Here is a 72,089-nt window from a genome sequence, read left to right as displayed (position 1 = left end):
CAGAGAGCAAATTTTTCTGTTGGAATTCTGAGTGATTGCTTTATAATCTCACTCAAGCATCAACGTCCGCGCGACAGTTTCTCTTGGACACTTTGATTTTATTCCTTCCATGTTTCGCAACGTTAGTCATATCGATGGCGGCGATTCCGGAAACTGCTAATGAGACTTCCCAAGACCACTGGGCTGTTTTCACTCTGAGCTATATCCGGGAATTGCACCATTTGAAGGGTGTTTGGAGAGTTGCGGGAACGGGGCTGCTGTGGTCGGAAACGTTGCCGTGGTGAACGCAGCTGTTTTGGCCCAGGATGTGGGCCGGGGGCTAGGATGGAGAAGGCCCAGTGTTCCCAGGTTTGTGCTCTAGAGGAGACCCCAGGGCCACCCAGCTCACAGTCCTGGGGCAGTCAGGGCAGTTGTTGCTCCACTCATGTGGGGAATTCAGGCATAATTCACACCATAGGGAGAATATTTGGTTATGGCGGTAAAAAGAGAAACAATACAATGCAAAACAATGCAACTTTATTGTCCACACAAAACAGAAAATTGTCTTTGGCTTTCCATTGCGTGACATCAAAACAGACAGAAGAGACATACAAAAGAGTGAAGGTGAAAAACTACCCCAAATAATGAACCTTCAATAGAGATTTGATATAATAACTTCTGACATATTTGGTAGAATTTAATAGAGTAAATTATTTTTTTTAATCTTAATTGGATGAGATAAATAGATGTTGCTTGTCGATCAGGGAAGGCCAATGAGCATTTTTGAATTTGCTGATTTTTTCCTCCATAATCTGTAATACCAATCAAGCAAGCAGCTGCATCAGCTACTTTTGAACAACCCTCACCATGCAAACATAATAAATAATAAACCAGTTTCTAATCAGTGGATTCTTATAAACTCTTTTTCACAAAAGTGTAAATATACGAGGCAACGTATTCATAGATTTCGCATTTGTAACTCGAATAAGCACATAATATAAACCGGAAATGCTAAGGCAGCTGGTTTTGAGCTCTCTGTGCTGTATTTGTAACACAGGACCGAGAGCACGAATGGCTGTTTTCCATGTCAAAAAGGTGGGCTCAGCATGTGCTTATATCAACACTTACTTCTCAAACAGAGCCTAGGCTGTTTATAAACACTGATCTGGATGTAAGCAATCAGACTTTGTTGGACTCTGTTCTGTTGCTTTGTGTGTATGTTGCTGTCATCTCTGAGCTTCTGAACAAATCTCCTGATGTGTGGACAGCAAAAATAAGCTTGAGGTTCTGGATATAAACAAACAATCAAAAAAATAAAAAAATAAATGTTTGGGGGTGGCTTTCCCTTTTTCAAACCTTTTTTTTTTAATTTGGGGGCCATTTTACAAAACAAAGAAGGAAAAAAAGAGGCTGTGTTTTGCTGAAAGATGTAGCTGTACGTGACATATGATCCGCAATCCAATGTTCAAGTGAGATTCCTGATTACGTCCCGGAAATGTTGTGTGTAAAATCCATAGCAGGCTTCAGGGCAATCTTTCAAGATAGTCCCGGCATCATAAACACTGGTCCCCCGGGAATCAAACGTAAACGACTGGTTCATCTCTGCTGGGGGCCGCCAGCCCCTGAACCAGAGGAAGCCGCTGGACCGGTGCTGCCAGCCTTCGTTACAGGCGAGACCGTCTGTCGCAAATTCCAGTCACGGGGCTGTTTCTCAGCCCGCGGTACTTAGCTGCGGTTTCTTTGGTCGTTTTGAGGAAGGTTTATGTGTTTATGGGGGTCGAGTGGGGGGTGGGGATCGGAGGTTCGGCTCAATGTCTCCATGCTTCTGATTGCCCCTTCTTCTCTACGTCAGCCATTCCCTGGGGTCAGGAAGATGGATTACAAAGATGGGAAGTTTGGAAATTTCAAAGGAAGTTTATATAAATGATCTTTATATGGCATCCTGCTGTCATTTAACGGGAATACACAGCTTTGTGAGAAGAACAGTGGGGAGGGGGTGGGATGAAATGAGAGGGGGTGTTGAATTGCATGGCACTTCCAGTATATAGTTCGTGTTTGTGGTAATCCTGAAGGATTAAAGTAACTCAGTAAACCCATAAATCACAGTTAATAATAGTTAACAACAGTAAATAACACTGGGCTTTATTTTCCATTTAGTGCATGCCATTGTGAGCCAGTGCTCTGGAAAAGTGGTATTTTCGGCCTGGATATTGATGAGCCGCTTGATAATTTTGTGACTCGCCATGCGCCGAAGTGGGAGAATACATACTGCTGAGGGTGTGTCAATAAAAATCCAGCAGCACACTGCAATTTTAGTGCAGTTCATTGCATTTTCACTGAACTGCCAGAAGGTCGATAACCATGAAAATAAGCTTACCTAAAAACCCAAATCAAAGTTGTAACTGGTCATATCCCATATTACTTACTGTCTTTGTGTGTGTGTGTGTGTGGGCATGTATTACTATCTTTGTGAGAACAAAATGTCCCCACAAGGATAGAAAGATGAGGAAAATTATCCAAGGTGGGGACCTTTTGCTGGTCCCCACAAGCTCAAGAGGCTGTTTTAGAGTTAGGATTTAGGGTTAGGATTACAATTAGGTTAAGGTTAGGCATGTAGTGGTTGGGGTTAGGGTTAAGGTTAGGGAGAGGTTATGGAACGAATGTATGTCAATGGGAAGTCCTCAGAAGTATAGCAATATGAACATGTGTGTGTGTGTGTGTGAATGTGTGTGCGCTTGTATGTATGTGTGTGTAGATGTGTGCGGGTGTATATGTGTGCCTGCTTTTAGGGGGAGGGGTTAATGCCTCTGCAAGTACCTTGCATTTACTGCTGACATAATTTCAAGTTCCTTAAGTTCTGAAATCATTTGTACTCCCAGTCAACAGGGCTTAAAATAAAGGTTCCTTAAAAAAGAAAACCAACAGCACCTTCAATTTTCAAATAACACAGAGGCAACACTATTCGGCTGTTTTTAAAATGACTCACTAAATAGTCCAAGAACAAATGTTTCCATTAATATGCACAACATTCAGCTTTTCTTTTTGTCACATTTTTGAAATTCAACACAGCAACATACTGAGAAACCACTAGGATATAACTGGGTAACTGCTGGCAGTAGACCTTCATCTTCTACCTGGGAGTTTCAGCCACAGTGTGTTCCAGCTAATGTAAAAGCCTACTCCACTCCTCATTATATTCTCGAGGTCAACCCAGGAATAATGGCTTTCCTCACCGTCTGAGCCAGGATCTGATTGGTTGACAGTCAGTTCCAGAAGGTGATTGCCTGTATGTCTAGTATACAGCTCTTCCTAGCTGCATTGCGAGTTGCGTTCTAACTTAGTATGTGAGACCTAGCGTTTGATTGGTCAGTCACATGCTGTTGTGGCAGCATGTGACAGGCAGCTGATTGGCTGAAAGCTGAAGTTCTAGCTGCACCACTGGTCCCCGGGTTGATGCCTCCCCCTTTGATTGGGTAATGTGTGTAAATGCCAATGACTGATTAGTTCAGGTGCGTATGTGCCAGAGATGGAGTGATCAGTGTAATTACAGCCTCAGTATTGGCTGACATTACAGGGAAATGCAAGGCCATCTATAAACGAAATTGGAATACAGATTTGTGGAAAATCTCACTTAATGGCAAGGTACATATGACGTGACATGTCTGATGAAAAAAAAGCTTCTGTAAACTGCTGATTAAACTGAACTGTTGTTATTTTTTGAACCAGAAAATTACATACTCAGCTGGCCTACTAATTATGCCAGGAAAAATGTAGCCAGGGTTGAGAGAGGTCAAACCAAGGAATTCTTTTCTAGTGACCTGTCTAATTGGGGCCAGAAATGAATTTTTGTTTTACTGTGAAAAGGTCAATACGTACTTGAATGTGTAGCTCGTGGAAAGTTTTCAGCTGGATGAACCACACACACACACCAACCAAATTTCCCCCAGAATCCACACTGCCTGCCTTTTTGACTGAATAAAAAAAAAAACAAACAATGGTGTTATGCAATCAGGGTAACCAGGTCGAAGTATAAACTTGAATGAAAGAAGTACTGCACATGAAACTAAGCAGAAATTTGGAATGTGTGAAATCTCTATGAAAATACAAATTTATATATATATATATATGAAGGAGCAAATGTAACATAAAGCAGACGGTTCTACTGAGCTGCACAGAGACAGAGTTCTGAATAGGTGCAGTGCTGAACAGACACGTGCTCCCAAATCATAGATTTGACTGTTTGTCCCCAATGAAAGCATTTTTCTCTGGTACTGTGTGATCAGCCAGGAGCGGAGCTCTGCGATATTACGGCACTGCCAAATCAAATACACATGCCATTCAAAAATGCACACCAGTAACTGCCATCCGCCATGCGCATAAACAAACACACACACGCACGCACACACACACATACACACAAACATGCAGACATTTACATACACACACAGATACATGCACTCAAATACACACACACGCACGCACACATATACACACAAACATGCAGACATTTACATACACACACACATACATGCACTCAAACACACACACACACACACACACACACTCATGCACAGACACATGTATGCACACACACACTCATGCACAGACACATGTATGCACACACACACACACACACATACACATGTGCACACAGGTTATGTCAGGGCACTCACAGAAGTGCACATGCAACAAGGCAGACGTGCTCACGCATGCATTCATCACCATGCTTTGCTGGCCTTGATGACATGCCAGAGGCCTCCACTGCTCACAACATTTTCTGTGTTTTCCCCCGATAACTGAGTCAAGTGATCATGTCGTTCCAGTTCTTACCTGCATTGACGGCAACGGTGATGCCTTTGTCCCTGCAAAAAAACCTCACCGCGGCAAACTCCGGGAGACCCCAGCCGGGTTGCGTTCTATCGCATCACGGTATGGACATAACCCTGGTAATGACACACTTCTGCTCGCATCCTCTCAAAGGAAAATAAATGTTGGGCTTGGGTTCCTGGGGCTCAGGAAAAAATGCTTTTGGTTACTGCTGAACATCGACCTGCTATTCATAGCATCCCACTGTGTATCACTGGTTGTCGAGGGGGTGCCACACAGAGAGAGAATGCCACACAGCGGTACACTTGCAGCTCCTGTCTGCCGATGACTTTCAGCTGGGGTGTAATTATGATATCACAAAATACGCAGTTCTTTAAACTTTAAATGTGTCCCAAGTTGTGAGGTTGCGTGTGTTCACAGTGTGTGTTCTTAACCACGCATATATGCATAGTACATAGAGGCACTCACAGATACACATACACTAACAGGCACACATATGGTCTCTCTCCTTCTCTGTCTCTCTGTCTCTCTGTCTCCCAAACGCACACACACACACACACACACACACTCACGCACACACACCATCCTAAATTTCTGGGATTGCGGCTTTTGTACCAGGCCTGTAATCTCTGCGGTTCTGTTCTGAACTCTTCTTGACCCTGGATACATTTCCCTGTTTTTTCAGTATTATTATTATTATTATTATTTCGAGTAGCATTTTGCAAAGACTAGATCTGGCTCAGAGCGCGCTCTGCTCACAGCGAGTGCCAGAGTCAGGCCCAGCGATCCAGCTCTGGATCCCCCAGCACTCGAATTCAATCCCCCCTTAACCGAGTGCCCCCAGCACAGAACGAGAGGTCGACGCAGGCTGTTATGACGAATGCATCGAACCCTAAAACCCTATGCACGCTGCGGTGTTAAGTCCAGGCCAGTGAACCCTGAAACCCGTTGCATGCCGTGTGATTGCAGTCTCCGTTCCAGTCAAGCCCTGAGGTTTGAAGCCCTGTTTTCCTCATTAATTTGGAAAACTTTGTGACATGCAGTAATTTATTGCGCTATTAATCGACCGGTCAATCCTGGCCACGGGGATGTTATTGTATTACAGTCTGACAAATGAAAATCATAATAAGAAATAAAACATGATAAAACGCAGTAAAGATTGCATGGTGAAACTATAAGTAATAAGGAATAGAAGAAGAAAGGAAAGGCATTTCATGGACTTTTTGTGATTAAGCCACAGTCGGTCACTGGTCACTGTTATTCTGGAGCCAGTAAAGCAGTAAAAAAAGTCATAGTTTACTCATAACCACAGCAGTGTAAATATTTCTAAGCTTATAGTAGATCGAGCGGTAGCAACAGTGCTTTTATTGCTCGCGTTGAATGTTTGCATCTGGTCGAGATCTGACACATGTTTTGTACACTATTTCACAACGCAGAGGATGTGGCTCAACCCTCGTGACCACGTAACACCGACCCCGGAAACCACATTGTGTTCAATTTGGAAAGCCCCCCGGGGAATTTTGGGGGTTTCTGATATCACCAGAAACAAATGCCTGCAATATTTCACTCGTTTTATTGGCTATCTAATGATAGGTGTTTTGGTGAAGGGCTCATATGTCATTTTTACGTCATTCATCAGCGACACTACGTACATTTTCTCATCATTGGTTTGTCATACTTTTTGTAAACCGATATCATCATACAGCCTTCGTCTAGAAGTGGAGATGTTTGTCAGGCTGTTAATGCAGATGACCTGGGATGTGACAACCACAGTATATGCACAGCTAAAAATGTCAGTAAAAATGAAATTGTAAACTAAATAATGATGAATGAGATAACTTCATTATGTGAAGCCCGTTTATTTTTTCATACATGTTCTGCCAAAGTCACAGAAAAAAAATTAATGTTCTGGGCTTGCCTGATACAATTTTACAACTGGAACTGGAAAAAAAAATCTAACAGCAGTTCCGGCAATGTTCCTTGTGCCTATTTGACGTAATGTCAAAGGGACATCCAGGAAGCCGTATAAATTTATGTGTTGGGAATGTTTGTGTGAGTATTCTGGGAACTAAAAGTTCATTGCTGGGACGCTGGTTTGGTTTCTGTGAGTTTACTACGACACTGTCCACGGAATAATTTGAGTCACTCACAGCATTCATGTGGACTTGGGAACCCCAGTCTAATGTATTAGCATACAAGTGTAATAAGTGCTTCCCCTGAAACTGGCAGTTTTAGGTTGTGCATGTTTGCCTTTACATTTCACTTAATTACATGTACATTTTCCCCAGATTATGGTCCAATGTTTCCGATCTGTCCTACTGCTTCACATTGAACAGCAAGAATCAGCAGGGAGCAGAGGATCTATATGAATGTGCATAAGAAACTTTGTGAAGAATTGTGCAACATTCTTTGTGAAGAACTGTCAAGCATTCTTGTCATAATGTGGGACCACAATGCTGGGGGTGGGAGGGGGGGGTCAAAAATGAAGGATAATCAAAATGAAACAGAATCCGGCAGGTCTAAATAGGCTAATTGAATTTCGGGGCACAAAGACGAAATTCCCCAGACACAAATATGTCTCTGATTGGGCCGAAAATGATTCAAGCCCCCGATTAACTGGATAGGGTTGCTCTGTTGAGAGACTTGCTCCTGTTTTTTATCCCCCGGTGGAAAAAAATGTTAACCGAGCCATTAGGGAAAATAAAAGCTGTGCATTGTTTTTTTCTTAGATTCACCCTGCATGGGCCTCACCACTAAGAGGTAAATTAAGCAGTGCACCACAGAGAGTAATTTATAAGAATGCCACGAATCGAAGAATGCGCTTCATATTTAATCAGTCTTTAGGATGGTTGGGGAGGGGGGGTTATGTAGGACCAGCAGTCTTTCATTTACCAACCACAGAAATGCAGTTTGAAGTCAAACCGCTGACCTTTAAAAAACCAAAACATGCATATTTCTGTTTAACAGACATTAAGTTGGCATGGGTTTTGGCCCATCAAGGCCTTGTATATTTACAATATGGCTTATCAAGTCGTGTATGAGTGATAGGGAAGTAAATGTCTGAAAATAATTATCACAGAGACAAAGAGTACTTGCATTTACAAACCATAATGTTTTCTTTGTGGTTTATGTTTTTTTTCCTTTGATATCGATGAAGAGTAACCAACCCATGGTTACCAAAATACACTGTGTATATGTGCCTGTGTGTGTGTATGAATGCATGTGTGTGTGTGTATGTGTGTGTGACTGCCTGCATATTTGCATTAGTGTATGTGTACAGTATATACATGTGGGTCTGTGTGTGCTCTTGATTGTGAGTGACCCAGGTTTTTTTCTGTAATTGAATTCCTCTGCATTCCCTAGATATTTCCAATGGATCAGATCCATTTACCATGAAGCTGGATCACACACATATTTTGCATTTCTGACAGGGAAAACAATGGACTCCCTGCATCTTCACCAATGTGCCCAAAGTTATTTTGGCCGCTCAGCGAGTCTATGTAAGAGGATGACTGAGGTTACAGTGATGAGTTTCTGAATTATTCCTCTTCAGAAAGCTCTCTGAGTGGTCAGGACAGCAAAATCAAGACACGCCTCTTCCCCTCCTTAGACCCCACTATTCATTTTTGTCCCCTGTAAGGGACATCAGCCTCTGGTCTTAATTTCAAAAACCATAAATTGTTATGCGTTGAAACCTATGTTTACAGGTACACTCAAGAAAAATCAAATATTTTGGGAAAAAAAAATCGGATTACGGATTAAAAATGTGTAAAATGCTTAAACGTGTAAAATGCTTAAACTTTCTTTCTTCTGGATCTCAGAAGGATATTGGTTCCCCTCCCATTCCTACATATTAGTACTCCCACATTTTTAGACTAATTCAGGTTATGGTTTTTTTGGTTTCAGATTGGCTATATTTTTTATGCTTTTATGTTTTACTTTTTAAGGTTTGTTATTGATAAAATCTGCATTTCATTTAACTTTTGCTTCCTGATTCGCATAGTTACTCTTGTGCTCTAGTGATGCTCATGTTTACTAGCTGGTCTGGGATTGTTGTTAGCCAGGCTTGTCACTATTGGTCATGCTAGTCAGGCGACTGTTCCTTTTATATTGTAAGTTGCTCTGGGTAAAGCCCATCTGCTGAATCAATGTAATGCAATGCTGCCCCCAATTTAAAGTGGTTACATTCAAAGAATATGGCATGTACAGACCTACGAATACACTATAGCCTTTAATCTCCATAACGCTATAAAATTTGCCCTTGATAATTCTGAATTACAAGTAAATGCACATCTTACACTTTTTCTTCACAAACTCAAGTTGACAGGTTTTATTTAGTGATTGCTGTGAACTTGTCAAACTGTGTTTGAAAAGAAAAACAAATATCTTGTTTTTAAATCGGTCAAAGTTAATGACAAATATTGATTGAATCCAAGCCCATGATATCCTTATTGGCGCTAGTATCATTTTGATCTGCATAACTACAAGCACTGCATCAAAGATGGCAGTATTGTACAACAGTTAGGAACTTGGCTTGCAATTCAAAGGCTGCGGGTTCACTTCCCAGTTGGGGTATTGCATTGTATCCTTGAGCAATGTACTTAACCTAAATTGTTTTGGTGAATACTCAGCTGTATAAATGGATCGTGTGTTTAAAAAAATATAATCTGTGTTCCTCAGGATAAGAGCATCTGTTAAATAGAGTAATGTCAACAACACTAACCCCTATCGTCTTGCACCCAGGGCACTGGGAGGCCATTGCCTTCAAAACCATTCACTTCCTTAAACACATGCACACACACATACGCATACACACACATGCACGCATACACAGACACGCACACTGACACACACGCACACACACACGCAGACATGAATACACACACAAATGCACACACGCACACATACGCACATGGACACACAACCACACACACACATGCACACACACAGAAACACACACACACACGCACATGCACTTACATGGTGTCAGTGATGGCCATGAAGCCCTCACCGCCACTGACCACCACCCCCCTCCCTCCCCCCTGGGCAGTGCTCAGTGCTTTCTACGAAACACCGTACGTGGCTTCATTTCAGTCAAAACACGCTTAGCAGAGTACCGGAGCGCATTTTCTGAGAACTGAGCTGCTCGCGAGGCTCTGGAGGATTCGCTAATAAAATAACCTGTGTAAACCGGGCCCGCGTGTTCGACGCTGCGGTCGGGACAGCTGTCCCGCGTTTGACCCTCTTTGGCTCAGCGGGCCCAGGTTTCGCTTCCAGGCTTCCCGTGCCAGCCTGACGCCTTCTCCCTGCATTCCAAACACAAACACGGGCCGGGAAGCACCAGCAGGCACGCCGCGCTCCAGATGGCCTAACAGATAGAGGAGCCCTCCGCACCGCCGCGGGGCACGAGGCGGCTCACGCAGGAGAGACTCGTGCCAGGCCGACGGTACGGTCATTTATCAGTGCATGTCCTGAGTAGCAGCTCTTTCCTCCTAACGCTTCTCTAACACTGCAAGTTTCATGCTTTATAAACCGTTTATAGCTGCATTATAAACCGTGGATACTCAAGTCTGGACCTTGAATATAAATCCGGTCCTGGTTTTCTTTCCCCCCGTGTGATTAACTAAACTATTAGTGCTACTGATTTTACAGACTATTCACACCTGACTCCCAAGTAAAGGGAGGGTGGGAAACCAGTGTTCCTTGGACCTCGAGGGCTGTGATTTGAGTAATAGGGTTATAAACCGTTAATAACACCTTGTTAGTGGTACTAGTTGTTTGACATTAATATGTTTTGTGACTTTATATGAAATTACATCTGAAAATAATGGCTTCTTTCTAAATATCATATGCAACCACTAATATGTTTTAAAGTTAAAAAACAGCAGTGTATTTTCAGATGGTATCATGCATTTGGCAATGAGCATTAATACTGAACTCTGCTCTAGTGTAAGCATCTGTTATGACATAAGAGTGTAAGAACATTTTACAGATAAAACAATTAGCCCAAATTTAGCTAATCATTTACCTATATTTAAATACTAAAAAAGACATTTTCCCATTTGCTTTGCACCCTGAAGAATGTTTAACCTCACTTTTAATTCTCTCATGTTGTATGAGTGTCTATTTTCTTCAGTTTGGAATGCATGTAATGATAATACTTTTGTGCTGGTCTAGACATGGTCTTTACACCATTCTAGGGTCAGGAGAAAATGATCTTTTAACACAGCCAAAAGCAGTTTACTGAAAAGAATGTTCAGACACAAGCATTCATAAAACATTCTTTTGTATCGTAGTGTCCTATTACCCTTTGGAAAACTGTTGGAGAACTTAATGTAAGTTATACTGATTTTTCTAGCTTCACCCAAAGACAACATGATTTTAAAACAGATGTGTTTGATTTGAATTTTAAATAAATATGTGGAATTCCTGTTCAGAAGGGTTGAGGCGAGACTACCAGCTAGTTTTTTTTTGTTTATTTTGAATTTTTTTCAAAGTCAGAACCCAGCCAAGCTGTCTGTGTTCCTCCCCCTGAAAGATGTATCTGTGAGACTGAGCGATCTGCCCGTGTCATCGTCATGTCAGCGCTAAGGCATCGTGCCTGAAGACGCCGGACACCGTATCCGCCGCTCTGTTTGTCTGCGGCCCAAAAGGGGCTTCGGAATGAGGGGGGAAATGAGTGTCGGTGCCGACAGGCGCACTTCCTGCTCGCTGACTGATCAGGTAGCTCAGTGGGAAAAAAAATGGTGAAAAGAAGCCTTTGGCGAGGTTCTGATTCTGAGACTGCTGAGCCGGCACTCTCGGGACTCTGGACTCCCCCACCCAGGTAGGAGACCGGACGGACCAGGGGTGGGGGTTGAGTGGGGTATGTACTGCCGACGCATTCTTGGGGTCACAACTTTGGACGCAAGTCATTGTATAACCGGCGCTCTGTGGGTCTTGAGAATTTGAGACGATTTTCTAATTTGTTGGTCAGCTGGCGGTCAGACCGCTGCTGGATCCTCGGTCCCCTGAATCCTGCCTCTACAATGCATTCCGCATTCTTCAAATTACGGTGAAAATACTTTTCCGTTTTATTTGTTTGTTTTTTTTTTTCTGTCACAACCCTAAACTATAATCCAGAACCTACTTATAAACGCAGACTGAATTCAAATCCAACCTAGACAAGGTGATAACAGCATTTCAAAAGTTTTTCTTTTCGTTTTACATTTTACGGTAATTTGTTCTTCTTCGCCAAGATTTATCTCTCCTTTCAGTCCTCGCTCCTTCATTTTTCCTCTCATCAGAGCGATCCCCTTTCTCTTCTTCCAGCGGCTGCTGCGATACCGTGGTTTGAGCTCGGCTCCAGGTCCCAGTCATCGGGCCGCTGCACTGAATACGACCCGCGTGCGAGTGGAAAGACGAGCGAACCGCGAAAAAAAACTAAGCCGTCCGTCGAGGACGTCCCCGACTCCCGCCGCGGCGTTCGCGAGCAGGTATCTCGCGCGCTTTTTCCGCAAACTGAATCTGACACTTATGAGCCAGGAGGGACGGGGAAGAGGTCCCGCCGTGTAATGAAGGAATAAATTTAATTACGCAGGCAGACCCCGGCTCGGTTACAGCGGCGCGCAGCATCCACCCGGCCCGGGCCGTTTGCGGTCGCCATGGTAAATTTGAAAACCTGATGTGCAGTCCCCATTGGTGTCCCGGGCTGGGGGCTGCCAGTTGGCCCCGGTTCTCTGTAGTGGGTTCGGGTTCTTGCGGGGGTCAAACATGCAGGACTCGGTCTTGTCTGAACTGTGCTAATCATGGCCGTGGGGAATTAGCGTTTTTTTTTTTTTACACGTTGTTTTTGTCGTTTGTTATACACCACATTTTAAGCACATTAGGCCTCCTTTCTCATAGCTTAGGTCTGGATTTTCTGGATTATACATTCTCCACAGGCATTCTTTTTTCAACCATTATTCTTCCACAATTTTGCAATTTTTCCAATTGCGCCTCCCATCCAAGGAACACAGGAGGTGAGTGCGTGCACTGCTCCAACACACTTACCCACAATCCCACTGACTGCTTACCACACCACAGGCCACACAGAGCTAAGGGAGAGATAGCACACAGGTTGGAAACAACTGATGACAACCGGTAACCCGTGGTTGCCAGGAGTGTCAGTGGGAGGTATTAATGTGACTGTAACCCGAGGAGCTCTGATGGGTTCAGACCAACACTTTCAGCAAAATGTTTTCCAGCATGAGTCACAAGAAGCTAACAAGCTAATGATGTTGCCAAGGGCTCAAACCTGTGAATTTTATTTGTATAGCAGGTTTTACAGAAATGCTGTCACCAAGATGCTTTACAGTGGAAACACAAAAGAAAATCGGACATTAATCCAGGCCTGAACCCAACAAAATGAGCAATTGAGGTAAAAAAAAAAAGACATTGAAATGGCAGCAAGAAAAAACTCTTCAATGAGAAGAAATCCCGTGGGGAACCCAGCTATAGAGGGGGAGCGCATCTTCTGCTAGCCAGCCCTGTGAGGACTTTATGACTGAAACCGAGCTCGCAGAGCTCTAGCCCCTCTGGAGGCTCATATTTATTTATTTATTTAAATGAGCTTTGATTAATTGACCAATTAATCAAATCGCTGGACTCTGTCCAAAACTGTACATTCATAAGGAGAAAAGCTTAAGAAAAGAGAATTGTCTCAAGATCAGCTGCAACAGTATCCAATAAAAGCAGTCATACGCGCGCCAGCCAAAGCTGTTGTTTTGGAGATGCGATGCATGGCTAAAGCCTCCATCTTCTTTTATACGATCACTGAACCGCGCTGTCTCCCGTGAAGCCTGGGCTGCCGCCAGACTTGGACGCACAGTTCTTCTGTGATCGCCGCCCCGCTCCTCACAAAAACAGGCTAGCAGGTAGCGAATGCCTGGACACAAGCAGTTAGCGCTCCCAACGAATATACAAACCTGGCTGAAATTGTAAATGCTAGTTTGTTTGTTGCTGTTAAATAATGAAATGTCCATATATTTTCTCTTTTAATCCCATAGCACCTCATGCCTTTCACATTGTTGTGATCACTTACGTGTGCATTTTGCCTATCATGCATATCCTGACTCCTAGTAGGCGTTTAAGTTAAATTTTCTTATTGTGGAAAACCACGAAAGGAAAGTTATTCTAATTCAAGATTTGTTTCCCGGCAGTGCCCTGTTCAATTGACCGTTTGACAGCAGATTATTTATGCTAGATTGTCAATATTGTAGCTCATGTAAATCTCTCCTGTCCAAACAACTATGTAGTGAGTATTAGCGCAAATATTTGTTTAAAGTCCAGATATGTATTTTTTATGGCATTACATTTATTATGCAAGCAATTTAAAGCAGTTCATTGTGAAGCCTGGACCAGAGTAAACGGTTAGAATTTTGTCCACACAGTTGCTCCTTATTCTCCCTGTCTGGCACACCGTTAGCATTTACAGATCCACGTTTGTGAGAACTAACCGGAAGAGATTACCTCTAAATGCCCACCAGTCAAATCATTAAAGACAGTGTAATTACACTCAGATGATTCACAAGCAATCTTGACGTTTGGAAAAAAAAAGGAGCAGCTTTTCAGTTCTGCTCACGACAGTTGGCTTTGCTTTGGTGCTCGAAAAAAGGCCTCATTAAACGTAGGGGTTAGCTGCACATTTCCTACTGTACATAACGTGTAATTCAAACTTCATATCTCATTTCACAACTTTCTCTTATGACTGCATGCTCTCATACGTGCATTCAACGTCCAGCCCACCCCTAACCTCTTTTCATATACAGAACTGGTCTGAAAAACTGGCGTGGGTGCTTAAAAATATATGGTGTTTACTGCCATTTCTCTGGGGTCATTGTAAATCAAATTTTCACATTTCCTCCGACAAAACTGTACATCGTAAAATGCCCATTATATTCAAATTCAGTCTATTTTTTTAGAACAGCTGCCAAGCTTTAAATACATATTTATTTTTTCTAACATTTCAATAAAATATTTCATTATTTTAATACCACTGGAGGAAATTGAGGAGAATTCCCTGGCCATGTTGCGGGACAGACAGACAGGGAGACAGTGCGCCGCCAAAGTTGAGGACTCCTGCTCGGTCCATGTGTTTGGCAAAGGGAAAGACTGCATTAGGCGCAGGCACGTCCTCTCTGTGGACGTACTAGTCCGGCACAAAGTGTGCGAAAAACAGATACGCTGGGTCAAAGTGAAGACGTTAGCATTGCCATCGCTTTTAATGAGTTCCCACTCCTTTTTGCATCCGGCTCTTCACAAATGAATTTCTATGGAGCATGTCATGTCACAAACTGTGTTGCATATTAAATGGTTTATCTTTTTCTTCTTAAATAGGAATTATAATTGTATAGTATATGTAGTGTAATAATAATAATAATATGGTGATTATTATTATTATAAGAAAAGCCTGATTTGAATCATTGAAACAGAGAGTGGTACTGAACTTACTCCATAGAAAGCCTGGTGAAATGTGACTAGACAGAAAAGCACAATGAGAGGCCAGGAAAGCCGTGGTGGATGTCTGAGGGTAGACTGGTGTCTCAGCAGGCTGGGTGGTGGCCCTCGCTGCTTCCAGGCCCTTTCAGCCTCTTTCCTTGGGGTCTGGCTCCGTGGCTCCCTTTTGGCTCTTCCCATTCTTAAACAGCCGCAGCCTGCCGGTAGAAATTACTGACAAAGAAAAACAAATTGGCCATCAACTGTCAGGCTAGGGAGATGGACCAACATAAGCACAGTTGGCTAGCTCCCTAAACACCCTCACACAGAGACATACAGCCACACACACACACACACACACATAAATGCAACATGCACACATATACACACTCACACATACACACACACACGCACACATGCATATACGCACATAGACACATACACACACACAAAAACACACATGCACACACATACCCACACAGACACACACATGAACTCACACACATGCACACAAACACACACACATACATTCACACACTTGCTCACACACACACATACACACACACACACACACAGAAATACTTACACACAGATACACACACACGCACACACACACTCATGCACATACAGTCACACTCATACACACAGAAACACACACACCTTGTCAGGACGGTTTGTGGAGCACACCACAGGCCCAGGAGCCCAGAGTGATGGGAGACAGATGACCAGAGTGTGCTGCGTTTCTGCCTAAAAAACATCACTCCTCCTGTTCTGTCTCTTCCTCCACTGCCCAGTCTGACATGCAGTGAGTTCCACTCACTGCAAGGCATTATCTGCTGAACTCTTTTGATTAAATATTGGAATATAACCATGCAGACATCTTCTAGGACAGAACGTCGTGGACCAGACTGCACCCCCTTAGTCAGAACTTTGGTTGGGGTCAGAGTGATGTCACTCTCTTTGAGTACTATCAGACTGCTGTCGGTGCAATACAGGTGATGACATTACAGTTGGCTTTATTCAGGAAGCTGCCATTGCAGCTAGGTAGTCCCAGGGTGATGTCACTGCAGTCCTGGTAATATGACTGAATTTGGGTAATCTCGGAGTGATGTCACTGCAGTCCAGTGATGTCACCGTGGCTTGCTAAGTTCAGGTTGACTACTTGTATCAGGATGTTGTTAGTATCAGGATGCTATTTTCAGGTAGTGGAAAAGAGTCAGCAGAGCCGATTCTACATGCGGGTGGAATATATAATATTTTTATTGAGAGCAAGACCTGCACGCACAGCTGTAAGCTTTTTAAATTGATCTACAATTTGCAGCTGGCTTACAGTGTATAGCTCTGTAAGCCAGCTGGTTGAGCACATGTACAACCCCTCAACCAACAAAACCGAAGAGAGAGGACAGTGGGATAATAAGGGCTAGCCATTTTATAAACAGGGACACTTTGGATTTACAAGCAGAAGCATCAGACTTGGTTTGATTTTCTTTACTGCCAAATTATAGAGAAGTTGTAAAAATATAATAAGAAGATTAATGACTTGTTTCACACCACTTAAACTCTTCATGTAATTTGCCTGTGTAAGATTACAGATACTGCAAAGAGTTTTCAAACCAAAATCAAAAGAATGAAGAAAACGCATATATACATGCATGCATTTCCTGCACACGTGCACTCTCACATGTACACTGACCCAAGCACCCAGCCACACACACCCTAACTTTCAGAAGAAAAAAACTTCTGAGAACTTAAAATAATATGACAGATGCCAGCTTCTGTCTTAAAGTGATTATAAATTCTTTCCTAAACCCTTGGTGATTACAATGATTATTTTAGATGGTTATTTTAAACTTTTCCCTGTCTTTCATGCAATTCCAAAGTTTTTATTCTTCATTGAGTGAAATGGTCAAGAGAGGGGAAAGAGGCAGTGGATCTTAAGAGTTTCCACTGCACAGAGACAGTGGGGGGTGGGGGGGGGTGTATAGAAGTGGGGGGGGGGGTAATAGACTATATTGGCAATGGGGGAAGAACTCGGAAAGGCTTAAAAGACATTTGATATATGGAGAAATTCTTTGGAACTAAAATCAATTGTGGGCTTGATTTGAAAGACAGACTTGAAAGACTCTCACATGATATTGTGAGAGCCACTGTCTTGTGCCCTTGGGGGTTTGGCGGAGTTCAAATGGGTCAGGAGGGGTTCAGATGGGTCAGGAGAGGTTAGGGGGAATCAGTAACATAACTGCCAATGCTGTTGCTGTTGCTTCTTTTAGACAGCAAGGAAATATGCGACCAATTCAAGGGGATGCGTGTGGAGGATTTATCATTTATACAGGCCCCAAGACTCTCCCAGTATTCCTAAGATCTTAGAAGAACATATGGCTTTTTCCAAATATATGAGCTCTTAGTCAAGGCAATCGTAAAGGAATGAAAAAGGAAGAAAAAAGCGAAATAATAATGGCTTTTGCATCGCGCTACTTTTTCACTGCTGTTTATCTGAATTGCTACCCTGAAAGCTTGGCCCTGACAGGAAGACATATTCATGGGTGGCCAGACTCAGAAATCATCTGTAAAATTCTCACCATCCCTGATATAACTTGGAGAGCCCATATGCTGTATTAAATTTATATGGAGGGTTGTACAGTCATATTAAATGTTCAATGTCCTGTGTTCAAACCTTTTCATGTTCGTCTCCCAAAGTGCAAACTCTTTGGAACTGTTAAACCATGAATTCGGAAGAATAATTTTTTTGGAACCAGAGGCCTGGGCCACCTCAACTTCAGATGATATATTTTTCACATCCCTCCAGAACAGCTATTCTTCCGCTGGTGAGCTCTATCGCTGAGACGAGACCACACAAACAGAGGCGCACTTTCTAAAGGCAACAAGCTTGCTACAGTTTCACAACGGCCTCAGGAATGAACAATTTGGCATCCACAAAGTCTCAGGTCGTAAGTAGAAAATGAAAAGGGAATTGTCTCAAGATCAGCTGCTGGGAAAGAAGACTGAAAAGACTCAGACTGATCTTCCAAATTTGAGGGTGGCAGGTGGGGTTAAATAGAAGGAGACAGACACACTAGAAATATGTTTTTAAAAATGTGCAAACATCGCCCTGTCAGGAAGGAGTCCCTGTTCTTCCACCCCACAAAAACACGGCGCATAATCTGCAAATTTGCAAAGGCGCCCGGGGAAGGAAGTCTTTTATTAGGCATTGTGTTTTCCTTTGCTGCAGGCGGCAGACTAAATAAACCAGACCTGAGATTTATTCTGTGTTTCACTGGCGCGGCTGCATCCAAGAATCACACACAACGCTGGGTTCAGCGAGAGAAAAGAATCTCAATCATAACAAGGTAGCTGCTGAGGAAAAGTGCACGTTTGCCCCGAAGCGAGATCGCATGAAAAAATTTGTTTCATTTTAACACCGAAGGAAAAAGAAATGTAAAAAAAAAAGGGTAGCTTTATTGTTTTGTTTTTTTATTTTTTCTCTCAAAAGGACGGTATGAATATTTAGTGTTGACTTTAGAGCGAGCCAAGATAAATTTGCCTGACTGCCGTTTAAGATTTCACCCTTGCTCTACATCTTTCAGTCAGGTTTGAGAAAGAACAGGTAGGAAACAGGAAATTGCCCTGTCTTTGTGAGTGGGACGTGCCATGTGTGCAGTGAGGAGAATGTGATTGTGCCACTGAGCTCCTGAAAACCAGAATTCACCCTCACTCCCCACATTCTCCAGGTCAGGGGTGGGGGGATACATTTCTTGGTCAGGCCCATTTCCAAATTTCCCCCTTGTTAAATAATTAAATCTGCGCAAATAAGTACATAGATGTTAAAACAACCATGCTTTTTTAAACTTTCAGCTAGTTCTTCCAAGAATGTAATAGTTACTAGAATGGTATTGCAGACTGAGAGTTCAGCTAACCTCAGCCAAAACCAAAGTAGCTCACTATGATAGACTCTATTTTAAGTTTAAGGTTTTTTTTCATGGACATCCAAAACCACTGATTATTCATTTTTTATGATGGATTAGCACACACACACACACACACACACACACGCGTGCATGCACGCACACACACACACACACACGCACACAAATGTAAGTAAACTTGTCAGATAATATAACATCACACAGTTGTAAACAGAAAAAGACAAAAATATTAACTTTTCAAATAATCACATTTCAATTTTAGACATGCACAATAAAAATTTTCAAGAACACTATTCACAAGAACTTGTTTAAGTCCACAAGGGTTTATAAAATGCAAAAGTACTGGGACAGTGGCATATTTGGCTCTGTACTCCAGCAGATTGAATATGAAGTCAATGTCCAGACTGTCAGCTTTAATTTGAAGGTATTTACTTACATATCAGGCGATCAGCGTAGGAATTACAACCCATTTTATACATAGTTCATCCATTTCAGGGGACCAAAAGTAATTGGCAATATTGGCTTCTCATCTGTTTCTAGGCCAGTTCTGTGCCTTTGCATCATTAGTTCTTGCACAAGAAAGTTTCCAAAAGGTCTAAAATAGATTTTAAGTGTGGAAATTGCATTTGGAGTCTGTTGCTGTTGTTATTCAATGTGAGGACCAAATAAGTGTCAATGCCAGTAAAGCAAGCCACCGCGAGGCAGAAGTATCAAAAGGCCGATTGCATACTTGTTGAAAATTGAGGACTGGTCGAGCTCTGCCGTGGTTACGGGGGCAATGGTTTGGTCATAACTTCAGAGTGAACGCTCAGAGGCCTCCACACATTCTCAATCGCTGTTTGCCTGACTCTTGGCCTTTGGCGGCGCGATCCCTCAGCTCTCATAAAACATCAGAAAATATTCTTGCGTCAGACGATAAATCACGCTGAAGCTGGAGTGGGAATTGAACCGCCAGTTAAGTCGTCAGCGAAGCCCAGGGATCTGGTCCGGTGGAGGAGCCCATTCATGTGGTGGGGAGGCGTCTGGGTGGGTGGGGGGAGGGAGGGGGGGGATTCTTCAGTCTTGTTTTTCTAGAAAGGGGGCGCCTTGGTTTCTCTGTTTAGAACATTTGCTCTCTGGGCTATTGCTTCAAGCATCCGTTTTTTTTTTTTTTTTTTGCCAGGAAATCACCATGGAACGAACCCTGTGCATAGTCCATCTTACTGTCTGATTATCACGCTGCAGCTTTTCCACTGTTTGCAAACTTTTACATTGTTAATGAAAATGATGTGAATGCTGGGAATTTGGCTCAAGTGAAAAACCAATAAAATTATCCATATCCATGTTTCAAACCAACCTTATACAATGAAAGAACAATTCTCATAGGGCTTTTTTTTCACTTACAGAAATAATTGGGTTGTTAAGATTGGCTTCTTAAGGACATCGAAGAAGGAAAATTATGAGAAATTATGAGAAAAGGAAATTTGCCAGAAACTAAAATAACTTTTTGATTTTGAAAATGTGCACTTACATTTCAAATTGTAACTGAAATATTATCACAACCTGGTATTGGACTGATGAAGTCTGATATTTATGCAACACAGGAGCAAAGCTTGTATTGAAACAAGACATGGAAAATGTTTTATTTCATTAATTTACTTCAGTATATAACCATCTGATACAGTTTCTGTATAATGGCATATGTGGACTTCTACCAATAATATTATTGAATGAAATAAAGAATACAACTGTGCTAAGGCCATGCTGTAATATTATATAAAATAAAACAAATTCCCACTGCCAGGTCCTCATTGACCTGGTGACCTTGTTTCTAGGAAACAGAGACCAAGGCACATTAGCAGGTTCTGATCACTTGCCGGACCCTGTTTCTTGAGGATTGAATCAGTCCTCTGAGGAAGTGGAGGAAGTGTCAGAGATCTCCATGAGCCTTGTAAATAACAGAGATATGAAACGTGTTATTAACTGTGATCAAATGTGCGCTTGGAACTGTGTTATCTAGAATGTCATCACGGACTCAAACAGGGACCACTTCAAAACCACCCCTTTTATTTTCAAGAAGAAATGCAAACCTGATCCTGAAAAATGTAGACACGGGGTCACGTTTGGCCAGCATTTAAAAACTTCTTGCCTTTCTTTATGTTCCTTCAAGTTAGCTAGCTGAGGACTAGGCCACAGTCTGACCCTGAAACTGCAGTTCAAAGTTTCCACATAGAATTCACTATACCTCATTGAACATGTATTCAACCAACAACGCTCAAATCTTATTTTTGAGCTCAAGATGAAAGTTAAGTATAAGTTTCCACTTACCAGAAAACTTTATTTATTTATTTATTTTTTTAAAAGGAATTTTTTTATTTCATGCATGAATTGAACAATATTGCTATAAACGGAAAACGGTGTGACACGTTCACGATCGGAAGGTTTGGAATATCAGACAGGTCTCTATGTTGCGTGACAGAACAGACTGAGCTAGCGCTGCGGTTAGCCAGCGTACGTGCTGAAACGGCAGTGCACGGGCCACTGAGCAGTAACACACAGAAAACAATAGCACATAAATTGACATTAATAAAGACCACTGAATGGACACATACTATCTCTCTCTCTCTCTCTCTCTCTCTGTCTTTTACTCTATTTCTCTGTCTATCTGTCTGTTTGTATGTGACAGTATGTTCAGAATTGGATTTCATTTCTTCCCTGTAACCCCTGTGAATGCATACCTTGGGGGAGGGCAGGGGTTGTGAGTCTAATCTCTGTCTCAAGCAAAGAACATAATTAAGGGGAGTCCCCAGATCTTCTCAGACACCAGGGTCAAGAATGAACGTATAATAGCTTACTGATCGGCGAAATTAGGACTGACACCCCCTCGCCCCCCTCCACACTCACAAAAACTCCCTCAACTCCCCCTCCCGGGTCAGAGCTAAGGCTTTGAAGTGCCTCTATCAAACTGGGACTGAAGTCCAACTGGGTATCCCGGGGGGAGAATGTACGCACTTCCCATGGCATGGGACACTCTTTAAATACCCCTGCAACCCCCCACCCCCCCACCCCCCCCCCACCCCCCCAAAAAAAAGAAAAACACACACCACTCTCAGGGGATGACAGATACAAAACAGTTAGGGGGTTTAAAAAATAATTACCCAGGTGGGAAGGCTGATTAATTAGGCAGTTTAATTTGAAAAATACAAAGGCACGGCGAGTGGGAAAGGGTGTTTAGGATGGTGGGGGGTGGACACTTTGGCGTTGTGAGGAAGGAACCATTACTTAAATTGAAATCATGTGATCTCCGGTTCAAGTCATTTGTATTATGCAGAATAACCAATTCTATAGCATGGCGATGCCTTTTCAACAAATCGAAGTTTGTCTGTTTGTGTTTGTGTATATTTGTGTGCGTGCGCGTGTGCGTGGGTGTGCGTGCGTTTGTGTTGTTTGTTTTGTTTTGCAGTTTCCAACAAATTAATTTTCATCTATCACAAGTATTTGCTCTTTGTCATGTTATGAAAAATAACTTTGTAATTTATTGAAGCAGAGGAGAACCACGAACAATGAGCCTTTATGGCATTGTCTGTGTTTATATGACAAACTGCGCTCAGCTTTGGGAAAAGCCGTTAGTTTATTAACAGGAATGTTTGGAATGGCACCAGGGACTAGCTTTGAGCTGTTCAGATCATGCAAGGAATGCTGAAAGACCAATAATTATTGTTTTCAACACATTCACTTCAAGGGAACAAAAGAAGAAAGAGAGAGGAATGCTAATAATGAAAATGTGACAGCAATAATACAGCGTGTTCTTTCCTTACATTTCTAATGAGCCTTTCTAGCTCTACTAATTAGACCCGATTCTAACAAAAGGCGTCCATTGTTTTGCAAAAGCAATTTACATAGCCATAACCATTTCTCTATTCTTTTCTTCTCTCTCTGTCTCTTTCTCTTGCTCTCTCTGCTTCTCACTCTCTTTCTCTCTCTAGCGCACTCTCTCACTCTCCAGAGCAAGAGCTTCCCTGAATTGCTTGAAAAATGTGCCATGGTACACAAGCCAGGCACCTCATGTGGATGTTCTTGGACCAGGCCCTCCACTGATAGACTGGCCTGTCGTTTCCTCTGTTCCATTGGCAGTGGGCTGTTCGCTCGCTCATATTATTTCACCTCAGACAAGCAGTAGACAGAGCACGACGGCCTTTTTGTTTTAAATATCCCAGAACGTTCTCTGTTGAGAGGGGAAGACGCTGAGCCAAGATGAACAAATCTGAGGCATCGTGTCGGAGGGGGACCCTGCAGTGTGCCGATCGGGGGTTGGCTGTGGAGCACTGGGGGGTCGGAATGATTGGAAACGAGATCAGTGTCTGTGCTTGACATCGACAGAGAGGGAGAGAGAAAGAAAAAAACTGACCCATGGGGGCAAAGTATTTCCACATATTTGTATATGTGAATACGTGTTTAATAGAGTTATATGAATGTGTGTTTATATAATCATTTTTAAACCTTTTTTTTTTCTTGGCTGACATCTGCACTCAGGATTATTTACATGGTTCACATTTTGCACAGTTCATACCTTCATACCTTGAAAGTAAGTCAAGCCGAGTACAAGGCTTGTGTGTACACAATGCAGGGAGATATAGCAGTGTCTCTGGCTGGGAATCACGCCTACAGTGTTTTGATTATGACTATTGTGCAGCTAGCAATAACATGGCTATTTATCTTTTGCTGATATCAAACTCCACACCAGTGCCAAGTAGTGAAAATGAGGTAAGGGATGTTAATTCTAGAGAATTCCAAGAAGAAAATGGTCAGTAAACTAATCTATAACCATGGTTTCCAACCTTGTTCCCATCTGAGATCCACATAATGGTTGATTTGTCTCTCTGTTTGATGCCTATTTACAGACACTAACCTTGCTACTATACACTGTTAAAAATTACCGGACATTTACAAGATTACACTGTAATATTTCACCAGATATATATTATATATGTATATATATGGCTACATACCTAACCTGGCTCTCTCAGCCTGCAACATTCCCTGAATTAATTAAAAAACTGTTCTCCCCTCTCCCCGATGTGTGGTGATGTTCTGGCATAAAATGACTGCCATGCATCACCCAGGTGGGTGCTATATATTAATGATGGTTGAGGTGAGGTTCCCTCTCACATCTGTAAAGTGTTTTGAGTGAGAAAAGTTAGGGTTAACTTTTAATTATTAAAATTAATTATTTATTAATTTATTAATTAATTTAGCAATTAATTATTATTTTAAAAGACATTAAATTATTGTTATAAATCGTCAGATTTACAGCATCCAGCAACATTAACTGTAATTTTATGGTAAATTACTAGCTACTGAGTTGCATTACTTTTACAGTTGATATGTGTGAAAATACAGTTGATTACTGTAATTTAGAAAACGCTGATTACTGTAATTATACAGTTGCATACAGCTATATCACAGTAATCCATAGTTTAATTTACTGCAAAATTACAGTATATAGTTGTCATTTAATTCTAATTTACTGTAAATATATTCTAGTAAATTACTGTGAATAGGTTAACAGTAAATTACTGTGAAGCTTACTGTAAAACTGAAACTAGTAGCCAGTAATTTACTATACATTTACGGCCAATTTTTTTTACAATGTACCTAATACCCTAATCACATGTACAGTAGCTCATTAACACCAGCTTATGGAACAAATCCGGCAAGGTTACCAACTCTCATCTCCTTTGACGTGAGGAAAAATTGTTATTTGGTTTATGGCGGAGATATAAGATAGGGTCTAATTGGCTGCATGCAGCAGTAGTTTGGAATAACATGTCACGGTTCCCGTCTTCTGTCAGCACCTCTTTTCCGAGCTCGCTCATGCCATTACGCTTCCAATATCAAATTTTCCACCTGCAAGTCAGACAGAGGCTCTCTCAGTTAACCAGACATCCCTTCCCCTGTCCAGGACACGGCAAGTCAAAAACCTGACCTTACAGCTGGTTCCCCCGGGATCCCCTATGGATAATGGCTTAATTGCCTGCAAATGATTTCAGCAGCTGTTCGCACAAAAGAGGCACGCCATTCTGTCTTCGTCCTGTCACACTGACCTCAGGAACTGAGACCTGTGGCAGCCCCGCACGCGGCTTTATTATTCACCCAAGTCTGTGCTGAAGAAATAAATCAGGCTGCTGTTTTGTAATGCTGGGACGATGAGCGTTTCAAATGCATGCAATGTCAATTCTTTCTGTCCTCACCAGAGGAAGGAATATGAGACGGCTTGCTTCTTTATGAGGTGTGACAGATAGTGAGGAGGTGCACGCAAAATGTTTTGCCTGTTGCAAAAGAACAAGGATGAACAGTGTGTGTGTGCACATGTGTGTGTGTGTGTGATAGAGAGAGAGAGAGGAGAGAGAGGGAGTGTGGTTGTGTGTGTATGTGTGTGTGCATGCGTTTGTGTTAATCAGGATTTGGTTGTGATACAAATGAAAAAATGAATGACATCCGATCTTAGTCAAAGCAGGTCCACACATAGGATGGCTAGCCTTCCCTTTAATGACAAACCAGAATCCATAGATCAGTAGGTATAAAGTCTTTTTTGCTCAATATTATCATGCGAGGCAATACTACTGGATGGTACTTTTTATATGTAATAACAACATAACATATATATATATATAGTGACATTATAATTATCATCATCATCATTGTTCTCTGTATCGAAGATAGGATGAGAAGATTGGTTGCAGTTGGGAGTTGAAACGTCATCTCACAAAGGAAGGAGGCCTCATATTTAGAGACAGCATAATCCCTTTAGTATAAATGAGGGTCACATACTCCTACCACAGTCCTACCACACAGCATGTGGATTAAACAACAGTACAGAGTCTAAAAATTATGCCTATAATAATACTATTTTGGCAAAACAATAAATAAAAAGGAAAGAAAAGATATAAATATCACAAGATTGTGTTGTAACTGGAATTTTTTTTTCGAACGATGGGGAAGAAAGAGGGAAACAGCAGGAGAGATCTTTAGATACATTTTTCGAGTTTTCTTTGGCTCTGCACACATTCTGCTAGGTGTTTATCTAAAAATTGCCATTGCATGATTATAATTATAGAATTAGGACCCGACTGAGCTGGCAAACAGACAATCACAACCTCTCGTGTCATATTGAGTTCTGGAGCGTGGCTGAAATCTTTTTCCTTCTGGCCGATAATCTTTTTTTTATGTGTGTGTTCTTCTATTGTAAATCAGTCAATCTGAAAAAACTATAAATCACTTTCCCTTTTTGCAATGAAGCAGTTTAATGCTGTCTAGTAGGACTAACACCACAGGGATCACCATCTAGTACCCCTCCCAACAGAATAAATCTTCAGTGTTTTCTCTAATAACATGCGTATGGTCTGTATAATTACGTAAGGGTACTCTGTCAGTGATGATTTCACACTGTTCAACCACATATCCCCTATAATCCCGCACATGCCCCATATACCCAAAATAACCCTTCATACCCCCATATATCCCCATATAACCCCTCACATACCCCATTTATGCCCAAATAAACCTGCCTACCGCGACGTGACCCCCCAAACCTTCATATATCCCCCTATAACCCCCATATGCCCCATATATGCCCCAATAACGCTTCCTACCTCCACATAACTTCCCATAACCCCGTATATCCCCATATAACCCCTCACATACTCCATTTATGCCCCAATAACCCCCCATACCCCCATATATCCCCCTATAACCCCCATATGCCCCATATATGCCCCAATAACTCTTCCTACCTCCACATAACCTCATATATCCCCCATAACCCCTCACATACCCCAAATATGCCCCAATAACACCTCCCTACCCCCACATACCCCACCTTTCTCCCTGCTCCCCTCCTCACTGCCGTGTCCCCTCGGTCTGCGCGGCTCACACTCCTGGCCTCTCCGCTGCCTGTAACTCAAGCACATCTCTTTTTTCATGGTTTTTTTTCATAGCTGTGGAGCTGCAGATGACCTTGGAGAGCTGTGCGAAGACTGCCAGTAAAACACAGAAGGATTACCGGTATGTAACTGCACATTCATGTGGTTTGTTTGAATAACCCCGCACTATGGAGCAGAACACAATATATTATACTTTACGAGCCTTAGAAATCCACCATCGCTGTCACTGCTGCCAATTATCTACAAATAGAATCTGTCTTTTTTAGTTTTTTACTCGTGTGTGTGTGTGTGTGTGTGTGTGTGTGTGTGTGTGCCTTTATTTGTTTTTGTACTGTAATGCACTTTTAAATACCAGTGAGACATTGTTCTCTTTCTTCTTTCCCATCCAAAAGGAGATAAAAGATATAAAAAAGTAAAATTACACAAAAACATGAATGAAATTTGGACTTTAGCTGAAAGAGACTTAAGATTATTTTGGTGCAAGAGGCTTCAGACAACAAAGATGTGACACACACACACACATGAACAACGCACACATACACGGTCTTGCGTAGGTGCTCTGTTTGTATATGGGAGGAAACTGTGGCCAGTGATTTTCAACATTTATTTTGGTACCATTGGCAGGAGGGTGCAGCTCACTTTGACCCTCTCTCTCTCTCTCTCTGTCTTTCTCTCTGTATCTCCCTCTCTCCCTCTCACCTCACGTATTACATATCTGTAGATGGAGGACCTTCGTTGCTATCATAGGTAATATATAGAAAATCACAGGATGTGCTACCTCTCCAAAACCACTCTGCAGTTCAATTTGCCGCATGCCCTTGCCGGACCTTTCTGAACACGGAGAACAGGTGGACAGTGGGCCTAAACAAGCTGTGCCCGCGGTACTTACGCAATTTTGAACAAAGTTTTGAGCACGTATTTCATAAAGCCAACCTCGGCCAGACCGTACTTTCCATCCAAAACACACACTTGGTGTGTGCAGGTGAAGACAATCCAGCACTCTTGGTGAAATGTGTGGGCCGGCTGAATTACGTCCTGATGTTATTCTGCATCGCTCAAGATTGAACGCTTCAATTACCCTCTGGAAATGTGCAACAGTGGTGAATTATTGTTATTATGAAGGCTGCTCTGTGCCTTATTGAGTCAGTTTCCATGAATACCTACCAGCTTCACTATATACCAGCATGTAATGTTTTCAGTACTAATATATATATATATATATATATATATGGTCTTGTAAAACATAATGCTGTAAATACATTTTTTTTATATTAAAACCACAAGTTTATATGATAATAAAGCATACTTTCCACAAAAAAAATAAAAATTAAATGGATTAAATCGAACCACTGCATAACAGAAATGCTCCAGTGAAACTAAGAACTAGATTGTTCATGAAGCTTTTTTCTTGTCTTGTATATTTATATATAGCGAACACTGAAATATGAGTACTTTTTCTTTTTCCAATTAAAGTTTTTTCAACAAAGACATCCAAAGTTGAGCTCCTGTTCTTCTGTCTGTGCACCGCAAATGAATTATCTGTAGGACTTTCTTTTGGAGAAAAGGTCTCCAGCTACGCTGCCTTGTAATGCTGAAGCTTCATTAGTTCAAGTATCTGAAGACATTAATCCCTTCTGGACCTCATGCAGCCAAAGCTTCACTCATTCCTGAGCATGTGACCCATCATATTAATTATGTCTGCATTTCAGTGATGGGCTATGCAAACGCTTAAGATTGCTCTATGTACCCTATCATTCTACCACAGAGTCACAGATTGTGATTTATATGAAAATGACCACACCCTGAAATGTGTGCTTCTGTCTTATTGGTTCTTTTGTAAGGCTGTCCGAAGCAAGTTTGTGGAGCACCCCTGGCCTCTCACAAAAAGTCGGTTACATTACCTCCATTTTTGTTTCCAAATGAATAAAAAAGACACACAACCTGCCTACTGTTTTTCCCAACATTATTTCAAAACTGTTTCTTTTTTGGGTGGAATTTAAGCCATATCCTAAAGTTCATCTGTCATAGTCCATTAAGTTAACCCAAGAAAACTAAACCCATGCTATAAATCAAAGGAATAGGTTTGAACTCCAGGAAATATTAATGCATCATACCATGCCATCACCTATTCTAGTCCTGACACATGCTGGATCTATTAATCCTTGTGGAGCTCCTTCTGTGATTTAACCATGCAAGTCAACACTGTGGGCAGCAGGCCGCAAATATGAAAAATGCTAAATAATAAAATAATTCTCTAAAAGTATGCAGCCTATCAATGTTAATATAGAAAAACAGGACCTGATAGCTGACATTGTAATTTTCCACTTCTGTTCAGAAGGTTGCATTTCTCTTTTCGTATTTTAAAATGATTTGGAAACGTCTTGATTTTAAAAAAGTGTTTGTATCATCATACATTTTCACATACATACATTTTTTAAATGTGACCATCTGCACATTATCTCTGTTAATCCACTCTCATTTCTTGGATATTCTTGTGAGTAAAATGATACAATGTGCACCATAAAGAAAGCCCACATCTGCCTTACTGGCCAGGAGCGGTTCTTAAACACCAGGCTTTGAAAAACATCTGAACTGAATTCATTAGGGCCTTGTTCACAGCCAATTTGAGACATTTGGAATGCTGACAAGCTTAAAAAAAACTGCCTATACGACTTTATATTGTCAGCATACTGTCAGCGGGTACGTTTACAAGCACCAGGTTGATTCTACAAAAAAAGCGAGTGAAAAGTGCAGTTTAAAGCACCATGAAAGGTCTGGCAAGCCTTCTTTTGGAACATAAAAAGTTATTGTTTAAAATAACGCATTTTAAACATGCAACATTTATAAATGTATTTTTTGAAAATCTGGGGGCGGCTCTGCTTCCAAAGTAAAGAGGCTTTCAATATTTTTGAATGAGAATGAGAAATATGAACCAGATATAGCAAGGGGCACAAGTCTACCATAAATATATTACAGTGTTATAAGTGTAATAAGCATACTCCATGGTGGGATGTAGGTCCGAATAGTTACATGTCAAGTAAATATTTTAATTTGAGAAAAGCTCAGGGGTCCCCAAACCTGGTCCTTGAGGAACTCTTTTTGGCTGTTCTTAAATTGGCAACCATTTGAGAGGTGTGGAAGCAATTTTAGATTTGTGACAATTATGAGGTGAAATAGATGTTTAAGTGCTAAGCACTGAGTGAAAAAAACACAGTACCATTAGGAATAAAACTGGAATAAAACTTGAATAGAGCTCATACAAACTCAGGATTCACTTTGATCCTGTCCCGCAAAAAATGTGGTCTAGAAAGTTGTTCTGGTGTCCTGTGATGTCGTTTCTGTAGTTACCCTTTCTCTTCCTAAATAACAGACAATCAAATATTGTTTTTTTTGTAATTTTTTTGTGAGCATATGCACATTTTGTGTGTGTGTGTGTGTGCATGTGTGCATGTGTGCATGAGTGAGAAAGAGAGTGACACATTAAATAATGTAATGAAGGAGGGGCTATTCATAACCCTCATACACACACTCACACAAACAGACAAACACACATTCACACACACGTGAATGTATTCTTGCCTTCCAAACTCTTGATTAATAGATTTTACATTCCACTGCTTTCATACGCACACTATTATATTTTTGCCTACACTATATATTTTTTTCTTCACTGTGCATGACTCAAATATTTTTTCTAAATGAATTTTTTTTTCCTTGCCTGAATGTGTCTCAGACAACCTCACCATATGGAAAAGAAATCATTTGGAGGATGACGCCTGTCCAGTGCCAAGCCTGTTATTGATCTTGGCGAAGGCACCTTCTATGAATGATACCGGTCATAAATAAATAACCCCATTTCTGAGAGACTCTCACGTACACCGAGCTCCAGTCTTTGTCCTGTTTTATTGTCATTACAATAAGCCTGGCCGGCTGGTTCCTTTAGGGAGGTGAGCTGCAGTACAGAAATGGCACTTGCATTGAGGCTGAAACTCATGTATAGTAATTATTTTGTGACTCAGAAAGTTGATGAAGGATGTGAGCAGACTGTCAGCAAGAACAGTCCATCAACAACTACATAGAGAGGGATTTTATAGTAGGATTGCAGTGCATAAACCCCGCATTACAAAGAAAAATGCATATTTGAGAGTTCAGTGGTGCAAAAACCATGCACACTGGTCTATAGAGGTGTGCAAAAAAGTGATACGGTCAGGTGAGTCATCCGTCACCATATTCTCGACAAGTGGGCGAGTGCATGTGTGACGTACACAAATAGAATGGTACAGGCCGGAATGCTTGACCCCTACCATGAGGGGGTCTGGTGGCTCTGTTATGCTGTGGGGGGCTTTTTTATGGCATGGTTTGGGTCCACTTGACCCCTTAGAGGGAAGGGTCAAGGGTGCAAATCAATAAAAGTGATCACCTTTCATCCTATGATGAAACATTTCTATTCTAATGGGAGTGGTCGCTTCCAGGATGAAAATATCCCCATCTACAGGGCATGAGGGGTTGCTGAATGGTTTGATGAGTATGAAAATGATGTGAATCATATGCTATGGGCTTCACAGTCATCAGATCTCAACCCAATTGAACAGCTATAGCAGATTTTGGACCAATGTGTTAAACAGCGCTGTCCACTACCATCATCAAATCACCAAATGAGAGAATATCTTTTGGAAGAATGGTGTTTCATCCCTCCAGTAGAGTTCCAGAAACTTGTAGAATCTACTGCCAGGGCACATTGAAGCTGTTTTGGTGGCTTGTGGTGGCTCAACACCTTAGTAAGACACTTTATGTTGCTTTTACTTTAATTTGTCAGTAGCTATGGTAACAGCTAGTGTCATGTGATTGCTGGGCTCTGAACTGTAATCCTGCCAGAGCAGTCCTGCAGTGCCCCCCCCCCCACACACACACACACACAAGGCCTCTGGGGTCCCAGTTTGCAGGGAGACTGGCTAATTACACATTACACCCCTGCTCTGTGGGATTAAGGCGTGTCTATGTGAGGGAGGAGAGGGGGAGGGATTAAGAGTGTATATACAGGGCCTCCTGGGATTAAGGAAGATATTGATCCATGCGGTTAATGGCATGTCTTCAGTGTGATATTCTGAGTAACTGGCATTTACTTTGACTGTGTTCACCCTCTTTCATTCTATACATGTACTCTAGGGGGCAACCATTTTGGGGAACGACCCTGTGGGAAAAAAACATACAAGAAATTATGGTTTCACTAAGATATTCTAAGATTTTTTTTTACATATGCACTCTCTCTCTCACACACACACACACACACATACACATACATACACACACACACACACATACACACACACACACACATACACGCATACATACACACACACACACAGACACACACACCTTCGCACTATTCTTAACGTCCCCAGAGAGGAGTATGTGACTTCATGTTTAACAGGGTACGTTTTCCAAAGCTGATTATAAACTCAGACAGCAGTGTCAATAAACTCTTGCCCCTCCGGATTTACACGGCTAATGCACTGCTCTGCTGTGTAACAGGCTCAACTGCACTGGTTTTCCCTGAGAAGACAAAACACAGTGGAGGCCTCTGTGTGCTGGGTTCAATAGTACACTGGCTCTGTTACGACAAAGAGGTAAACCCTACAAGTCCTACAGCCGCAGAGAGAAGCTAGTACGAAGAACAAATCACCCCACACATTTATTTCTTGATTTTTAAGTTTGTGGTCATTGTTAATTTGCTTGAGCTGTAGCTGCTGACAAGGTGAGGGGAAGGTAAAGATATATTGGCAACAGATTCTGGGGCATTTTTCTGTCCACTGGCAAGACTCCTTGATGACGCTTCCAAGCTTTTGAAAAAGGCTTCACCTTTCTCTCCACCTCAATTTGTTTCCCATCACTGGGTCCGCAATGTGGTTTTAGGTGTAGCTCGAGGCATTGAAATGGAACCTTTTCATGCCCCTCCGCTCTTCTGTCTTTACAATAACATGTTTTGTGGCAGATCACATGATTGTGACATCACAAAGTTTCCTGGCAGATCACATGATTGTGACCTCGCCAAAAGTTTCATGGCAGATCACATGACCTCACAATGGACAAAGGGGAGGGCTACAAACAAAGCTTAACACAGTACTGCATATTACAGACACAACAACAAAACCACAACATTCCCACTCTCCAAAAACATCAAAAAGGTTACGAACTGTATGTTATGTCCAGGACCAGCTGATTTTTATCAATTTCTTTTTTTTGTGTGTGTACATGCCTCACCAAATGCACTGCTGATTGCCTGGCTTTGGAATGTGATATAAATGCGATACACTTTCAAAGTTGGAGCCAGCCCATCCTTTGAAGAACACACCAGTTTAGTGGCAGTGAACCTCAATGACTGTAAGATAAATGCCCTGACAGTCAGAATCTTGCGTCAACTAGGATAAATTGTACAGCATTTCGCCATGATTGGGGTTAGATGCTGAATATTTAAAGATGGGATGTCTCTCATTTGAAAGGCCCCAACACCTCTGCATTGGTAATCGGTAGGCCCTGTCAGACATGATTAAATACCAAGGGGTAAAAGGCGAAGGTAATATTTTGGAAGGGAAGTGGTGTCCTTACACACGTGCAGGGGTGATGTCGGCCTTCCCATCACCAACTCCTTCATCTTGATTCATTTCATTGACTCATCTACCGTCCAATCGGTCAAAAGTTACGCTGCCAAAAACCTGCCAGACGTTGACTGGGAGCCGAATACAGTCCTGTGTCTGGTCTGCACATCTTGAAAAGGGTGGGAATAACGGAACAAATTCAACGATTGACCCCAGTGCACCAGTCCCAGAAGGGTGAGGGTTCCTGACCCTTTTTTGGCCTCCAAACCATCCTCATTGGCTCTGAGATGGACAGTGGCTAAACTACGCATCACCCCTCCCAGTCAGAAGCTTTTTAAAAAATAGATTTCTGGATTTTTTTTTAACCATAAAAGGCAATGCAGAGCCTCCAGATGTAAGTCTATAATGCAGTTCTTAACACACGGCTGAGGTGAGCGAGGGTTCTGAACTAGGGTGATGGTGTTTGCAATGCCAGTACCGCTGTTAGTTTCCCCTTTCATCCCTCCATCCCTTTCTCCCTTTGTCTCCTCCAATGGGGGTGTTGTCCACAGTGCCCACCCTCTATAAAGACCCTGTTCCTTAGCTGGTCACCTTCCATGCACCTCCTGCTCGTCACACTGTGTTCAGTCTCCTGAGATACATCCCGCAGAGAAGAAGTGGGACCGCTTGCTGCTCTTTGTGTGACAGCATAATGCGGTAAGAATCCACTACCTCAGTCACTAATCCTGGATCAGACTGAAAATTTTATGCTAAATGTTTGGGGTTTGGCTTTGGGGTTGGCAACCTGATCTTGGGTCTGCTGATGCCAAGCGCGTAAAGTCCCTGGAGTCAGTTTGTTGGTGAAGTAATATTATGCCAAATTTGAACACACGATACCCTTGGGTGCTTAAGTGATGCATAATAATTTGTTTGGCAGGTTGCCTGTAGGTTACAGTGATATCAGCTGCATGTTGGCTGTAAGTTTGTTTTCATCAATAAGGCGCAATGCATTTGACCTGTCAACCAAAACAGTAGCTCCCACTGTTTGAAGTGATTTTCCTGAACAAGGCAAGTCCTGAACATACAAATATGCACACACGCACGCACGCACGCACGGTGGGCCTCATTGATGAAACGTGCGCAAAACGAATTTGATCGTAAATTGTTTGTAAATGCATTTACGAATGCAATGAGGGATTTGTCAAAGCTTTCGTATGCCAGTTCATTCGAAGGATCAAATTCAACAAGTGCTCTAAATTGTTTGTATTTTGGGTGAATTAAAAAAACACGGTCGCAAAAGCTAAAGCTTGGTTTGCATTATTTGTCCTTTATTTTCATTTAAAAAATAGTAGCAAAATATTTTTAATGAATTATAAATATTTCCTCTGCCTTCTCTTTAAATTTCCTGCAATTAATTATGAAAATGTTGATAAATAAAGTGTTTCTGTGCTTCTGATAAATCTGATGCAATGTGATATTCAATTCTGGAATCGAGCAGAATGGTCATTTGAAGTTTGGTGGAGCGATGGGAGAGGCTCGCTCTCTCTCTCTCTCTCTCTCTCTCTCTCTCTCTCTTTGTCGGCAGTTGTGTGAGTCAGGTATCAGGTTTACCCCCAGGTCAACCCAATCTGATCCTCTGCAGGAACCAAGTCCCTCTGGAGTATACCATTCCCGTTACAGCTATTCTGTCCTTCTTCCTTCTCTTTCTTTCTCTTTCTTTTTCCTTTCTTTATCGTGTGTGTGTGTGTTTGTGTGCCTTTTTCCTCACAAACTTATCCGAACCCCTAGTAACCCAGGCATGACTCACAGCCCATCTGGAGCCCAGATGCAGGTCTCTCTCTCTCTCTCTCTCTCAGTCTCTCTCTCTAATTCTCTCTCTCTCTCTCTCTCTCTCTTTCTCCAGATAAGGGGATGCATCCCTGTCAGTATAGAGAGAGAGCCTTCAGAGCAGCCAAGGGTTACTGTGTGTGTGTGTGTGTGGGTGGGTGGGTGGGTAGGTGTGTTCTCTTCTTTGCGGTTGGAGTTTAAACAGTGAGAGAGTGACCTTTTGCCCACTCTTCCCCGCTGAGCAAGTAAACTGTCAGGTCCTGGTCACCACATCTCTGACCTCGTATGTTTGTCCAGTCCTCCAGGGAGCCACAGGTCGCCCAGAGTTCAAGTTCATTAACTGCCATTCCCAGAAGCGTAAGCCTTTCCAGCTCTGGACACAGGTTATCTGATTCATTCGCTTCATTCTTCTAAAATTACAATATATATATATTTTTTTTCATTAAATACTGCTTCTTAATATGTTATGTATATTTAATTGGACTGTTTTCTCAAAATTTATTTTATAATAAAAGTCATTCTCTCCTGGTAGTCTCTCACTAAGTCACTTACAAGGAACCATGAAAATTGTGCTAACAAAATGAACATAATTTCATAATTGCAGTACCGGCGATTTAAAATCAAGACAATACCCTATCTTTCTTTCTATTCTGGAGCAGGACACAAACTCAAATCTTATTTTAGACAGCTGTTTTTGGTGGTTTGGAAGTGTTTCTACCGTGAAACTCAACAGGGTTTCTATTTTATTATTATTTTTAAAACACACTGAAGTTTTTGTTTCTTTTTGTGGTCTTTTGTTGTATTCAGTGCCCCCACTGAATGTGCATTTATAAATAAATGTTAAGTGGGAAATAAACTATAATAATCCACGTGGAAAATAACATGTTCTCACCCAATGCTTTGCAAGTTAAGCAAGGGTGATTTATTCGGATATCAATTTATACAATCTGACACACTGTTACACTTATCAACACATGCATCTTTTGTGGACCTTAAGGTTCACTGGGTGAACAATTATTGTTAATTAAGAGATAATTAGGCCATTTTCTGGTGAGCACACAGAACGTATTTGAGGCAGGGGGGGAAATGGGGGAAAAGCTGCTGGTGTGGTTTTGGTTTTGTTATTGGAGAAAAAGATGGATGAAGTGCATTTTTCATTGCTTGGTTGGAAAATGAATTATTTGGATTTTCTCCATTATTAATCAAAAACGTTTTTTATTTTTCAAATATGACAGACTGATCCATGAGAAAGATGATCCATATTCTCCGGGAAAAAAAGAAACAAAGAGGAATTACATAATTTTAGTGGATTTGTTTCTTGAACCACACTTTCATGCATATGAAAATAGTTTTGCAAAAAGACATTCTAGGAATAACTTCTACCACAGGCAGCTTGCAATTTTGTACATTTGTAATGGATCTCCATTACCCTTTGTAAACCATCATGGCATGGTTAACAATGAGAAAATGTTTTTGGAGCATCCCTATGTGTGATTACTAGAACATGGAATGTGTCTGACCGATCTACCTGTTTTCCACTTATTCTTTGCCAGTTCATTGTTTTAAGCCTAGTTTTTCCTTTTGTCGTGTCATGCTGGGTGTAGAATCACGCATTACTCATACATTTCCCATAAACTAAGTTATAGTTTCATGATGATCTTTTCTGGCGTGGTGCTCAGATGTATTTGGTGAGAATGTCGTTGGCGTACCGGATCTGTTTTCTCACCCTTGGCTCCCCGCCCCCAATCTCCGCTACCTAACCCCGGCAACGACACAACAGCATTGACCTAACACCCTAATGTTGCGTCAAGACAGAACAACAGAGAGTTGTAGAAAGGCTTCCATCATCTCTGGCTTCAAAGAGCATGTTTCCCAGGCAGATGAATGAGGAGTGGTTAGCGTCTATGCAGGCTTGGAGGAGCACGATACTTCTCGTTATCTGGTCATGTGGCGTGTTCAGCATCTGTAGAAGATGAAAAAAGGAAACCTCCTCAATTCCCAAAATTGTTGTCCTGTTCCCAAACCTGTGTAGTAATTCCCTGGAATCCTGAGAGCTCATTCCTCTTCCCAGTTATAATGAAGCTATCAGACATCACTGGTGGGGGGGGGGGGGGTAGAGGAGGGTGCACTCTCTAAAACTGCAACACATGCCCTTTCAGGGGAAAAAAATGAAACACCCACACACGGAGCCGTGAGACGTGTCGCCAAGGATGTTGTCGGCGGTTTTTGTGTTCGTTTTCCCACAGCCTGATGAAGCGGGGTAAAAAGGTGTCTCGCCTCCCCGCCCCCCCATCTGGGGGCTGTGCCTTCTGTGAGTCAGGACCAGAGGACATGTGCTACCAAAAACAGCCCAGCTCATCAGGAATAGCGTCGGAGCGGACCGGTCGACCTTTCACATCCTCTTGGAAAGGGCGGATGCGTAGCCTTTGTTATCGTTGTCATTCCGATCCAAGTCTCCGTCCAAAAAACCAACTACAGTCAATTTCACGTTCTTGCTTGAAAATGTCTAATAGGAAATGATGGACATTTTTCAATCCACAGGTTTTTGAATTCACTCAATTTGAAGCTATACTTGACCTCAATTGTGTTGTTATTCTGCACCAAAATGTTTGTGGAGGCCCACCTCACCAAAAGAAGTCACATCAATATTTTACATCTTATACCTGTACGCAGAAAAAATTCTTCATAGGTGAACCCTAGAATTTTACTTACGATGTGTTAAACCTATATTTTATAGGTGTTCTCAACTGAAAATCTTTAGGTTCATTCAAATGAATGAGACTAACTGTGAAAACTGTGAAAACCTAAAAAACATGGTTGTAAAGTAAATATTTTTGGTTTATCTACTGAATAATTTTTTCCACCAGAGACCCATTGCCAGAGATCCTGCCATCTATGTTAAGGTAGCGTGGGTCCCTGCCTGATTTCATCTTCACCAGCTTCATTGTCTTCCCACACATAAAAAAAAGTTTCCTAAACAATTCCAGATGAATGCAGAGATACCCTTTGGGTTCTTTTTTTGTTGTCGTTGTAGTGAACCAGGTCAAACCACAGGAATGCAATGACAACACCATGTAGGGCATGTCCCCATGCATTTAACTGTATGCCACACTGACCCCGTGATTCAGATATGAGTAACTGCATTCAGACCGGCATACAAATTCATTCAGGAGCCTCTAGAAAAGAAGGCTATAAAGAACTAAAAATAACATTCCTGTATAAATATTATGACATGGATCCTGTTTGTAATCTTTAGCTGCTTTTAAACAGCATTTCTAGTGTTGGAGCAAATTCACACATTACAAAATGTACCCATGGCAAAGGTTTCAGAAATGGCTAGGAGAAATTTTAAAAATGTGAACTACAGGCCTTTTTTTCAACCAATGCAGGTAACCAATAACTTCAGATAAAGCTTTGTAGCAGTCCTGTTTCTTAAGGTATCATAATATGTTCATAGATCATTTAGCGGGTATTTGAAATATTTATTGTAATGGGACTGGAGCTAGTTTTTAAAATCAGAGAGAGGGGCATCAGAAGTACATTAAAGGCATACTATGCAAGGATTTTACCTTGAAAATATTATAAAATAACCATGCTGAGGCATATCTATATGACACTGGCAACCTCTGTATTTACACACTTTTGCCGAATTTGTGCACCTTTACCTATATTGGTTATTCTAAAATGTTTTCTTTTCTGTGTGGGGTGGAGTGGGTCTGGCTGTAAAGCTACTGTACCTAGCGAAGAATTCCAGATACAGCAAAGCAAAAAGACAAGATGACAGGGATCATTCAAGAACTAGAGATAACCTTGGAATTGCTATTCCCCGGTGATGTCAGCTGAAGTTTGCCAAGGGGAATAAAAGCAGTGCGGAGTTCACTTGTTTTCTGTTGGACCTGCAAGTAACCTTACTTGCAATGTGAAGCAGGTGACAATAAGGACTTTCATGAGTGTCTGAACATTTCTAATTTAAAGTTCCAATGATAAAACCAGTATTACATTCAACATAATAGAATATTAGCTATAATCGAATCTGCCTTCTTACTGTCTCACATTTCACGGTACTAACATCACCTCCCATGAAGATAGATGGACACTAGCCATTAGATAACTGCAGCTACAGGGTTACTGTTTCACTTCTGGGGTACAGATAGAAAACCACCATCTTCCAGAACCAAAGAAGGTGGCATGGAAACAATTGCCAGGCTTGTCCACAATCACTGGCTCTACTGTATTCACAGAAAACTTTACTCTAATAGAGTACATATTTTTCATTTGGACTCATGCAAACTGTGTTGTGAATTGACACTGTGTTTCCAATGCCCATTCCACTCAGTAACGTTTGAGCTGTCTGAGAGAGATTAAGAAATTGTACTAAAAACTGTGATAGAGTTTGCATATAGAGTACACCTGGTTGCTGCACATCACAAAAACGATTTTCCGTTTGCAGAATTACCCAAAAATAGCTCAATAGCTTCAGTGCTCGGAGCCAGATCAGCTGTAAAATCTAACAATGTTAAAGCATACTTTAAAGGAGATGAAATTACTTTCTTTGTTGTTGAGTAAATGCATGCTCCAAATTACATTTCCTCCCCAGAGTTTGAGCCCTCAAATATAAATATTTTTATTTAAAAAAAAATTAAAAAAAAGGCTGGGCTCTTTAGAAAGACTACCCAAAGTAAGCACTGGAGCACTCATAGAATAAAGCATGTTAAAGTTAGACTGAAATTTCCAATTTAGCATCTATCTCAGAGTCAACAGGTAAATTGGACAAATGGAGAGTATATATGTCAGACGTGTGCATAACAATAAAAAAGAAAACTTTTTTTTTAACTTACACACACACATATACGCACACGCGTTCACATATATACAACCAAGAATGAATATAAATGTGTGATAACATAAATGGGAGTGTGAACATACATTTATGCATTATTTTATTAAATATAAAATGCATACCTGCAAAGAATTTGGGAAAACTTGTCTACCTGGCACGCGCATAACCACGACAATTTAGCATTACTCCTCATAATAGAAAACACAGATGTATAAACAAATGAAAATATGACCTACCAGTTACTATTTTATATAGAGTAGACTACCCAAAAATGGTACTATCTCTTTAAGAGTCCGGTGATGTCATGCGTGCAATGTATTATTGGTACTTTCCCCATGCAGTGTAATTATGGGAAATTGAAGCACTTGATTGGGATCGTATCGTGCTGGAAATGTGCAACATCAACCCAAATTAAGGTAAATATTCATTTACAAAGCTGGTAAAACACCAAATGGGGTATAGGCTAATTATGGATAAATAAATGCTTGTACTTGAGCTAGCAGACTAAGATTGAGGAAGGATGATTTTGTATTTCGTCCGATGTTTTTAGATTGGCTACGCGTGGTTGCTAGGTATAGGCTATAGCACTTCAACTCGGCTGGGAATACTGTCTTTAACCATCTGAAAGCGTAAGTTGTCAGCATTCCATGTAAAAATATTGTAAGCTGCATTATAGTTGTATGTGTATGTTTATTTTGGAGAAAAGGTTAAGTTTGTATGCTTCTTTCTGATACAGAGGGGAGAGTTTTACCATGCTGTGTTTCATGTGCGTCGCTAAGTAGCCTAGCACTGGTTGCACAGTACAGTGAGTCTTGGTTTAATGACACTTTATTTTGCGAATGTATTTGATACCTTAACAGCTATGTACATTAATTCAAGTTAATGCATATAATGTTAAGAATATACTTTATTCTGAGCGATTGATTTTATTTGGCTAGTGCGCTTCATTTTGAAACTATGGTAGCTATTGCACTGTATGGTGAAGGAATACCATTGTACAAATGTGTTCAAATTTGCTTTTTTTAAATTTTATTTTATTCATTAGGTGAAAGTTTGGCCACTACTGTTGTCTATAGTCTGCTGACTAATAGCCCGCCATTGTCTATGCAGTGCTGTTGTCTATGCCAATGTCTATAGGCTAGATAGCGTGTTTAGATTTGCCAGAGGCCCATACTGAAGTGTTCTGTGTGCACATCAAATGTAAATTAGATAACCAGGATACTGAGTGTGAAAAGGGTATTCACTTTGGCTCTATTCCTGGTATCTCGGGTACTGCACAGGAGTACTGGAGAGAAGACGTAAGTTAAAAGTGTGTTTTGTAATAGTACCAATCGTGTTCTAAATGCTCAAAACTACAATTAATGCTGTTCTTGACTGAGAACGGTCAGAGGCTAAAGATCCCAAAAAGTTTAGTCTGTGTCCTGTGGTCTCATTTAGTCCCTGGGCTACACATAGAATAAGGTATACAGAATTACAGAAAACACAATAAACTAGGTTGATCAATTATGCCCCCTCTACTGGCTGCATTGAGTGTAAGGATCGGAATGTCTCCCTGTATGGAAGCATGTTTATAATATCCCCCCCTCCTAGAGGCAGTGTGATTTTTTTTCTATACTCCTAAACTTTGAAGTGCTTATCGATCCATGGTTTGCCCCCAGGTAGTGTCATTCAATGGCATCATTTATGTTTTTATTGCATATCGCAGCCTTATATTCAGCAATGTGCAACTTGAGCACACGTTTAGTTTGGCCAGTATAGATGAGGGCGCAAGGACGTTTTATCATGTAAATTACATGTGGAGCTACAGCTGATGAACTGATTTTCTGTTTGGTACCGTTCAAAGGGTGATGAAAATATTTTGTGTTGGTGGAGAGCAATGTGTGCTGTGGCCATATCGATAAAAACCAGCAGGGGGGTTTGGCAGCCAATGTGCAGGCATTGTCGGGGGCATTACCCTCTTTGATGTAGTGAAGTCTTCTGAAACAGATCCGAGCTCAGTTGGATGTGACCTCTTTTAGAGATGGTTCACTTTTTAGGTCATGCCAGTGTTTAAGAATAATATGCTTTATTTGTTCTGCTTCTGGATTAAACTTGGTGGAAAACCAAATATGTTGGGGACCCATATCTTTTGTGTTTTTGGAACTTTTTGAAAGTAACAATGTCCTCTTTGTGTGCTTAGCTGGATATATATCTGCCTTTTCAATACAATGAACATTGTAGCCTCTCTCCACTTTTTCATGTCAAGAGATCTAAGCTCGTATTCTGACAGGTTACTTCAGTTGCGTTTCAGTCTTAGGAATTAGCCTACTGCTATGTGCTACGTGCCACATCGACAAATAGGAGGACATGTATTCCTGCCCCTTTGTCCAATTTACCTGTTGACTCTGGGGAAGATGCCAAATCAAAACGTCAGTAAATATGCTCGATTCAATTTGAGCGCTCCAGTGTTTACTTTGGGTAGTCTCTCTGAAGAGCCCAGGTATATTTTTGTCTTTATACACTGTCCCATACTGAGAACACCTTCTCTGCTTTAAGCTTTGTCTAAGCTTTTTCTGATGCCAACAGGATAGCCGTATAAATTTATTTTATTTTTATAATTTTTTTTTTTTTTTTTGCAGATTAATGGTTGTCTGTAATAAACAATAAAATCAACAACCAAACAATGATAAGAACAGTAAGATGCACATAGAGGAAAATTATAGAGAGCACAAATGAGATCAGATGGAATAAACTGCACACTTTAATTATGCTTGAAGCTTCAGAAGAAATTCAAGATTTTTCATAATCTGAGACAAAAATCAATGTCTACTATGTTACAGAATATGTAATGCTGCACAATAATTACATATCAGATGTCACAAATGAAATACATTAAATGCATATAAAATCAGTTGCATATAAATTCATATAAAAAATCAGTTTTTTCCTTAATTGATTTGCCTATTTTTTCTCTCCAGCAATGTTGATCTGAATTGGCACAGTAAATGGATGTTCCTACTGTGAGTATTTATTATAAAAATGCAAAATAAATGTGTTGTACAAGAAAGGCACAGCTGACAAGTATTTTCAGGTATTTTCTTCAACACCTAATGAATTGGGGTTTTATTAGGCTATTTCATTTTTGATACAGTGGAGACATTGTACATGTATAAGTGGCTACAGACACAGAACTCTTTCTAGTTCTATAAGATTTTGGTGAAAACTTTGACACAACCATTATTTCATAATAGAGAACTGATGACACCTAGATTCAGTTCAATAAAAAAAAATCTATTGCTAAGCTGGACTTTATCTAAAAAGGCAATCATTATGGACTCTGGAAACCTGTTATTAGTTTTTCTGTTTGTTTTAAGGAGCCATTATTTTGTGACCATCTGCTTGCCCCACTTTTTTGTGTTTGTATTTGTAGTATAAAATGTGCAACTGTAGAGCAATGAATATAAATTTTTTTAAAACTATTAGAAAAGAGTGCAAAACAGATAAAACCTACTTTATGAATTACAATAGCATTGCCTCTGAATATGAAAGTTCTAAAGCTTTTTGGTCCGGCATACTGGGATATTCTGATCCTGTCGAGTGTGGTGCTGTTACATGTTTTAACTCCACCTATTTGAATTTTCCATCTGTTCACTAGATAACTCTTTTAGTTCAGCCACAAAGCCATTTTCTCAGTTTGAAATGCTTTCAGTGGAACGCTGATGTTAAACTGAATTTATATCTGCTAAAACTGCACAGACCACTCTACAAACCACTTGGCATATTCAAGGAAAAGAAAAAGCTTTTTCAACATCTTGTGAATGACTAGATGAAAGGAACTAGCCTATTTTTTAAAGAGAGAAAAATAGAAAGGAAAAACAAGAATAAGGAGACAAAATGGAAATCAGGAAAAGGTGTAGACTGTTTGAGTATTCTTGTGCCAGTAGTTTTGAGGAAGATAAAAGAACATATGGAACCTGTTTGGTCAGAAGAAGCTGCAGTGACTGTAATGTCCTCGGACTGAGCGTTGCACCAGGCATTTCACTGAGGCTCCAAACATGCTGGAGCCCACTTACACGCCTGGAAAAGGACAACAAAGGCCAACCAACTCTGAGTCTAATAGAGATAATTTGCGAGTGATCAATCCTTTGCTCACGGCCAAGTCAAAGCCATTGAAATGCACACAAGGCCTTATGTAATCAAGCTGTACACCTGGTCCAACCAGCAAACACAAATCCCACTAGTGGCCCACCATCACCACAGCCATCGGTCCTCCAGTGCTTTGGTGATCAGCAAATCTCAAGGGGCCAGCTGAAGCCCCGCATATGAAATGTTAAAAAGGTTCAGAATAGCGGGTGAATGTTCCTGCTGCTGGCCAACGGCTGCCACTGGTAGCAGTCTGGTAGCAGTCTGGTGCTTGCTGGTTTGACCCAGTCAAGTCAGACTGCACTAGGGGTCTGCCTTCACCATTATAGACGATGGAAAAATGGGACAAGAAAAGCTGAAGTGGCCCAGTTTGGAGACCAGAGCACCAGGCCACCCCCACCCCCCACCCTCACCCCATTTCTCAGTAATTGTTTGTTCTTTTGTACAGGATGTGTCACAATGTTTTACAATATTTTCTCAGAAAACTCTCAACAACAACCAGACGGGGTGATCGGCTCAGTCACCATCCCATCGTGACCCACCCGGCGGGAAACAAGCCCGGGGGGGTTGAGGGTGGTCCTAAATTGTGGGAGGGGGAGCGTCACATCCATGTGCGGAACCTTAATAGCATGGGAACCGTGCATAAAGAGCCCCCAGTATAACATCTGAAGCCAGTTCCACTGTTTTCTGAAGGAATGCTCGATTCACATAAAGGCTTATACAAGGTGGCTGTAAGACTGGCCTCTTTGACCCCTGGATAATGGCATGCATGAGTCTCCACATCGGGTTCCTGCTCTGGCCTCAAATCTAGGACCTCAGACATGTGTTGCAAGACCTTCACAAATGTGTTAAAGGGTTATTAGCTTGCCTGGAAATTCCAACACTGTACATTAGAGCACCAAGTTTTTTGTTTTTGTTTTTTTTTTACCCCTGTCAAGAAACTTTTTTTAATCACACTGGCTCCAGATGGACACCCAAGCACTCCCGCATTGATGCTGACGAAGAAGACCTCATCTGCTATTCCTTGCCTAATACATCAAAAAACAATCTCTCTTCCTTGACAAATGCATCCCTGTCATTGGTAGTCTCCGTTAACTCTCCATCATTCCCTCATGCCAGCTCTCCTACCCAGACTCTCCCTCACCCATTCAACCTGCCCTTTCACCCAAATTTTACAGCAGTGAGGTTCAAACAAGGGGGCTCACTGGAGCAAGGGAAAAAAGTAATTCATTTGTAAGTTACTGTTGGAACCATCTGCTAAAATGTACTGTATATTATAGTTTAACCTGGTAAACAACCTCAGAGTGAAAACCCTCAGAAGAACAGCTAAAGAGATGGTACTGATTGAGGGGATAGAAGTGATGAATTCTTCATGTGCTGATAGTGAAAGACTAGCAAGAGTAGGTCATGGAAAAGGCCTTGGAAGTGTGGAGAGTGGAGTGGAGTGGTCGTTCTACCGCACATCAAATTCAAAATAACAGATAGCAACCCAGAATTTGAAAGTACAATGAAGATTACCTGAAATGTGGTTTCTCTCACATGGTTGCTAATGAAGAAATAATAACAAGCTCAGCATGTCATTTACTTGGACATTTAGGCTAATTACAGTTTGAAGCTAATGAAATGAAAAGAAAAAATATGGATGAAATCGGGAAGTGAAAAAACTTAAATTCATGTCTTGCTGATTTTGGTGTGGAATCAGGAATGAGACCCACACTCAGATGGCAATGGACATTTAGCTGCCTTTCACTCTTAATGGAAGGGGTGAACGTGGATTTTGGAAATGATGACATCCATTCTTGGCTGAATCATGGAAACAGCGAGTTGGCGGTCTCTTTCCACCGCAAGACGTGACCTGCGTTTCGTCCCGATGACAGAAAGTGCTGAAAATGCAGACTCGCACAGGTCAGCTGGGGAAGTATTTGGATGGGTCCCTATAGGTGGCACTGTAATAAAATAAAACTAATCAACAAGTGGAGGAACAGGCAGAGGCAGGAAGCTAAGGAAAAGGTTTGCTGTCAAAAAGCAGCTATTAAAAATCATCTAACAAAATAACAGGAACAGAGGAGAAAAAATAAGGAAAGAGGAATGGAAGTAATCCATTTCATCACAGAAGTTGGGGAGAGGGCCAGGAGCCCCATAAATAACATTAATGAGAAAAGAGTAAAGGGGGCAGTGGATGAAAGGCAGATATGGAGACGGGGAAGGGAGGATAAAACCTGTCTCATCAGTTAGACCCTCCTGTAATTCCTCACCACCCACGCTACCTAGGGAACCCTTTCTGCAGTACCCAGAATGCACCAGAGCACAATGTAAATCAAGAACAACTTCATGAATTTGAACAACAAACTTAATTGACAATAGCTTTTTTTTTCTATTTCCTGGTATTTATCTTAATTATCTTCTATGAATGATGTATGGGTTCAATCAATTAACAAATAATAAACAAGTAATAAAAAAGTAATTCATTAACGGCAGCTAAAACAGAGCACTAAGAGGATTGCATGGTATTAGCCACCACTGTGAACAATGGGAGCAATACAGGAAATTAATTGAATGTCAATTAATTAAAAATTATATTTAGGGGTGAGTTATTACATTTCAGATTAGATTCTAATATTTTAAACCAATAGGTAGAGCAATTTTGAAAGCATACTTAAAAGGCAATACAATAGCATTCCCGAATATTAGAGATGAAAATTAGCATTACTGAAAATGGAAAAGGAGCCAGAATGGTTGCATGAACCAAAGAAAGAAAATTGGATATAGAGTGAATATGTTCCTCTGACTAAAACATTAAGCCATGGATAACGATGTCAGCTTGTAGGACGGCCTATGAGAGGCTGCGGGTTTGTGTTGACGTTTCTATGGATTTCACCCAGTGTGGATCTTTTAATCTTAAACACAAATCTGCCAGTAGCGAAGGCTGTTTGCTGGCTCCCCAGAAACTAGGCATAAATACTTTGTTGGGGGGGAGGGGGGGTTGGTTCATGATTTAGCAGTAGTTGCGGGATTTAGCTCAAACCTCTGCTTGGAGCCTGCTACGTGTGCATGGAAACTTCTGTGATGAACTGAAGAGAAATATTTCAAGGGATGTCCTTGCAAAGACCACAGTGGTTGGGTTGAGTGGGTCTATGAATCCACAAATAATAATGGGGCAAAAAATAATTTATGCTGGTCAACTTCAAACCAAAAGGACTTCATCAAACATGAACCATAACACCCGTTGCCAGTTGATCATATAGTAAACTGGCAGCAGACTAAAAGCATGTTGGTTGTCTAAGTCTGACTTAGACGCAGGAGATTCCAGAACCTAAAATAAAAGCAGTTGGCAACGCAAGACGCTGGAGAAGATTATAAGCATTTGGGTACTGCTGTACATACATCCAATAAAAAAACTGAATCCAGTTTTTTTTTTCAGTAGAAACCTAAAAATGGCTTTACACAATAAAAAAAGTCAGTGCACACTTTTGTTATGTGCAAATATTTTGAAAATACCTGTGTAATTGCACAGGCACAATCCTAACAATCAAACATAGATGAGTAGCAAGGTTAAAATCTAGCAGGACTGGGGGTCAATGAATTTAAATTTAGTTCATACATTGAATAAAGTCCATACTATTATAGAATGTTGTTTCTATTGATTGATTGAAATACATAGTACATCTCCGGTTTTGAAGTAGAATCCCCATCAGCGAAATCTAGTCTTATGTAAGTGATGTTGCATGAATCCTGTTGTCCTCGGCTACAGTACCTGTCACCTATACCTATTTTATTGCACTGAGGAGTATCAGGCTGCAGTGCATCCTTATCGCCGCTATGTGCCAAATACATCCACTTGCAGCCGCTATGTGCCAAATACATCCTATGCAGCCCTATGTGCCAGTACATCCCTATCACCCGCTATGCTGCCCAAATACATCCCGCTATGCAGCCCGCTATGCTGCCCAAATACATCCCGCTATGCAGCCCGCTATGCTGCCCAAATACATCCCGCTATGCAGCCCGCTATGCTGCCCAGATACATCCCGCTATGCAGCCCGCTATGCTGCCCAAATACATCCGCTACTGCCAAAATGCTATGCAGCCGCTATGCTGCCCAGATACATTCCCGCTATGCAGCCCGCTATGCTGCCCAATACATCCCGCTATTCAGCCCGCTATGCTGCCCAAATACATCCCGCTATGCAGCCCGCTATGCTGCCCAAATACATCCCATGCAGCCCCTATGTGCCAGATACATCGCTATCACGCATGCTGCCAAATACATCCGCTATTCAGCCCGCTATGCTGCCCAATACATCAGCTATGCAGCCGCTATTGAATACATCCCGCTATGCTGCCCAAATACATCCGCATGCAGCCCGCTATGCTGCAATACATCGCGGCCGCTATGCTGCCCAAATACATCGCTATGCTGCCAATACACTTGCAGCCCTATGCTGCCCAATACATCCCTTCTATGCCCAAACCTATGCTGCCAAATACACGCTATGCACATTCCGTACTATGCTAGCCCGCTATGCTGCCAAACATCCGCTATCAGCCCCTATGCTGCCCATACACCTAGCATCTACCCATGCAGCGCTATGCTGCCAATACATCCTAACATGCCGCTATGTGCATCCGCTATAGCCGCTTGCCATCAAATACATCCCGCTATGCTGCCCAGATACATTCCGCTATGCAGCCCGCCATGCAGCCCACTGTGGATCCAGTTATTATGTGTCCCACTATGGATCCCACTATGCATCCCTCTATGCAGCCTGAATACATCCCACTGTGCTTCTCTTCCATTGTTACTACTCCTCGAGTCTGATTGAATAGCCTGTGGACAGAAATGATATATTTTCTTGATCCAGAGCCAACTCTTTATTTCAAGGTAAGGTAATATTATTATTCTTATCCCCCACCTGCAGATTCACGTGGAGTGTAAGGTTCTACTTTGGCTTCCAGACTATACTGTGTTGGTGTGTGTGCGTGCGTGCGTGCGCGCGAGCGAGCGTGTGTGAGTGCGATCGAGACCATCGGGAAGCCACTATCGTGGATTTTTACAAACTGGGGACCTGGGGGATGATTGTAGCAAAATTCTTGGCTGCGATTCCTCCTCTTGCACCCCCTCGGAGAGACAATTAGCGAGGAGCCTGCACAAACACGCCGCAGCTCCCGTTAGTATTATTGTAACCTCGTAAAACGCGACTGCCCCGCTCCTGACTCCCCGACCCCAACGTAGCATCTACTCTCCCCTGTTTTCTGCAAAAACACCAGGAAATAGTTAAGCATAAAATTACTTGGCAAAGCTTGCGAGCTCTTGAATTACTCCCCCCCCCCCCCCTCTCATCCCCCTTTCTGTCTTTCTCCCTTTCTTTCACTCTCTCACTCTTATGTCTCACCTTTTTTTTAAAACATTATTCCTGTTTTGCAGGGGGCTGACTCTGGGGCCCCTTTCGACGCCTCCGGGCCCTTTACGGCTAGCTCCACCGCGTGTTTACAGAGCGCCCTCGCGGAGGGGAAGTTAAGGGGCGGCGGGGTCCACGCCAACAGGACGGGGTTGCTAGTCAGGGAGAGATCAGGCTCTTGGAGATCAGAGCTGTTTTTATTGTAACCTTTCTTAATTTGGAAAAATATAAATTTTTATAGATTGTGGGGAGAATGTCCCAGAGTGAAGACAGGCTAATAATAGCCGGTCCGTGTTGAACTAATTCATGCCTAAGAAGAAAAACAGACTGTGACTTTTCACTTTTTCTTCAGTAAATGTTTGAGTGTGCAAAAAAACGAAAGCCATTCAGTGACTGGGGATTGGGCAGTACTGTGGTCTGTAACCCTGGTCATGATTTCCATTGTCATTCAGCACTTAATTGATCAATCATAGAATCTGATTACAAAGTTAACTCATATGGATCTGGATTTGTTGCTGATTTTATTTTATTTTTTCAGAACTAGGTGGTGCGTACTCCCACACTGCTCTCTGTGTGTGTGTGTGTGTGAGAGAGAATGCACGTGTGTGTGTGCCTGTTTGTGTGTGTGTGTATATAAGCGTGTGTGTCTGTGCGTATGTGTGTGTTTGTGTGTGTGAGCATGCCTGTGTGCATGTGCCTGTGTGTGTGTGTGTGTGTGTGTGTGTGTGTGCATGTGCTCATGTTTTTTTTTTTCCAAATAAAAGTTGTATTAAAACTTTTTATTAGAGAAAAATTTGTATTTTATGTTTTCCATGCCTAATTTTCTCCTTTTGCACCTTTACATTTTTAAATTTGCCACCATGAAATGAGGAGCACATTCATTTTTTTATTTTGTTTATTTTTTCTATGGAGTACAGAGCTTGGAGTGATGCCTATTATTACACCAGTTGGACTAAACTTTTGCTCCCTTGCAGTAATTACTACCCTCCAACTCTCCAGCACTTCATGGTTAAGAGTTTATAGAACTATTTTGGGTTATTTAAGGTTATGCAAGAATTCTGACGTCTCAGAATGTAATGAGTAACGGAAGGGAGATTTCATCCCTTTTCTATCGTTCTGCGACAGCATGAGCATGCACACAATTATCATAATTAATTTTGATACACAGATTTAAGGAATTTCACCCATTGAGGCTGGGCTACCTGTGTTTTTTTTTGTGAACTATAGAAACATTATTTTTCCCTAAATACAAGGAAGGAAATAAAAGCTGACACAGCAGTCATTGGCCAGTCATTTGCCACTTTCTCATGGATGGGTTGTGCGTTAACACAACCGGGGAAAGGTATTGGTAACCCACTCTCTTCAGCGTGGGCTGCGTCCGAAAGCCATCTCAGTGATCTGGATACCCGTCGGCGTGAATCGCCTCATGCCCCGGTGCCACATTGTGCATGAGCAAGAAGCAGGGCCAAATTATTGACAGATCAGTGAAGGATAAGCTCCCCCCACACCTTACTGCCCTCTTTGCAAGGCTATACCCTGCCCCTTCTTTTCCCAAAACGCCCAGATGACCTCCCCACTCTCCCTCCCCCCCCCATCTCCACCGCCGACCCGCCGACCCCCACCCAGCGCTCCTCACTCCCGGCTCGGCGTAGCGTCCTGACAGGTGTAAAGTTCAGCAGCAGGGTCTCGTCTGGGTCAGACGGCCCTCGTGCCGCTGGACCCTGGATTTAACCCCGTGTCTCCGCGCCGAGGCCTGCTGGGCCAGCATGTGAGAGGATTTAATGGGCCAGGTCATTCATTTCCTGTAATCTCCAGCATACCCTATGACCCCCTTTCTACCCAAAAGCACCTCTACCACCCGCCCCCCCACCCCCCGCATACAACCCCCACGCCCCTGCGCCCCCTCCCCCCCTGCACTCCAGTTTGAGCTTAAATGGGATCAAGTTCCTGAGAGATTACTTGACAGAATTGATATGATGGTTGATTTCTTGACCTGTGTCAGGGAGAGGAAGTGAGCACAGATGGGTTCTGATCTCTCCTTTCATACAGATAATTCTCTGTTAACCTCTCACTGTTCTTTCAGCCACAGGGGGGAGGGGGCAACATGGGGGAGGGAGGGGGGAGATCGGGAGGAGGTACACACTGTTCAAAAATTTGTATGGCATGCCATTGATTTCTCAAAAAAAGTAACAGAAAAAAATGAAGGGAAAAAATCACACAGCACTTGCTTAGAAAGGGAGAAAATTGTGAAATTTCATAATTGAACTGCAGTTCCTCTTTGGCTCTGATGTGCATTCTTATTGGCTCCCAGCTACGGTACACACTACAATGGGCCTTTTAAGTAATGTTCTATTTTTTGTTTTGAAAGGGGAATGCATTTAACGCTAGAGGGCAGTAAAGAAATCTTTCAATGTAAAAATTTAAAGCTGTTCAGGTTGCTGCTTTAATTCCATTGTTGCAGGTTCAATTCCCTAAGTGCCTTTGAGTCTGAACTTTTGTGGTTCAAATTTGGAGTCAGCATATGTTAGGAGCAGTAATGAATCTCACAGGTATTCAGCATATGTAGTTAAGGACCATGGTAAGAGGTACACTCAGTGCAGCAGAGAGGCCTATAAATGGGCCATCCCTACAGTTTCAAAATGAAGAATCCAAAGATCACCAAACCCCCTTCTGATAGGCAGACCAAGCATCACGACAAGCTTCTTCGCATGCATGCTGACGTATATACTTACATAAAAACTCCCACCCATCCTCAACCCTACTCCAATCCAGAGCATGCTGAAGAAGAAGTAAAAGAGCGCAACCCTGTACGTAGTTTCAGGGCTTACCTCCCCCATCTTCCCTCTCAGGTTATTCAAACCTAATTTTGCACAGCCCCAGTCTGACAGACTCTCTTAAGGGCTGATGTAAAACTCAGAATCGGAAAATGAATTAAATTGATTCAATCAATGTAATTATCAGTTGGAAGAGGTGGTTAAGTGGTCTGTGGGAAATGTGCTGAGAGAGGCCTGCTAGAGAGACTCCACTGGGATGAAGCCCCTCAGCCCCGCGAGTGAGTGACAGATAATCACCTAGCGCACCAACCTCAAAAACATCTGTAACTGCACACAACTTGTCAGGTGCCATTCCTCCGAATTGACGAGGGCCTGTAATTTCCCAGAACCAGTAATAGCTTTTGACGCATGCTTAAGATGTTGTTGTTTTTTTTAGTTTTTGAAGGAAAAAGGAAGAATAAAAACACAGATGGTCATTACTTGGTGTTGCAAAATAATAATAAGTCTGGGCTCCATTAAACGATCTAAAAGAACACAGAGATTCCTGAGGGTGCTACTTTATTTTGTCACCCGGAGAGATCCAGGAGGAATGCTGGCGTTAGAGTGAGATTACTTTAATCCCCCTGCTTGCTGTCCACCTGGCGTGAGTACACTGGAGCGGTGTGTGTCCGAGCTGGATGGCTCACAGGGAAATTCACTGATGGGATGTGAAGCTCTTTCTCTTTCTTGCTCTCTCTCTCTCTGTCAATTTGTCTCTCTCTTTCTCTCTCTCTATCTCTCTTTCAATTCAATTCAAAATACTTTACTGGCAGAACATATTGAACTGCTGGCATGTTTTCAGATCGTAACAAGAATTCTATTTGTTGTAGCGTACGAAACCATGCGCCAAGCGAATTACGAAATCAATGTCAATATGCCACACACACACACACACACACACACACACACACGGCTGCTCCCACAAGTGTCCACTGTGCGCCAGTCTCACACCTGTGCTTAACCTGCTGGGCTCATGACCTCAGGAGGGGAACGCAATACCGTCTCTGCTTTTATCAGATGGACGATGCTCTGTTCCAACAAACCAGCCATTCTCCCGCCATCAGAATGAAAAGGAAACACAGAAAAAGGAATGGGAGAGGAAGGGAAGAAAGAGACAAAGCAGATAAGCGCTTGGAATCTGTTACCCCTTTGCTTCCTTTAGAATGCAGTTATCTGGTCTTCTGAAAGGATGCTCCACTCTGCTCTTCCCTCCATTCACTTACAGGTGGGCTTTCACAGGTGGGCTCCCTAGGTGCCAGTGAAAGAGAAAAGTTCATCAGAGGAAAAACAGGTAGGTGTAGGAGTGTGAGGCTAAATCCCCCTGCCCACCTGCAGCGGTGACATATACTGCTAAGAAAAGGATGGGATCAGCCTACTGCCTACTCTGCCTGTGAACCACTCCAGACCACTGAGTCACAGGACTTCACTCTGTGTTATTTACCTCCTTCAGTGGAGATAGAACATGGTCTGTGAGCACAGTCCACCTGCCCCAATTTCTCACTGCCGCAGGTATGGAAGGAATCATTGAGATAAATTGCCATGCATAACATACTAACATACATACGTGTGCACACACAAAGACATTCATACAGGCACAGAGATATACCACGACATGCAAACGTGTACACACAGACTACACTTATGCTTACACCCAAGGGCACCCACACACCTACACAGAACACCCAGGCACACACTCACATAATGTACGCTCATTGCTCTCTGTAGTTCACAGGTCACGGCAGGGGCAATGGCCGCTCTTAAACACTGCATGTTTTCACTCCGCGTCCCAGTTTCCTAGCCCGGCTGAGCCAGTCCAGACTCCCCCATGCCTCCGCTGGAATCTCCCCTTATTTTCTGCCGAATAATAATCATAAAGGCCTAGTTTAATATACCTGCTTAGTAGCTGCTGCTGTCAAAAAGATTAAATTTTATGAGTCTGTCAGACTTGGCAGCTCCTCTCATCTCCAGGAATATTTAGCCAAAACTCTTGTTTTTCATCTTGCGACTTTTCATTTCTTTTTTTTTTTTTTTTGGGTCATCAGCCATAGTGTTAATGGATAAAACAGACACAATGGGCAGGAGGACAAAACCATCTCAGAGGAGACCTGCAGGGTCTGTCTCTCTCGCTTTCCCTCTTTCCTTTTCTCCTCTGCGTGTTTGATCTCAGACGGGCGGACGGTGGCGCGGTGTACAGCGCCTCCGCGTTCAGCCACGCATCCCCGTAAAAGCGATCCCAGGCATTACGGCGTCGCACGTATCTTGAAAATCTTCACATTTCTGCCCGCGCTCCACGAAAATAATCTTTGTCTCACCTGTATGAAAAAAAAAATAAATAAAATATGCTTCCAGGCCAATTATATTTGCGAACCGAAATAGCAGACGTCTCTCTGGAAGGAGAGGGGGGAGAGCGTTAGCTGGAGCGCTGAGCCGTCTGCCAGGCCTCTCGCTGTGTTTTGGTCGACGCTAACCTTCGAATGAACTCCGAGAGTCACGCTCTGTGTTTCCCATGGACACAAAAACCGGGAGCGGTGAGGACACCCCCCGCATCCCCCCTCCGACACCCCTCCTATTCCCACCTGCGTGCTATCTCCCCGAACCAAGACACCGGTCTGCGCCGCGGTGCCGGGGCGGGGGGCCGCGGCTGAGCGGAGGAAAGGCGAGACAGGGGTCTTGAGAAGCACACAGGCTCTGGGCATAATTAAGACCGCAGAGATAAACCCGTTTCAGAGGTCCAGAAAAGGAGAGGATCCCTTTACAGAGTGGAGACAGTTTTTATCTGCTAACTACCCCACTTTTTGCCATTGAGCGTTTCCCTCTCTTCTCGCTCCTTTTCTTCCTGCCGGGCAGAGGGCTTGTCTCCCTGCGCTATCCGTTCTGGCTCTGGTTACTTTTAAAGGGCAATTCAGGGGGGAAAAAGGCCTGGAATACAAAGCAACCACTTAAACTGGAGACTCTCAGAACCCCCCATGTCCCCCCACACCCATCTTACCAGACCACTCATCAACCAACACCACCCCCCCAACGTGTGCGCGCACACACACACATGCACACACAAATGCACCACGTACGCACACACACACACGCTAGCACTCAAACTGTATACACACAACACACACGCACACACAAACAGGCACAGTCGAACATTCAATTCTTGCTCATTTATTTATTTGTATATTTTTATATTTTATAATTATTTAGTTTTATATTTTACACATTACTCTTTTTTACAGCTGGATTTATATTTTATGCAGGTCAGATCTTATGCCTTACTCCAGGGCACAACATCTGAACCACATGTGATTCGCAACTCTGGTTAGAAGTCACATCCCCTGCCACGCACGCTACTCTGTAAAAATTCTTTAAAAAATAGGAATTCATATAATTGTATCACCTATCCGCCTGTTCTCTAGCAGGTTGGTGTGGAGGCCAATGCGGTAAAGTAGAATGGGAAAACAAACAATCAGGACAGCTTTAGCACCATCTAGTGGGAGCCGCAGAGAACAAAGGTGCACCTCAGGCAGTGCAAAGGGGTCAACTTGGGGTTACTTGCACGGGAACTGCAGGTGAGTGGAGGCTCACAGCAAGGCCAACCAGGACCTTTTGAGTTATAATCACTTATGAATTATTCTCTCTAAATTCAAGCATATTTGCTGATTTTCTTTACTCATTACCAAGCAATGGATAAATACATGCTACTCAACTCACACCATGTAAAAAGTAGTAAAATAAAACAGTATAACTATCCTGGAGCTTAGTACTTGTACTTTTACAGTTCAGTTGTCTTACAGTTGGTTCTCAGTCAGTGGTTACATGAATATTTACTGTTAATTAAAAAATATATATGTTATGAGAAACAGAACTTAAGGACATAAGAATGCATATTGATGAGAAATGGTAATTATTCCAAACGAGGCCTACCGCATAACAGCGGACAAATAACTGCTCAAAGTGTGATGATGATAAAACGGTTTACATCTGCAAACCAATGTAGGTAAATATTTCAAATATCAAAGATAATCTACTTTCCACACCTTCCACCGGGCTGCAAGTGTGTGTGTAGTAAAATGTGAACCCATTAACACGATCAAGGCCTTGCTCAGTACAATTTACATTCATCAAAATTACCCTGTTGTGAAAAACCATGGCGCCTGTAAATGTGATGGAATTTAATTAACAGATTCTTAGCCTTCAGAACGCAACTATAAATTTTATGAAGGAATGGACGAAACTATTATGTGTGGACCTAAACAATAAAACAGAATAATCTAACACTCACACACACACGCACACACACACACACACAAAGTGATAAACTGTGGCCTCTGTACACCCCCAGCACAGTACGCCTCTTGGCATACCTGTTTACAAGACAAATTTAGTCTAACTTGAAAAATTCATGTTTAAAGGCTCGCTCCTTTATAGTCGCTCAATGTTAAATAAATTGACATCATTATCTTACCACACCGGTATTTTTATGTTTACCTATTAAAGTGAGGTTCTGTAAAACAGGGGTTTAATGATTCTCTCACACACTTTCTTCTTTCTTTCTTTCTCTCTAACTGTCTTTCTGATCCCATCTGTCCTGACTGAAAAAAGACAGTGGAATTGGTCCAATTAAACCTGGACCACAGACAGAAATCTCTCTCTCTGTCAGTCTCTCTCTCTCAATGTAGCATCTTTACCCAGGCTAATGTGCTGCAGACACTTATGAAAAATAGAGATAACAGTATAATTCACAGATACTGTGGAGTGTTAAAGGGATAGAGCAATGTTTCACCCTTTCCCTTTTAATCTTACCCATAGTTGGACAATAAGATCAATACCAATTTCATCCCTGTGCGTTGAGTATAAAATATCAGAAAACATCTACGGGATGCATGCTAACTGTGCTACTTCGATGGATGGCTGCAGATGAAAGCAACTTTAGTTCTGCTGAGTGAAGTGTCGAAACTACAAGCGTGTGCTGTGGGATGCCAGGTATGTGTGTTGGTCACTGACTCTAAAGTCACACTCCCACTGCCACTCCAACTGCAACCAATGGTACTACATACCTGGCAATCCCAAACTCGCGCTTCAAGTGGCACTGCACAGGTACCAATCACTGCGCCCATTGGATGGATACATGGTTATTTTTCAACTGTAGTTCTGAATTTAGCTGCCTCCAAAACAAATATCTCGTTTGATATTACTTGTTTTTATGTTTTTCTTTTTACTTGTTTTAAACATGCACGATGCAAGTGTAAATAACTCAGCTCTTAGAGACACTGGAAGGCGTAATTTCATAACTAATCAGCAAAGCTAAAGCTGCTTCTGTCTGCAGCCATTCATAGAGGTAGCACTGTTAGCATGTAGCCCATACTGTAGATATTCTGCAATATTTTTGTACTGGACACACGGGTAAAATTGGTATCGCTCGTATCGTCTAAATATAGGCAAGATTCAGAATGTCCTCCAGGATGCTGGTGTGGAATGATACTGTTAATTAAACATATTTGGAGTGGTGTGTGCAGGGCGCAACCATTTTCAGCCCATACACATTAGTGGAACAGAAAAAACGGATGGCGTTCAGAATCGGATTTGGCGAGCGACAATAATGGAAATGATCTAGCACCATCATGCACTATACTCCAAATCCTTTTGGGCTGAATCGCAGCAAACACATTTACCGCCCCTGTGTGACATCAGCAGCTTTCTATAGCACTTAAACCCACTAGAATCCCATAATACAGATATAGGTACACAGCACACCACTAGCTCTTTTGACCCCAAACTAGCCCCCCCTCCTCCCACATCGAAACCCCCCACTGGGGTCACGTGACTGCTCTGAATGGACCGTTAACCACCGCCCCGCCCCCTCCAGTTCAAGCGCATGGCCTGAAACCAAACATTTGTAGCGGCGGCCTCCGCACGCTCTGAGCTCCATTAGAGAGGCTGTTAAAAGCCAGGTGAAGGCATGGGAAAGCTATCAAGCCCGTAAGAGAAGGGGACAGTTTTAACGAGCCGGGAGAGAGGAGGTGTGTTCATAAAGGAGAAATGAAAGGATAAACGCTCTCATTAATCTGAGCAGGGTTCACACATTGAAACCAGGTGTGAAACCAGTCTCTGGGCTTAAAGGAACTGTATTTACACAAACCTCACGGACAAATAAATACTGAACACTGGCGGGGAGCTCACGGGGTGGCGGCTTCCTGGAGAGGCGTCTCTGTCTGCTTTAATGGGGATTCTGGGAGCGGCCGTCGGAAGGTGGCGTCGAGGTGCGGAGGCCGGAGAGATCCCCCGTCAGGTGTACGGTACGGGAGGAGTACCGTTTCCGTCTGCCCCACAGCCCCTCGGGCGTGGCGTCTGCTTGGACGTGAGGCTCCGCTCCTGTGACCCAGACTCACGGTGACGCCTTCCTGGAGACCAGACTCTCCGCCCTCGACATTAACAGCCAGCCTCAGCCCAGGGCGATTTACTCTGCTCCGCCACAACTAGTCCCCCACCTTAACTGGTCCCTCACCACAACTGGTCCCCCACCACAATTGGTCCCACACCGCAACCCCCACCATTACTGGTCCCCCACCCCTGCTCTCAGGCGTAACGAATGTGGAGCTGCTGGCCCCATGTTACTTTCCACCTCAGTGAAATTCTGATGAACGTGACATAGATACAGCATGGATGCCCAGTCTTATCCAAGAGGGTCCAGAGTGAATGTAAGCTTTTTGTTAGGGACCAGCACAAAAACGACTGATTAAATTGTTGAAGATCTCAACTGTAAATCATGATTAATTGATTTGTGGAATCAGTGCTGGGCTAAAACAAGAGCTTTACTGTACACCTCTTCAGGTATAGGTAGCTTAGCTTGTTCACACATACCTTTAATCATTGTCATCATGATCCCTGCCATCATCTTTGTCATCATCATCTTTTTATTCTTTATAATAATATGGATTTTTCAGTATTTTTTCTGCTGGAAGACAAAAAAAACTTCACTTCCAAATTTTTGTAACCTCTGCTGTTGTGGTTGTTTGCAGGCAGAGTCGTCTTAGCCACGTCTTTATAATGTTTTCTTTGTTCCCTTCTTTTGGCAGCCTTGCATCTCCTCTTGTACGACAGTGTGCGGCTAGACAAGCCAAATGCGAGCAGGGATCGAGTCTGAAAGCTGTCTCTACAGACCCAGTCCCATACTGGGACAGATCAACCAGCCACGCAAACTCACTTTACGAGGGCTTGGCTGTTTCCTTCTTTATCAGAACTTAATAAGCGACTGTATTTCCCACCCCACCCTTTTACACGTTTTCCACGATCAGTGACTGTATTTACCCATCAGCTATACAATACATGGCACAGTTTGAATGTCGTCTTTGTTGAAATCCCCAATCCTTTGCAAAAAAAAAGAAGCTCGGTAGTATAATTTAAGCATAAATTATGATTCAACACTGGGAATTGAAGTCAGGGTAGGAAATTGGATCCAGAGAATCAAACACAACTGCTCCACTTTTAGTGGGCCTTGTGATATTTAGAAAAACTAGACATTTTGAAAACATACGTTGGAAAGTTATTTTCACTGGCTGGAAGCAGTGGAAATATTTTTTGTGAAATGTACAGTTTGTGCAACAGTGAAAAATAAGCAGAGGTCTCAGGTTCACGTTCACAGGAAGAACTCACAATCTTGGCCCCCGTTAGTCGACGGGCACTGCCATTAAATTCACGGTCACGGTTCAACGCAAGTGCCCGCCATAATTGTTCAAACAAACAAAACGTAGAGAATCAGCACCCAGCAATGCCCAGCTGTTAGTAACACCTCTTTTAAAAGGTCACGCAACAAGAAAACTGCTAGCTTCTACTCAAAAATTCAATGCCTGCCTTTCTGTGACATGGCCGTGTGCTGATGTAATTGCCCAAGTCCAGATGGGCAGGAGAGTTACCATAGCAGCTGATTTCCATAAGTATGCTGTTGTTGTGGCAAACCAAACAAACTTCAGATAATGAACTTCAGAAAATGAGGGGCATGACCTACCAGAATTAATGACTATGACTTAAAATGGTGTGTCTGCCTTACTGACAAGAACGCTCATTATAGTAGATGCAATACATTGTGGCAGAACAATGCAGTCATAAGGAGTTATACGATCTGTATGAATGACCATGATCAGTCTTGAAAAGCAACTGTACTCTAGCCTAAGCATGGAATATGAAGTTCGTATAGTTGGTAAACATGATGCAATTGTGCCACTGTGTTACTGTATGGCACTGTCTGCCATTCCCTTTCAAATTCACAGATCTTTGAGTGCTCTGTGTCAAGCATTATGACTGTGTTATGCATTAGGACTGCATTATGACTGCGCTATGAATTATGACTGTGCTTTGACTATGTTAGGTTTTATTACTGTGTTACGCATTATAACTGTGTTATGATTATGTAATGTATTATAACTACGTTATGCATTATTGACTGTGTTATGATTGTGTTATGCAGTGTAGTGAGAATGGAGGCAGGCTGTATGTAGCCTCTGTGATGGTGGTGTAACTAAGGTTTTTCAAATGGCATGTGCAATGAACACTGGTCGGAAAAGGCTTGGAAGAGGGAAATGAAAAGATCCTAGCATCAGTGGAAGGATTAGAGACATGGCCACGCTTTTCATTTCCAATGTGTTCTTTAAAAATATGTTTAATTTTGATTCTGTAGGCAAAGGGTAACTGGATCTCCTCCAGGGGAGGACTTTGACCTGAGAGGCATGCATTCCTGTGAGAACTTTGAAGGAAACAACCATTGAACCACCGCCAACCCACCACACACACACACACACATACATACACATGGACTTTCTGGATTGCCTGATGCTGATTACTTGAGAATTTGCTAGAATATATGGGGACAGAATGTTTTCTGTGGTCATTTGCTCAATTAGGCTTACTAACCTGACTACCCCACAGAATTGAGTTGACAAATCACACATCCGCATCGTCACAACCCCTCACCAACCAAAACTTATGACTACCAACATGGAATCACAGCATCACATCAGCCAAACTGACTGATTCATGTCACATAGCTGTGCCTCCTCCCCTGAATCTACATTCCAGATTCACAATGTGTCACTGACCAAAAATCCTGACCACAATCACATTGCAAAATCCCACCAACAAAACTGACAGATCAAACTCACAAATCACAGCAACATCTCATCAACAACTTCCTCCTAAGGGGCCACTAAAAACATCTCATCAACCAGATTGGCAAACCAAATTCATACATAACAGCAGCTTCTGACAAGTTCTGACTGACTGACTCAAATATGCAGCATTGCCAATTTTTGGTGATGACAAAAACATTTTTGTTCTGCTATATAGCCTGTGGCTCCAAATGCTCTTCAGCCAATCCAGAAAGATGCTTTAGGCTTCATATTCTGACTTGACAATACTGGAATGGAAGCCCCTGTACCTGCAACATGTCCTAGATATCTCTTGAGATTGGATGCAATGAGTAGCTTTCATGCTACACCCTCTTCCTGTCCGCCTCCTGGCCAAGTCTCCAGGACTGCAATGGAAATAAGTCATGTGACTTAATTGCAATATCCTGACAGATGACGTACCATATCCATCTGTTTATTGTAGTTTATTTTATCAAATAAACCCAATCAATTAATCAATTAATCAAGAGCAAAGTTGGATCCACACAAGGTCTGACATCAGCACTGGCTGTGATGTCTGGAATTTGGTTTACTTCTGCAAAGATAATTTGCAGAAGTTACAAGATCTTCTGCTTATGTTGTGTTTTATGTAGTGGGCTCCAACCACAATGTAAAATGTTAAAATATCAGTGAAATACCATCCAACCTGACCGAGCCTACTCAGTATCATGTCCAAAGAGAATCCAGTGGAGATGTGATGCGGAAATCCCTGTGGACTGTGGCGAATGTACCTCATTAAACCTGTTGCTTTCTTGTCAATATCATGTCCTTTGGGATTATCATAACTGAATGACCATAACTTAATATCCATCAACCCCACAGTACGACGTCCCAGAGCTGCTGTTATGAAATGGGGTTTAAAGCATCCCGGTGTGTTCTGTGGCTCCTCCCACTGATCCAAAGCAGAGAAGCTGCCGACAGTGCTGGCATGCACATCGCAATCATGCTGCCCCGCTCTTTTTCAGGCCAAGCCTTTGATACATGTAACTGTTTCAGCCCCCCTCCGTAAACACAAACCAGCTCATGTGCAAGAGGGCTGTTGCGCAAGGGAGGTGAATTCAAGGGCATCGATCCCATCTGTTCTGACTGAAAAATGACAGTGGAATTGGCCTTGATTAGAACATGGACCACAGACAGAGAAATCTCTCTGCTTCTCTCTCTCTCTCTCTCTCTCTCTCTCTCTACCCTCACTGCGCCAGCCACCTCTGGATCCACTCTGGGCCATTTCTCATTTCATTTTTAATTTTTCTCTCTTTTTTTCTCCTCTGTTGGCACACTCTGGTTATTCCTCTTTTGAGGCACCCAGACGTCCTGCTCAAAAAGTTGACTGCAATTTGCTCCCCTTCTTTTCCCTGGCGAGACACCAAGAAGTGGCTCAGAAAGGTAGTAATAAACTCAGAAGTTTCCATCATACACAGACACACAGACACACACACACACACACACACACACACGTGTGCGTGGACCACAGTCCTGTTTGACAGGTCTGCTGGGTCCTGGGCACCCCCGGCCTCCCTCTGCACCCAATCCTTTCATGTTCACACTACCACGGCGACAGCCCTGCCCCTCCCTCTGTCTCCTTCCTAGGCAGCCAATCCAGTCAGGGGAAATCCATCAACATACAGTACTGCCCATTTCAAAATACGTTTGTTCCTAAAGACCCAAAGTCACAGTTGAGACATTGCTAAAGGCAACAGCGACACTTTGTTTTTAGTTGTACTGAAGCACCAAATTGCATCTTTAGAAGCAAATTACTTTTTTGGCTCACTGTATCCTTTTTCTATTGCATGCCAGTAGTTTTTTTAAATGAAAGGCATAGAATAGAATAAAATAGAACAGAATAGAAGTATCAAATAGACTAAACCACCCAAGAAATAAATAGTTTTTCTGAATAATTCCCTCAATCTCAGACATCCACCCCTGTTAATCACCCAGTATCCAGAAGATTCACACTTAGACAATAATGGAAAGGCAATTAGGTCATTTTAGAAGATAAACAATCTAGTAAGAATAAAATACATAGTATAATGCTCGGCTTCTCCTTTGTAACTTGTGAAAAAATAATAACTTCAATAATCTTTCATCCCATCTCAAGAGACTTTGATGATGACTCTAATTTAATGATTGATAGTGATGATGTACCAGAGGGGTGGATCTACATGGTGGGCCACCCCCTCCACAGGGCTTGCCACCCCAATTGCTACCCCACCTTGCCAGCCCCTAAAATTCAGCGCAAAATTTCACTCAGAAAAATGTGACTGAACTGTACTGCAAGAAAATATGTTAAAATCCATTATTCATGTTGTGTCATTCAGTCACATGTCAGAAGAAATGTAGATACACCACTGCAGTCCTCTGTGTGCAATTTGCTCTCCCTCATTCCATGCAAATTCAAGCATTCAATGAATTTATTCTGGATTGGATTCTGTTCAGAACCAGTTAAGTGACAAATGAACAGGTCCAATTAAGCCTGTCTGTTGGACTCTTAGATAGCTAGCTAACCCATTAACTTGTAAGCTAACTTAATACAAAGCTGGTGACTATTTTGAAACACCCTGGCTCTATTGTAGCTACAGTGGTGTCGTTGCATTCATCACCTTTGTATCAGTCATTTTTCTATCCTAGAACAATGAGACAAAAAAAGCACTTCAACTGTTTTTCACAATACGGCACAATCAAATGTGCATTGTATCTTTAAAGGTCCAAGAAACTGGATTCAAATTGTAGTTATATTTGCCATAAGTGACAATTGATTGCCTTCTTAATATTGCTTTCAAGTTATTAATCCAAATATAACCATTAAATTGTAATAAACACCATCAGATTATCATGACCTGTGAGCAGAAACCGAAATAATAATGATAATAATTGTACTAATGAATAAACCTGCAAAGTACCTGCTTGGGCAATGTTACCCGTTGCAGTGCAGCATTACTTTGAGTTCATTGGCTTCATTATGGTCGTGCTGCCCTCTTGTTTAGTTTCCAAACATTCTGTGGGGAGACTCGATGACAGAAACCCAAAATAACACTCTGGCATGCCTACGAACCAGGCCAAGACGTTGGTTTCATTATTAGGTGATTTAATACTACAGATGATTTTGATTTAAGCAGCTATTGGCTATGAGATAAAACTGTTTTCTTTGAATCTGAATGTATTCTGAGATTTGCCGCCATGGTAACCAAAAACAGCAAACATGAGGTAGGTTGCTTTTCTTATTTCCACATCATCATATTTTATGAGCTTTTTTTTCAGGAATAAAAAAAAAAACAAACATGAGAGGGGAGTCCCTTGTATGCTGTGTTCATAAGGTCATTATCCTACACTAAACTATGGCATCAGAAAACACGCCCAGAGATGTGGACGTTCTCCAAAAAATCACATGAGGACTAAAAAGAGAGAAACCACTCCCTCAAAAACCGTAATGACCTTGACAACGCAAATGCAGCCATCAATCAGTGCGGTAGAATACAGTAGCTCAGCAGCCTGAGGTTACTGGATTGAACACCCGGCTCAGAGAAGCAGGCTGAACCCAAGATCAACAGAGAATTTGTGAGAGATCGTATATCACTGGAGGGCCAAGGGCGGCTTCTATAGGGAGGAGGGGGTTGGGGTGTCTGGGTTTTGGGGAGGGCGGTCTTGGCCTTTTTCTCCCATCCCACTGTGTGGTGTGGGTGATCCTTTAACCCCAAACTCACTGCTCACATTCGCCAAGGCCTAGGAAGAGCTTCCAAGCCCACTTCAATCCTGTTTGGTCTTTGCATCATTCTCTGTCTCCCTGAATGTCTCTATTCTCTTTTTTCCCCTCCACTCTCCAGTTCCTTTCCGAGTTTGGGGTCAATTCCATTTTTATTCAGTTCAGACAATTAATTGAAATTCAATTCATTAATTAAAATAATATCCCACTGAACATTCTGCAGTACATAAATTGGAGTTCACATTGTTTCCTGAATATAGACTGACTGAAAATAGATATTGCCCCCAACTGTGGTTCCTTTCTTTTTAAGAAGAGGGATTGGCTCAAAGGATAGGTGTGTACTGTATACAGTACAGACATGGTTCAAAGCTTGAAATAAAGAGCACATTTGTACTAAAATGATGAAATCCCTGTATCCAACAAGTGTTAACATACAAGACGTAGTTTCTTTATTTTGTAATGATTGCACATACTTCTAATATGAAACAAGAATTTTTTTCCCCAATCTTACCACAGGATGTCTGCAACACCAGGAAAAAAATTGGAATTGTTTGACCTAAGCAGCTAAATTTGATGTGTTTTAAAAAAAAAAAAAAATTTTTACCAACGGTGTGCCCAAGTGTCCCAAAAACCCCCCTTGGTTTCCCCTTTCTGTAACCTTTGACCTACTTGTGCTCAACTGTCAGGGGAAGGGGAGGGAGCTTGTAAGTAGCCTGATAATTTGCATATGCAAAGTGCAGTTGTGTGAAATGAGGCACTACCATATATATATATATATATATATATATATATATATATATATATATAGATATAATAACAACAATAATAATAATAATCAAAGCTTAAAAAAAAGAATTTCACAGGTATGTGTGAAGTGAGACAGCTCATGTGTTTCACCAACCCTCTTTTGCCATCACACATGACACAAGCTGTGAGCTAGATCACATTACTGAACATACAGGAATGTCTGCTGAAAATCAGCCAGGTCCTAATCTCCCTCTCCTCACCACTAGTCAATGCCAGTACTGTAGGAAACCCAGAGACAAGGATCCCAGAGTGTACTGTTAACAAGCATTGGGCGTCCGCTGCACTGTTTGATAAGGGGCTTTGAGACCCTCACACTGTTAGCGTTTATGCCAAGGACACGAAGAGCAGTCGCGCAACAGCTGCATCCAACTACATCCCTCCCTTCTGTTTCGCATTGTTACAGGAAAGGGCGGGACTCTGTGATGGACGCCGTCCAAGTGCAACATTGAGAGAGTCGTATAGCAGCACAGTAGCCGGGTATGGTCGCTGAGCTCTCAGTGTTTACCTCCCAGTGGGTCATTAAGCTGTCAGTCTCAGATGCAGGGGCAAAATGCCTTTCTGGATCTCATATCTGAGATCAAATCTCCATTGGAAAACGTGTCACTTATTTTTTCCCCCTCGTCATGATGGATTAAATGACTGCTGCTTCTGTTCTGGGTTTGGTGTCGGACTGTTTGAGTATCCATATTTTGACACACGTTTACCAGTGTCTGTAAATCCCCAAACGTAGATTCCAACAGTTCCTTCAACTGAAGAAGTGGCTGGACCAGAAAAGTGCTTGTGATTAGATGGTAGCTGATTTTCATTGACCTTCAAAGGAGAAGGTCAAACTGGGTCTCTTGTGTTCCTTTATGAGTAAAAGCAATAGCTACACACTTACAGTGATAAATGTGTTTTTAAACGATAAAATCAAAAGTATAAACTCTTGTATATTGTAATGAATGGATTATATTTGAGAAAACTATCAGTATGTATTGCTTGTACTGTATTCTTTTCTTTTGGTGTTTCTTGTTCTCTATCATAGCTGGATAGCAGCAGGCTGCTGTAATGCTTCTGAGGCTGACCATCAAATATGAGAGAACTGCACTGCGGTTTTGGAACGATGGCAGCCCACAGTCTGCTGGGGAGGGTGCACAGGGTAGGGGAACCTGGCAGGGCTGCCTGGAAGAGCCCCGCTGTCAGCCTCCCCACCCCTGCGGCTCTGGCTGTCAGAGGTAAGGGTCCAACACCCCCGCCTAACATCGCCATTCCCTCTGCTTCAAAGGCTGTGCCATGCAGGCACCTCTGTTTGCCTGCCAGCTCATCTCACAGCTACTTTAATACGCCCTTACCGCAAACATGTTTCACCCATCTCTCTCTCTCACTGGATCTCTCTCTATCTTTCTTTCTTGCTTTATGTCATTAGTGGGTTATTTGTTTTTTTGTAGGTTATATTTTTTATATTCATTATTCATTCATTAACTTTTTTTTTGGTGGGGGGGGCACCGCTTATTTTTATGTTTGTGGGGCTTTTGGTTTCTTTTGCTCTAGCTCTGTATCTCTCATTGTCTCCTCTCTGTCTCTCTCTGTCTATAAATCTATTTCTCTCTTTGTGTCTCTTACTCTATCACTTGTTCTTGCTTTCTCTCTCCGTCTCTCTGGACACTGGATTAGTAGAATTTGTCTCCTGCTACCTGGGGGGACCATGTAAATGTGGTTAGCTAGATTTATTTCTGTTTTAACCCTCATTCATTTCCTCAGTCACAGGCTAATATTGCAGCACAGTGGCTGCATTGATTCTTTAGACACAGCTTTATCAGAAGCCAATAGAAAGACAGGAATTTAATCACATGACAAGCAATCCCAAGGCAAACTTTACACAGAAGTCAGGTCACTCCTAGGTCAGAGAGATTACCATTTTGTAAACCCTCTCATTTTCCCCCACAGTGTCTTGGCTTCTTGTTATTAATATTCCGCAGTGATGGTTGTTACCCGACAGTATTTTTAACTTAATATGCAAAGCATTACCTTAATGTTGATACCATATACTGTAAGTCATGCTTATGATATGAGAGAGAGAGAGAGAGAGAGAGAGAGAGAATGAGGAGAAATCTGGTTTAGAATACATTGAAGGAAATAGCAGAAGACTTACTCTATGGTGGAAGGATATTTGATGGGGATCTCCATCACCGGAGAGATTGCATGGATGCGCTCCTCTACATGTGAAAACAATTCTCCCACTGACGCCCATGATTAATGGCAGGGAGAGAGCCTCCAGGTTTTTATTTTGTAACATTTACAAAAGATTAATGATCCAATTAAGGGCCTTGAAGTTGTGCTAACGGCCAGTCAGAGAACTCACATCTGCTGATATTTACCATGTCAAAGAGCAAAAATAGTTGTGAGAAAAAAGCAGGAGGTAAATATGAGATTACTGTAATAAATGCAGTCTAGCCACAGTATAGTTTTAAGCACACAATTAATCAGAATTGGTTTGTTCTTTAGTTAATAGAATTAAAACCAGCATGACTGTGCTACTTGTTTCTGAAACTGCCAAATATAAACAGCACAGGAGCCCTTCCAAGATCTCATTGACGCACTTCACTACTTCGACTCATTGAACGTGAACATGGTTAAATATTTGCAATCACAGAAATTCCAGACCTACCTTCAGGCTATAGTGAATGGGTCTTTGGTGAATAGAAACTTGAATGTCGAAGCCGATAGCTAGGGCTTGTACTGTTGTCTTAGAGTATTATGTCAAATTTTTGCTACAAGGTGAACTTGTACCTTGTCATTAATTCATTATTATTATTATTATTATTATTATTATTATTATTATTGGAACGAGTACAAAGAACAAGAAAAAACAGAAGACATAGGCAGACCAAGAATTAATTTGGTTTATTTCAGAAACAAATAAATTATATGTAATAAGGATATGGCCATGCCAACATCTGAAAATATGCGTGAGAGTTTTCAATGAGTATTGGACCAAACAGAATGCGAAATATACCTTAGACTGCTCATGAGAACTTCAGTTTCGCAAGCAGTAAACATAAGCAAGAGACAAAATTGTGGCTTGGAGCTCAAAGCTGTTATACAAATGTTGTACTGCTCCCACTGAATTTGTGGTAGTGATTCACTCTGAAGTTCATGGAAGGAAAATGGAGGCCGTGTGACATCACAGGTCACTGTGAGGTCATAGCAAATGAAGCCATGATAGACGAATGAAATCATGGGCCAGACCCAAGCCTGTTTGAGATACTTCCTTTCGATATCACCTTCACACGGAAACCATTCCAAATACCACTGTCGGTGAAATGAAGCCTTTTGAAAAATGTGGTGTCAGTTTGAACTCTGTTCAACATTTTGTGAAATAAACGGCTTGCTATATCTTTGGAAAAAAGAAGAAGAAAAAAGGAAAAGCGGCCTTGTCAGAATGCATGGGTTTTATTATTGAATTCTTTTGAACGTTTTCAACCTCAAACCATGGAGAAATGCCTTTGTCGCCCTCTTTGTTGTTGACTGATGTGGCTCCTTGAATTACTGTTTATTTTCCTGTATAATTACAGATGTAGGGCAGAGAGCAGGAGTGAGGGAGAGAGAGAGGAATGCAGGGAAGGAGGAGGACCACGGGTTGAGCCTGCCCACAGACTGACCATCTGTCTAACACACGCTCGCGTCCTCATGGGGGAACAGCAGGCTCTCGCACGCCCCTCTCCAATCTCTCCTATTGGACTGATGAAAATCTGGGGTTCCTTCCCAAAATCAAACACAGTCCTTATATTAAATTATTGACCTCTCCTATCATGTGGGACATTTTTTTCAGCTTGGGTATGAAGTAAAGTAAATAAAGTAAATGTGAATACTGCATAAGATCACTGAGGACATCCTTGATGCTTATTATTTAGTCATGAAAAAGCATCATAGACTAGAGGATGTGTGTCAAATGCATTTGAAGAATTTCCTGAACCAGAGTGTTTAAAATGCAGACTTTATTTTCTAAAATTGATAATATTGTTGATAAAGTTAACATGAATGACCATCCAACTGAAAAACATTCTATAGCCATTCCAGAAATATTTCCTGTGACACCCAGAAACTTGAACAAACGTACAGTCTGAGAATGCTGTGGGAATTTTGTGGGAGTTTTGAAAACCAAAAAAATTTTGTTTGAGGAAAAGGGGAAATAGCTTGTGAAATGGACTGGAGTAAAAACATGGACTGATTATTTAATTAAGGACAGTCGCAGGAAAAGTCTCAGGGAAAAGGTAACAATTTTCAGAAACAAGTACCTCAGGAGGAAGTAGAATAATTCCATTTGTCCGCAAAGGCTATGATGGCAGTTACTTAGCCGTCCCTTGCCAAATATCGAATCACATGTGACTTTGTTCATATTAGACTGACAACATTGTTGTCATCTTTGTTGGGGTTTTGCACTGTGGATTTCATAATTGTGTGTGTTTTATAAAAGCTCTATTTCTGGTTTGAAGCGGGCCTTTGTGGTCAGGCCTACATCGTTTGCTCTGGGACTGCAGTGCATCCCACCCCCCACCCCCCGTGCCCCGCCCCAGTTGCTGAGTGGAGGTTTCGGCTGGCAGTTAGACCTCGCCCCGCCGAATATCTGTTTGTTTTCACTCTGGTGGGCTTCAGAGACTGGGATAGCCACATCCTGAGGCCCCGCTCGGTTCTGCGCGCAGCCATTTCCTCAGCCTTCCCTTCACCATTAATCATCTCTCTCCTCTCCGCTCTTCTGTCTCCGGTCCACCTCTCCGCTTGGCTACGCTAACCTTCTCTCCTGTCAATCTTCTTTGCTAATGTACATACCTCTACCCAGCTTCATGTCATACACATTTACAATCTCCCATTTTCCATATTGTTTTTTCTACTCCTCAAAACTCTTATTCAAACCCAATTTATTTAACCCTTTGAAGAGTAGGAACTTCATTGCTTTCAATTACTAGCAGTATTTGTTAAATCACTATCAGAATGTCCAGTCAAGAACATTCTAATCACATATTCGTGATCTTACACCATAAAGGCTTCATACTCATGTATTCATGTTACCACCAATCTCCTCTCTTTATTCTTGTTCCTCTCTACCTCTCCAGCTATACTGCATTCTTTCTCAGTGTCTCCCTTGTGATACACTCCTCTTTTATCCTACTTCTGTCTTCCTGCTCTCCTTTCTGTTTCAGTCCTCTGTTCTCCTGGCTGCTGGCAGACTGCTGGTTCACAGGCCAGGAGCTTTGAAACTCTTCCTGCTTGGGGTCTGTAGAACGGTAGGACAGATGGATCTATTTCCCCACGTGTCATCTGAGTTTGGCCAATTCCATGGATGCTCTGGGATGCTGGGAAAGCACGCTGACGCACACGAATCCTCCCAGCAAGGCGTCCAGTCCACCGCATCCAGGGGAAGTCCTGCAGATGTTCAAGTCGGGGCTGATCTTCACTGATCTTCCCTGACGGGTGCTTGGACCAGGCAGACGGCAAGTTGCCGCGGTGGCTGCAGATGTTTGACAAAACAACAGCGTTCTTTTTCACTGAGGGTTACCCCCTGTTGGGCCCCAAACCACACCCCCTGCTGCAAACTCCGCCTTCAAAACCAGCATATCACTTTTCATATGGTTACCATCAGAACGGTCAGCGATAAATCTTCCAGTCCAGGCCTAGTCACATCAGACAAGTTGCCATAACAAACAACTGCTAAAACATTTTGGAAAATAGGAATGATATACTAATATGCTC

At 42.1% G+C, this 72,089-nt stretch overlaps 1 long non-coding RNA gene across 5 annotated transcripts; it reads left to right on the top strand.

The window, feature by feature from the left end:
- The first annotated feature begins 40,656 nt into the window (after nt 1–40,656).
- On the top strand, nt 40,657–70,829 carry LOC135259406 (uncharacterized). 5 transcript variants are annotated; one of them, XR_010331268.1, is made up of 5 exons: nt 40,696–40,764; nt 53,908–53,973; nt 66,763–66,836; nt 67,384–67,573; nt 69,914–70,829. It is a non-coding gene; the product is annotated as an uncharacterized LOC135259406 (long non-coding RNA). The 5 variants fall into 5 exon arrangements; XR_010331269.1 differs by lacking the exon at nt 53,908–53,973 and adding an exon at nt 40,899–40,977 and having other exon boundaries at nt 40,700–40,764; XR_010331267.1 differs by lacking the exon at nt 53,908–53,973 and having other exon boundaries at nt 40,699–40,764.
- Nucleotides 70,830–72,089: the final 1,260 nt, after the last annotated feature.

The sequence above is a fragment of the Anguilla rostrata genome, chromosome 7 (assembly GCF_018555375.3).
Source record: "Anguilla rostrata isolate EN2019 chromosome 7, ASM1855537v3, whole genome shotgun sequence".
NCBI classification, from domain to species: Eukaryota; Metazoa; Chordata; class Actinopteri; order Anguilliformes; family Anguillidae; genus Anguilla; species Anguilla rostrata.
The sequence above is the reverse complement of the archived record's forward strand: the minus strand, read 5'-3'. Positions and strand labels throughout refer to the sequence as shown.